Below are 72,089 nucleotides of genomic sequence, written 5' to 3' on the forward strand. Positions count from 1 at the left end.
CATTATAACTCATGGTCACCCCTAAGTAAATATAATCATCAACAATATCAAGAACTCTCTTTCCGAAAGTAAAAACAGGTTTATTTCTAATTTTCCCTCTAGAGAATACCATAGGCTTTGTGGCGTTAACGATAGCTAAGGCACAAACCCTTGTTGGTCGTAAAAGAGTCTGCGTGCACCAAGACTATTACACGCACCACTGCACTGCACTCCTCTCTTGGAGTAGTCTTGGCGCAGACTCCTCTACGACAAACAAGGGTTTGTGCCTGCAAACTATCAATATCACATACACACGTACATGATACACCGCATCCATCCAGTCAACACAGCACACGTACTCGTTCCCCAGGTGTACGGAAGTACGCATGACTAGCGACTTGAATACGATGCGAGTTCTGAGGAAGGCCGGTGTCACAGGCGATCCGTTCCGGCCAGTCGATAAGTTCCGCCGGAACTTATCGGCGGACTTTGGCCGGTATATCAGATCCCCCAGATCCAATCGGCGGGATTTTTGCCTCACCGCCGATACGATCCCCCGCCGCCGATTCGATCCGGGTCTCTTCCGTATACAATGTATACAAAGTGGTAATGGAAACACCCCTTCAGTAAAATGTACTCTTCCAGTCTCCCTCTACAGCCAATGAACTTCTCCAAATCTCTCTGACCAGCCAACCGAACAAAGTTGCCAATTTGAAACCCGGACTACAAAGCGATTCTTTTTTTTTTCCCCTCCCTTATCTCTATCGTCGTCATGGTGGCCATGGTAAAGTCACAGAACTCTGCTCTGTACAGTTCTGCACGATGTGACGTTGGTCATGCCAACCTCTCTCTGATTTGAATAATTTGAACAGAATAACCGAATGAGTTACTGTAATTGGGATGTTCGGCATGCTAGGAGCTTCATATAAAACATACTATGAGCTCAAATAGTCCACCTTCATTTTAATGTCTATGTTCAGGGCACAGAGTCTAATCATTAGATTTTTAGTGCGATATAACGACCAATATAATCGCCAACGTCATATATGCATGTTCGTTTGGTTCATTATTTTTTCAGTTGTAACAACTAAAGATGACGGGATGAATTTTGTTTTTGTGTGTTCAGTTGTCTTTATCATATCTTGTGTCCGTGTGCATGTGCATATGAATGTGTGTGTGTGTGTGTGTGTGTGTGTGTGTTTCTCTTTTGGGGAGGCGGTCTATCAATACACAGAGATTACTTCAAACAGGCAAGGTATTCTAAAGAGATACAGTATAGTTTTGGTTGAGATGGGCGATTGAAAATTTAACGCTTTGCAAGAATTAAGTAGAAAGCACATTTGAAATAGAGAGCATACGATTCTAAGAGAAATTGAAAGTACATTATACAAAATCGGTTTGGACTGAAAAAAGAAAATACATGTGTAGTGATGGGCAGATAAGGTGGGTCTATCCTTTAATTAGGGTCTCTTTGTTTATACAGTGCGTATAAAAAAAAAACACGCAACAAGATTTGATTTCAAATTTGTGAAGATTGTGTTAACTTTACACCAAAGTGAGTAGCAACATCTTAAAACCATATAATACTCCTCTTCAAAATGATATTTATGCATACACGGTCATGGATGGCTAAGTAATCAATCTTTTTAGACAATGGGTAAATTGGACTTGGGACCAAGTTTAGACACTGCAAGAATCAATGCACCTTATCAGAAATTAACTTAACAAATGGAATGATAAAATTAATAATCACAACTTACCATTGTTTTTTATTCTTCGGATATCTCTTTTTAACATTTTCATTATCTATAATAGGTTACAGCAAATAAAGATTCATCATCGGTAACACCCTAACGCAATGAAAAAAATCACATTATAAAGTAATGAAATTAGGCATTTCATTTCCATAATTTTTCCACAGCTGCAGGCAGTCACCAGCTGCTGTCCGAAATACATCCTCAATCATCAGGCAATAATTGACCAAACTGAGGCTGGATAGAACACTGATGGTTCTTTTCTACAATTCCTTTATCCAATCTATTGTCATGTATAACTTGATTTGTTTTTATGGCAATCTTACACAAAAGGACAAGGCTATAGAATCGATAGACCGCGAAAGTGGCAAAATATCATTGGGTTGGAATTGCCAGTGGTACAGGATTTACACGTGGAAAGAATGATGGTCAAGGTAAACAAGATAATGACCGATTTAACACACCGTCTGTACGGTTACTATTGCCTGAACAGATCAGGTACTAAGTATCAGACTCTGTCCTCCTCGCACAAAGCGTACCCGTTTTAGAAGTGCTTTTGTCCCAGATTCCATTCACACGTATAATGCCAGTGTAATTAGATAAGTTGTAATGATTAGTTTTTGGTGTATTTATTATTATCATTATTATTATGCTCCCGCATATCCAAAGAGTATAAGAAGGTATACAGGAATTGTGTGTGGTTGGTCGGGCGGTCGGGCGGTTCGTCGCAAAGTTTACGTCGCGAACTTTTCTACAGCTCTGAATTAATTCTGATGAAATCTGGGGTATATGGTGATATTGAGTGATTATCTTTATACTGTTGAAGTAATTGAGTTCAAATTTGGTGATGATGAAAGTGAGGTGTAGATTTGTAGGATATATGTTTCTCGTGTGTGTTTGATACACACACATTGATTTCGGGTTAATGTATTATGTTATTATGGTGCATACGTTACTGTATGTTAATGTGAGTGAGTTTCATTTTGTACTCTATGACATGTCTGATTGCGTTGTACCTGTAATGTATTGGATGTTAATTTTGTTCGATATCCAAAGTATATCCAGAGTGGACAATTTGAGTAATCAATCAATAAATCTCCTCTTCCGTTTATCCTGTTCAGCGTGTAGGCATTATCTCTCTCTCTTTCTCTCCTTCTTCCTTTAATTTTGTTTTTGCTCTAATCCTTTCATTCGTATATTCCCCTCAGTTTAGTCATGTCACGTTGTTGTGTCTCTGTTGTTTGTTTCATTTTGTCTTACATTTTTTGCATTATGCATAATTACGTACTTGTAATTATAATAATTATTTTCAAAGATATTTTTAGAGTGGTCTAAAATCTACAAGCAATGCTCCTGGTCAGAGAAGAAGAGAAGAAGAGACGACAAGTGTATGCAGGGTAGTTCTCATTTTTACCCTGCAAACATAACTTTGTAATTCCAGTATGTCTGCATATCTTTATTAGTTTGTTAATTACCATTGAATGTCATACTTTGTAATGTATGTTTGCTTATGATTGCATTTTTGATTTACTTTGTGTTATGTTTTGTTGAAAGAAAAATGAGAATAAAATAAATAAATGAAATGAAATCCACATGTATAGCTCCATTTTAGTCCCCTGAATACACATTAACAATTTGTTTGCAGACTACTAGACTAACATTCTTTTTTGTTTTGAAGTACAGCTGAACAATAATTTTCTTATCAGAACAAAGCTCACCGAAAAAAACAAACAACATGTTCATCCTTTTCAAATTCATGAAATTCTTCCGTCGAGATGTTTTCATTGCAACTGATTGACAAATTGCCCCACATCGACGTAAATAAGCACTGAATTGATCAGTGTTTTAGTAGTAGCCATGATAAAAAATCATGGGCGTACATACTCGAGCAGGATTCGAACCTACGACCTCCTGATCACCGGACAGGCGTCATCTCCACTAGACCACCGAGCTATCGCCCGTTTCATGAAATTCTTCCGTCACAAAGCAGTACCCGCTGCATGCTATAAGGATTAGAACCAACACTTGCTGTCGGGCGATAGCTCGGTGGTCTAGTGGAGATGACGCCTGTCCGGTGATCAGGAGGTCGTAGGTTCGAATCCTGCTCGAGTATGTACGCCCATGATTTTTTATCATGGCTACTACTAAAACACTGATCAATTCAGTGCTTATTTACGTCGATGTGGGGCAATTTGTCAATCAGTTGCAATGTTCATCCTTTTTTAGCATTTTAGCATTCCTCCCCATTTCCAACATTTTCCTATACCTACAAGTTTTCTGTAAATTTATCCTTTACTTTGTATGATGAAATTTATGCAATGTATTCAATTTTTGTAATATATTTATATGTTTTTGTTGGAAATGAAAAATAAATAAATGAATGAATGAATCCTTGCTGTACCCTACCAGCAAAACCTCCCTCTCTCCTCCTTCCCACTTCAAGCAGTCTCTTATAAATGTAGGACCTATAACTATAGTATTATCATGCTCTTTCGTTGAACTGTTCTTTGAAGTTTTGTCTATAAATAAAGGCTAATCGCACACTGTCTGTGCAACGACTCCAGATGATCGACTCGTACGTATTTGTGCATGCTGCTTAGCTACTATACATTGGAAGCCCGACAGTGATTTCATTTCTTCGCGCCACTTGTACGAGGCTATAATATGATTCATTTAAAGGGAAATTATCAGAATGTAAAAACAGGTTTGTCCTTGATATCATTTCAAAAATGAAAAAATAGCTTTCTTAGATTTTTGGCTTTGGTATAGGCATCCACAATAAACAGATATTATTTTGCTTTTTAATGAGGCCTACGCGCACAACCCGGATAGGATCGGCGGTTGCGGAACGTTTCTGCGTACTGCCTATTGTGCGGTATATTCGTTCCGCGGAACTAATCGACTGGATTCAGCCAGTATATCGGTTCCCCCGGAACCCGGAACGGATCGACTGTGACACCGGCCGGCCAGAAAGAGTGAAAGTTCTATTCTAACGCCACCAGTGCAGTGTGACATATCTGCCTTCCTGAGTACGACACTAACAAGTTAGAGTTTTAAAAGCTCAATAAATGCCCAACATGAATGTCATTACAGGATCGATATTTTTTATCGTGGTTCTGGTTATCCATGTAAACAGTGCTGAAATGGATAAATCGACAAGCCCGAGCTCAGGGGAAGGCCCTATCGACTCTTCAGCAACTGTATACGCCAGCGCTCCCGGCGAAAAAGCTGATGACACTACTGACGATGGCGAGGAAGGCTGCGGCTGCGGTTCGTCTGCGTTGAACAGGCAACACGATCACGACAACCAAGCAACTTTGCATCATGATTACGACCACGACGATGACGGTCACGCAGAAAAACCAGCTTTAAAGTATTCTCGAGAGGTAAACCAACCGATTGAGCCACTAGCTTCTGATTCTGTCCCACGGACTAACCAGATGATTTACATTGAAGGCGGGACTTTTCAAATGGGAACGGACGAGGTGAAGATCTATCTAGACGGGGAAGGTCCGGCCAGGCGAGTAACTCTTAGACCGTACTACTTCGATGTATTCGAAGTGAGCAACTCTGAATTCGCGAAATTTATCAATGCAACTGGCTACGCGACAGAGGTAAGTTTCTCACTGACCCTCAGCGCTGATTGCTTTTGTATATCTACTGACTGCTGTAGGTAGGCCCCTAACTTAGACAAACATTAAAAACTACCAGGTAGATACGGTATACAAGTGGACTATCTTACTGAGTTGGTATTACGCGACTAGGCGAGAACATATTACAAGAAATAGGACCTACTAGAATCATAGATCTTCATTGATTTGATTTGAGTGGGTTTACTATCCTACACTAGATGTCTGACCAGTGTTCTGTATGCTGTACTGTGGCTGTGAGTTTTGGTGACTTGAGCTACACAGTTTGTAGATTTTCTTCTCAGAAAGGGCAAGGTGTTGTTAGCCTTTCGGCAAACATTGTCAACATGCTTCTTCCAATTCCAGTTCAGATCAGATATTAATTGTGATGCCGAGGTTTTGTGGCTTCCACAAGGGCAGGATTCAGTTTTGAGTTGTTCTTTAGAAAGATCTTTGCCAGTAGTTGGGAAGCCACAGCTCTGACCAACATTACTGATTTAGATAAAATATTATGCTCACAGAGTGCCAAAAAAGTGATTCCTATTGTATGCTCCATTGTCAAGAGCTCAACCTGATCATGTATGTGTAGTCCAGCGTATTCATTTGGTCAGCTTGTCAACACATCATCGTCTCGATCGATGCTGGATGGCTCAGTTGGGCTGAGCGACTGTTCTTTGCCAGCCTGAATAGATCTGTGTTGCATCCCCAAAAGCACCCTTGTGATGAAATCGGCCACAAATCCCTCAATTCTCAGTCTCATGACGTGGCCAAAGTACTGCAGCTTCAGTATGTTGCAGAAGTTCATCGGTTTCCTGCTAGCTGCTGTGGCCAATCTGTTATATTTCATTCAGTCGTTGGTCCTCTTCTCTATCCAGCTGATTCCCAGCATTCTGTGGTACGACCAGTTTTCAAAATTCTGTCTTGTTTCTTCAATTCAGATATTTATTCTTAGTGCTCATGACTCTGCCCGGTAAGTGGCAGTTGGATATACCTGTGACCAGAGAAGATGTATCTTTGTTCGCTGGTGGATACTCCTATCCTTCCAAAGAAGAACCAGGCTGATAAATGCTGCCTTTGCAACTTTATAGCTCTCAATTATCACCCCTAAGTAATTGAAAGCACCCACCTCCTCAACAACATCACCATCAACCACCAGCTTCTCCGGCACATAGCTATCATCACCCTTGGGGCTTACAATGTATCTCTCTGGCACCATCTTCATTTTTGTCTTTTGTATGTTGAGAAACAAATTCTCACTTGGTCCTCACTTTGGCTACTTTCACACATCCCAGCAATTGTTCATGGTTCCCATCCCAGTGTCGTTCGGAAAGAACTGCTTCAGGGATTATCTCTTCAAGGTTGTTTCCTACATAGTTTGACTGATAATAATGAACCTATAGTGTGGTGCGGAGTGCAATTTTGTCATTACATTATGAATTTTGAGAAACCAGCAAAAGAAGCGGAAAGAGTTCCTTATCCCCCCTCACTAATTTCCCATACCACTCTACACCACCCTACCCATGTTAGTTTACACATGGATACATGCACGCATACACATTTGGTAAACGTTAGGGTATTGTATACATGTGTACACTAACAAATTTAGGGTAGTGTAGAGTGGTACATATCAACATTTTAGGAGGTGGGGAATATAGAGAATTGTTCCAAAGAATTTACCAGAAGACTTGATGGGTGCATTTTCTAAAGTGTTAAATGTTGGTCTACATAAAAACATTGTACATGCAGCCATTGGTGTCTTTCCAGGAGATAAATGACTCAATAATATTGTCTTGAATGACAACATTTTTCTTCCAGGCAGAGACATTTGGAGATTCTTTTGTATTGGAAGCAAGAATAAGTGAAGAAGTGAAAAAAGGAATCGAACAAGCAGTGAGTATTTTGAATCATGAAGGAATAGTTAACAGTATTCAGAAATTCATTCGATGCAGATGAGAGATGAAATTATGGGCATTGCTATGTATATACATGTACATGTTGTATGTTTGAGTGAGTTTTTTGTAAGTGTGCAATTGATATATAATTTCTCTGAGCAGTAATCATAAGAATGACAATAATGTTAATACTCCATCTGTACTTTAATACTCACTACTATTGATAATTCAATTCAATTCAATTTTTATTTTCTGCTCATGGGGTGGAACACCCTCGTCAGCCAAAGGCTGGTTTTCAGAGGGGTCCACACATTGATTAAAAATACAAACATTATACGTACAGTATGACAAGGATATACATCACATAATATGCAAAGAGCAAGAAACAAGGTATATTCACCATGATAGCTTGTTTCAGACACAAAAGTAGAAAAGGAAAGAAAAACATTATCTACAAGGCCTTAGATTACAACATAAAGAAAAAGAAGAAAAAAATAAGGGCATGTAACACTGAATTTCAAATACAGAAGAGAATCGGTATTGCTGAGATATTTTGACTGTGAATTGATGAGTAAAAAAGGGAATGGCTTAAACTCCATCCGGTTAAGCATCCTATATTTATACTTATTTTATATATTTATGTAATTGTTTTTTGAATGTATCAGAAGAAACATCAGAAGAAACATGTCGAACTAAATCATTCCATAAAGAAGCACCTTTATATACAAAACATCTTTTACCATAATCTGTTTTAGGGCGTGTAATATTCAATTGCATGTCGCCCGACCTTGTGGCATAATGTGATTGACGTACTCTGAAAAGTTGATTCAAATACGGTGGGGCAGTATGATGAACACATCGATACATAACTTGAGCTAAATGCTTTGATCTGCGAATGTGCAATCGATCTAATTTCAATGAAGAATACAATAATCTACTTGGGAATAACTGGTTCACCTTCAACACTGCCCTCAAGGATCGGTTTTGGAGAGATTGCAACTTATCTAAATTTGTTTTGTTGGTGTTTCCCCACACCACAGAACAATAATCAAAATGAGCTTGTATGACAGATTTGTAAAATAATTCAGCTGTTTTCTGAGTAATGAAATATCGTATTCTTTTTAATAGATACAGATTCTTCACTACTTTTGATCTCAGATATTCAATATGTCTATTCCATGATAAATTCTCATCAATATAAACTCCCAAATATTTACAAACATTCACTTTCATAATAGGTGTGTCATTTATATACACACAAAAATCACCACTTATATTGTTCCATTTCTTCAATCTTTGTTTACTACCAATTAACATATTTTCACACTTTGCAACATTTAAAACCAACTTATTAACGTTCAACCACTTTGAAATAATCTTCAAATCATAATTCATCATTTCATATATTACGTTTGGGTCCTTATTTGAATAAAACAAACAAATAATTTTGTAATTGAAAATGATATACCAAGCACTTGAAAACAGGGTAGGAAAGTAAAGAAAAAATAGGTTAAAAATCTGACCGTTAAGTCCAAGGGCATTTAATTTTGGCCACAACACATTCTCATATGTATCTTCTGTTACATATTGTACAGTGTACATGTGTCAATGGATAGGGTTCAGCTTTACAGAACTGGACATAACTAAACTATGAGAATAATGGTTATAGCAATGATGACGATCAAGGCTTGAATTGTTTCTTGATTTAAATGGTGTTCTGGCAGAGAGCTTAGAAAGGTAATTTGAAGGCTTCTTATGCATAATGTTCTGAGAAAACTGCTATTTTTTTTTTTCTTGCTGAACTGAAGCTCATGTGCGAACAATTCACAAGTGACTGATTTGTGGTCTCAGAAAGCTGACCCAAGAGGGTACTTTTCATTTGTAGTTGGGGCCAATGTCAGTGCACAGCACATTCCTGCACTGTACTTGATTGGATTGCCCTAAACAGAACATTTTTATCACAACAGGTTGCAGCAGCCCCATGGTGGCTTCCAGTCAAAGGTGCAGACTGGAGACATCCAGAGGGACCAGATTCTGACATTCTTTCCAGGTAGGGGAAAAACTGGAGAGATTTTCCCAAAGTCTCTCTCTCTCTTTTTTTTTCCAACAATTTTCCCCCTTATGGATCTTCAGAGTGTCCCCACAACTAGTGCCATTCAGGGGTGGATCCAGGAATTCTGTAATGGGGGTCACAAAGCAAGGGAGTGCTGCGACCAAAGACTGGTCAAGAAATGTTTTCCGAAAAAATGTGAAATTTCAAAATGTCATGTGTTCCTTATTTCTATCTGATTTCTGTCATTTTTTAATCATTCTGTAGGGAATATCTTTCTCTTTAGCACTATTGAAGTTTACTCCCCCCCCCCCCCCCCCCGGGGGGGGGGGGGGGGGGGAATTTCTTCTTGAAAAAGAAGTGTATGATTTCCCACCTTGTAGAAAATGAGCATCACATTCAATAAATTATAACACTCCAAAAATGCCACATTTGCAGAATTCATTACGAGTAAATGACACAGTGGCGCACTGCCAATCTTAGTGCTTCACAGGATGCATAGTGTAATGATACTGTAACTTGATGTATCTGAATAAAATGTGAATATAACGATATTTTTACTCATCTATATTTATCTATGATACATCATGCCTGAATATCTCATTAATCTATTTCTTCTTCTTCTTCTTTTTGTTGGGTGTGAGGGGTGAGGGGAGATGTGGACCTGTGTGGAGTGTATAATTCTGTTGTCGTTACAAGTTCAGCTGAAGTATCTAATCAATACCAAATATTGCTCATGTTCCCCAGAATGGATCATCCTGTTGTGCATGTGTCCTGGAATGATGCCACTGCTTATTGCCAGTGGGCTGGAAAGAGACTACCAACTGAAGCTGAGTGGGAGAATGCTGCCAGGGGTGGATTGAAAAACAGGTAATTATGAAGTATAACACCCTCTTGAAAGTTAAATGCAATGTGCTTGTGAAGCAGTAGGCTTAATTTTACATTCAGATTTACACTTTTACAGTTATGCAAATGAAAGCTGCAAATCTCTTTCGATCTTAGTTGAAAAAATTGTCACAACCAGTGGGGTATCGTTCGATCAGTCATTCCAATTGTACGCATCTACCAATGTGATCTTCATTTGTTGTGTTCAACGTTTTGGGAGTGCATTTGCAAGAATGAACTTTTAGAGAATAATCATCTTGACACTGTCAGCACTGGAATGCTTACACATGTATGCCATGTTAAATAGAAGTAGAAATCTCTATAGAATAAGATAAGAAATGCTAAACTAATGTAATGGAATTCAGGAGCAACAGGCAGATACATGTTTATCCGCATCATGGTATAACCTCTTTCCAGCTGTCTGTTTGTGTATTAGACAATTCACATTCTCTGTGTACATAGAATCAGAGACTCTTAATTCTTCACCTGTTGCTGAATAACTTTGCTGTTAACCCCCTCTGGACTAGAACTCTAAAGTGCAGTTGACTTTAAAATAAGTTTGTCGCCTGAGGGGCTCACAGAGTTAACTTCCATGTCCATCTCAGGCTCTTTCCCTGGGGCAACAAGCTGATGCCAAATGACAAGCACAGAGTCAACATCTGGCAAGGGGAATTCCCTACAATCAACACAGCAGAGGATGGCTTTGCAGGCACTGCTCCAGTTAGTCTGATTCACTTCATTTTGTCTTTTTTTTCTCATTACACTGATTTAATTTCAAAGTGGAATACACAAGTGAATATTCAAAGAAAGTCACATTCTGTGAAAGAAATCTATATATACCCCTAAGAAAAGTCATTCAATTCCAGCTTGATATATTGTATCTCTGACTTTTAGAACCACATCATTTCATTTAAATGTGACATCATAAGAAAGTCTGAATAATTTTCTTTACAATGACAACTCACTTGTTTACATAATGCATTCCTGGAATGCTGTACAACTGAGTGTGAGGAAAGATAAAATGTGAAATGTTGCAAAATGAAGCAAATCTGTTACTGTAGAAGCAGAAATTTTCGCGGTGTTGAAATCTTCGCGCAAAAATTATAATCCTCATTATTTTGTTTTGTCTTTTCAGGGAAGGTGTATGCTTGAAAAGAATGCATTGTGAGATTATCATTAGATTCCAGGCTTCATACCTGAAGTAAAATCTGCTGTAGTATCTATGGACTGAAATTGAACATAAAGGTTGAGCAAACAATTGTCTAATGTTTAGGAAATGGGAGTTTTTGCTCACATTTCAGCATTATTATTCCAGGGGCGTCTTTTCATGAAAACAGTCCACATTATCAAAAGCAGTATTGTAGCGACTCGGCTGTTTTGCACATTCCATGAACACCCAGTCATAGCACGTGGGGTGTCATTTTAAAGATAATCAGACTTTATATATGATGTCATATTTAATGAAGATTATGTGGGTATAAGAGAAATATGATAAATCAAACTTTTATTACAGAACTTATTTTGAGAGATATTTTTTTTCTTTCAGAATGAGCCAAAATCATATATAGTATGTACCAGATTGCATGATTTAGACCTTAAAGATGCTACAGATCCGTACTGTGGAGGGGTTACTCCTACTCCCCTGCTTGGTTGCTTTGTTTCCTCTGGCAGTGCACATGATTACATAATCTCACACCTAGCTGCTCTCTAAGTTGGGTATATTGTATCTGCCATTACCAGTCTACATTATTTTAACCTGTTGAGGATGGGCTGATTTTGCTACAACACACATTTCCCATACACACTTGCCCGAGTTTACTCGGGACTCGTACTCAAACGGGTTAAGCTCTGCATCTTAGTAGTCTAGAAGCTATTTTTCTAAACTTTGAACACATGACATACACTTCCACAAGAATACTCATGTGCGTATGAAATACACATTATGCATGCAATGCGACATCGATGAGCATTTCCACTTAACAGGACCTAAAAAGTGGATATTTTTTGCATGAGTAATTTTTCCAGCTCAACTGGGTTAGATGAATATAGCATGTTTTTAAATCAAGACATTAATTACTGAAACATATGGCAAGCAAAAATATTTGCATGCTTTTATTTTTGCACTAGTTTCCACACCTTTCTTACAGTATATTAATGTATATGACTGAATTTAATGAAGTACATGTGGTGAAAGCAACATATGGCATGTCTGATGCCCTCATAAAATGTGTACTCATTTCTGCAGAAGATATTTGCATCTCACGCAATTTGTCACTCGGTTCTGTGATGAAGTGGTTTGTAATTCATGGAATATCCCCTGGAAAAAGAAAAGAAAAATCTGTGAAAGGTGTAATTTATACGTTGTAAGTGAAACCAAGATCAATATGTACGTGTAGTTAACTTGTGCTGGTTGGTGTTAGTGGCAGACTGGTCTGATAGACAAACATCTTTGTAAGGATAGAGACAGAGAGACGAAAGAGGAGAGGGGAGGGGAGGAGAGAGAGAGAGATAGAGAGAGAAAGCAAGCAGAGAAGAAAGAATGTAATGGATATAAAGATAGAGGCAAGTAGCATTGCATGTGGTGATGACACAGACAAATGATGGTGTTAACCCATTGAGGACAAGTCCCGAGTATACTCGGCAAATGTCTATGGGAAATGTGCGTTGTAGCAAATTCAGGCAGTCCTCAACGGGTTAACCAGCTGGACAAAGGAAATCTTCATTCCATTTAAATAATAAAAGCAGAGTTGAGAGAGGGAAAGTATGGGGGCAGTAATGGGATGGGTTTATAGGAATTGCTGTTCTTATATTAAAATGTATTGAATCTTGAAGGAAACATAATGGATATTGTTATTTCAACGTTTTCATTAAAGCGAGGGGAAAGATAACGCTTCACAATGTGACAGATCAGATGACCTATAGGGCCCACTGAACATCCCCCCCCCCCCTTGTAAAACAGTGTGGTGTGTGTGTGTGTGTGTGTGTGTGTGTGTGTGTGCAGGGTCAAACAGGAAAAATCTCTGGGAGGGTTTAATTTTTTTTTTTGATTTTTTTTTTTCAGCAGAGGAAAACTTCCAGTTACTAGTAGTAGATTGAATAGCTAATTATGATGGTTTTGTGTATGACATTTTTTGAGTGTGTTTTATTGTTGTTGTTGTTGTTGTTAATGTCACCCAATTTCTGAACATTTGTTTGCTGGAAGCTCATATACGACGTGTACGTGTCTTTGGACAAACCTGCCAAGCTACCAGATTTTTATTTCCTTTTCATTCGATGTGTTTGAATGTGTGTTTATGGTTTTGTACACACAGGTTACTTCCTTTGAACCAAATGGCTTTGGTCTGTACAACACAGTAGGGAATGCCTGGGAGTGGGTTGCAGACTGGTGGAACACTGTGCACAGTCAGGAACCCTTGGATAATCCTGTAAGTCTAGTTACCTCCGCCAAGGGAGGAGGTTATGTTTTTGTTACTGTTGGTTTGTTAATTAGTTTGTCTGAGTGCAAAATAACTCAAAAAGTAGTTAACTGATTTGGATGAAACTTGTAGGAAAGATTTGGAATGACGAAAGTAATAGATGATTAAATTTTGGAAGTGATCCGAGAATTTTGGGGGAATTTATGAAGGATTTTTGATATTTTGGCAGGTAGGGTCAATGAACTTGGGAGTTCAAGCAGCACATTTTTGAGGTTTTAAACACGCACTAAAGTGCGTGCTCTAGTTTCTGCTAGCGTGAGGCGCAGCTGAGGGTTTATGACGTAACAAAGGCCTTTATATTGGGAAATCGGGCGATTTTTCAGCATGTATACCTATGGGTGGAAATCACTGATCTCTATGGAAGAGCCCAAAGAGCTTTTCCCAAGTGGTGGAGAGGAAAAAAATCTCTTTTGGAAGAGCAAGATCATCGGTGGAAAGTAGCTGCTGGGCGGAGGTCTGCGCTCTCAGAGTGCTTTTCTAGTGAATGTTATTTTATGAAGTTGAGGTTAACGGCAAATATAGTTCTCATCCACCTGCAGAAACTGTTGAATTTTTGTCTAGAAAGGAGACATAATCATAAGAAATGTGTGAAATGATGATATAATAATAGTATTTCAGTTGGGTAACGATGAAAATCTTAAATAAATGTATTACCCAAACAGGTACAATATATCCTGGATGTATTTCATTCTCAGAGAATGTCCGATCATAGTTGCTATGTACAACATGATGCTTTATATTTGATTGCAGTGTATCAGACCATCCCATGATGTACTGTGCACTCCAATCAAAATTATTTAACACTTCTGATCTGGAAACCCTCCAGAACATTAATATTACATTCATATTTTTGTATTTATGACATACATTATTAAATTGTTTTTACACTTAATTAGTATTGAGTTTGACATTTTATAAAAGTGCTATTCAAAAGTTGTAAATGAACAATTGACACATCCCCCCCTTTTTTTTATGCAGCATTTTAGCAGCATTTTTGCCCATTTTGATTGCTCCAGGTTGGTCCAGAGACTGGAAAGGATAAAGTGAAGAAAGGAGGCTCATACATGTGTCACAAGGTATGTTTCACTTATTCACAGATTAATTGTTCCAGTGCACCGAGCACAATGGAACCTTGTTATAACAAGCAGTGTGGACCATAACTATACACAGCCCAGTCGCTGTACGTAGGTATGTAGCGACACAGCGTACTTGAAGCGTCTGGTCGGGCTATGTGGACCACTGAAATTTCCTCGAGTAACTCTGTATGATATAAGGTGTAGAAGCAAAGGAATATGAAAGGAGGGGGACCTGCAAAATTACCTTGTTACAGGAATCTTACCATAATGACCTCACTGTAACAAGGCTCCCCTGTAAGAGGAAATAGAGTATGTAGCCTGCAGAAATATAACAGTACATGCTCAGCAGTCCTGTGTGCACAGAATAAACAGAGCTATTTGTCCATCTGAAATGTGCATAGCTTGGCAAATGTAATGTTATGCTTCATTTCTAGATCAGCATCATTGTAAGTAATTTTAATGTGATTCCATTTTTAACAATCTTGTATATGGCCTACCTGTGTAATGCATGCTGCAGTACACTTAGTCAAATTCACATTTAAATTTCATGGCTGTTGGGAAGTACATTGATACTTATACATGGAATGTCAAATGCAATTGTCTTTTTTTTTTTTCTTTTTTGAATGGGATGAAGGCATATGTGAATTCTGCAATTGCACAGCGCAAAATTTAAGAACCTGCAAATATGTTTTTGAGCCACTCGGCTTTATAGTACACTATACTTGATATCTGCACCTAGACATGCCGCTGTTCATATTGTGACAAGTAATTCCACTGTCTCTTCTGCCTTGACACATCTCCCGCCCCATCCCCACTCCTCCCCCACTCCACCCCCACCCCCACAGTCCTACTGCTACAGATATCGCTGTGAGGCGAGGAGTCAGAACAGCCCAGACAGCTCTGCCTGCAACCTGGGCTTTCGATGTGCTGCATCCTCCCTCCCTGAAGGCATTCTGTGTCTCAACTGCTGATTGGTGACCAGCTGATGATCAAGAAGACATCCACTACATCCACTACACCCACTGGCATCAACATCATGAAGTCATTCCCCCATCCTCCCCCAATAAGAAACTTTTAGAAGCAATGCAAAGTTCAGTCTCCCAGGAGGATTAAGATAAAAATAGAAATCCAGTGGGATAATCCTGACAGCACTGACTGATTTGATATCATATTACATTGTTTTAACTAGCAGTGATGTCATTGTTGCTGTTATAAATGCTACTTTTCCATCTATAGGCCTATGCTGTAATTCTTATTTTTATTTTCATTTTTTTAGTAACTGCTGTCCAGTTGTAAAGGGAAGGAGAATATGAGCACTTTGAAATGTAAATTTCTACACTCACTTTCTTATACTTTACTTTTGTTTTATGGATAACGTACAGCCCACCTATTGTACCTGGGTTAAAAAATTGTTAGTGGAGCTGGCTAACAAAATTGCAGCAAATAAAGTAGCTGTTTAGCTCTAGCAGTGTATACTATGTGAAGCAGTACTCTTCTCAATCATAGATATCTTGAGGCAATTAGCCACTAATGTCCACCAGACCAAAGTGGACTTGAATGTACACATATAGAAGAGGAAATGTAAAAACAGAAAGTGCTACGTATGTACTATCCAGGACACTGTTATCGCTTATTCAAATACCTGTCGACTAGTGGAACTTGAAGATGAAGATATAGTAACTGCTAGCATCGTATCGTCTTTTGTCAACTCAAGATAATAATGAAAGAGAAATTAGACAATAAGTAATGTGATTTTTTGACAATGCAATGAGTACAGTACACCTATGACCACATTAAAGGTGGACTGCATTTGCAAAAAAGAATTGACTGTGACTAATTTTGCTTATGCCATAAAATCAACTGTATTTTATGTGCAAAACAAAACCAAGCTTAAAGATTTGGATGTCGGTGACAGAGATGAATCCATTAATGTGATATTTTGTAGTCATATTTTTGTGGATGGTATATGCTCATTTTCTCATTTGGTAAGGTATTTGGTAAGGAATCCTGGAATGGTTTTGCATATGGGGAGAGCTATAGTAGAAATATTTGCTTCTGATAACTATAATAGATTCAATGTTTGCAGCACCTTGATTTTTGTATGTGGTGAAGGGTCTCATTGTTTGTTGATTTTTCTTCATTTTTGGAGAGTGTTCTTTCTTCATTTTTGGAGAGTAGAGGGTTTATTTGCATATGGGGCAATATATTTGAGCATTAACATACTTGTCTGAGTAACCAGGAATATTATGTTGTGCACTAAAATGAAAAATCAACTCTAATTCCAATTTGTGTTCTACAGTTTTGTTGTTAATGTTATGTATTTTGGTGGAAACAAACTTGTCCCAATTCTGATATCAATTCTGATACTGGTGTACCCAACAACTGCCTACTGATTACCTCTCAGCAAGTTATCTAATATGTAACTCCAAGTTGAAGATTGAGATATGTATGTATTGTTGCATGCAAGCTAAGCTGTTCTCCTTCACAGATTGAATACATACACATATCTCTTTATTTGGACATCAATATAAGATTTTTACATCTTTGTGGGAACCTTCTTAACCCGTTCCATACTGAATTCTTAATACGCTAAGACTAAATACGCTGCCAACCAGGTTCCCGTATGGAACGGGTTAATAATGAGGACCAGAAGCCATGCTAACTCCAGTTAGTGCCTTTCTATTTATATACGTGTATATGTATTTGTAAATGTTCATTTTTACAAAGTGTATGTTGAGTGCAATTAATGTCTTGTAAGTTGCTGAAGTCAATTGCTGTAGGTGAAACAGCTTCTTACTGTTCATTTAATTTTATATAAAATTTACTTCAAGATAAATTTTCTTAAAGTTTATTCTGAAATTTTATTTCATTTTATATTCTGGAAACTGTGAAACAGCCAAGATGAACAAATCTGCAAAAAAATCACTATGTATCATCAACAGAGAAATAGATGTGGAGTAGATGACTTTCATGCAACTGTTAACGAACCTTTTGCAACCCTTTACGAACCCTGGCGAAATCCCAAATTCACTACGTTTGCAAACGTTCGCCGCTCAGTGAGATACCCCCTTTAAGGATCACTGTCTGAACGTTACTTTAGATTTATCCAAAAGTGTTTGCAGAAAGGAATTTGATGATTACTGCTTAGTTATTCACAAACTTGTGCTCTGTTATTGCAAAAGCTATCGTTTCTAAAATCTACGCTTTGTACACATACTGTACCGTTATGCATTTAGAATCACAATACATCAGTATGTCACATTCTTCTACTGTGAAATATTAGATGTTAGAGGTTGTAGGAGGATAAAAACAACAAGATGACTGTACAATATAAAGAGAAGGTAAATTAAATTGGTCCAAGTAAGTGAACTTCACCTTTTTAAAAAAAATATTAAACAATCATGTTTTGTCCCTGTTCAGTTCTTGATGCCCTAGCCTTTTGCAAAGGCAGCTTGCAATGATTTGTGGATGTGCAGTCACAGCTAGTGTAGTGACCTGCGAGCAGAGCTGAGCGAGCTCCGATCGCTGTATGCAAGTCTACAGCTCACTGTGCGTATGCGAGTCCATTGCGAGCTGCCTTTGCAAGAGGCTATTAATCCTCAAGTATGTTACGTTGCAGTAGATTTGTGTATAATTTATCACATTCATTGTATTTCAAGCTTAAGTCATTCATGATGGTGCAAATGTACATCCAATCTTGGTAGTTTTGTCATGATTTTGACGTGTGTGTAACACTGCATTGCTAGTACAGTGCTCACCCGTTAATCAGGAACCGCTTTAGCGGGAACCCCGCTTATGTGCAACAAAACTTGATGCAACAAAATTTTCATGTGTTATTTCCACCGCTTAATCAGACCCATGAACCGCTTTATCGGGACAAATCTGGCTGAAACACTTCCATTGTCCGTGTATTAATGTCTAAAAATAATAAGTAAATCCGAAAAAAAACTTGGAGGGACTTAATTTCCTTACCAGAAGGATTATTTTCTAACTACAGTGTAGTTCCTGATAGATTATGCCGACTGCAGTCTACACATTTGCCATTAGACAATGAGACGTAGCGCAGTATTGGCGGTCTTATTGAGCATCATTTTATCGTGCGTCGTCAGTTTCTACTCTCACACTGTGATCGAGTCCACTGATCTCACCAGCCAGCCAGCTACACACGTAGCTGAGACTGAGCTCACATACCTGGCTTCATGTTGTGTGGTTTGCACAGGCCAACACCGGCCATCGCTTAAGCGGGAGCACTGCTTAAATGGGAGAAAAACTTGTCTCCCAACCCCTTGCGATTAAGTGGTGAGCACTGTTTTGACTTCCAGTGCTGTGTAATGTGGGAGATGATTGCAATTTCTAACTCAATTAATTTTTATTATGTACTATTCATTTGGGTGTATGGTAAAGTAATTATGCACATATGAAAAAGCGAAGTTCTGATACATGCACTTTTGAATGGAATGGAAACTAAAACTCATTGACATACATGTAATTGTGCTAAAACTGCAGTATTTTTGTGTCTTTCTTTTACTGTGTTCACAACATAATTGTGTCTTACGTTTAGTATGTCAACGTCATGATATGATCAGCTGCGAGTCAACCATGATGTTGCTCACAAATGTATTTGTGATGTTTCCAATGTTTTTATTCTGGACAGATTCTGCCTTTGGATGTCTGATCAGACATTAGGCAATATCAAGGAAGTACAAACACACTTTTCTCCTGTGAAACACCCATCCTGACTGAAAATAAGTCCAAATGCAGTACATGTTAATGAGAGCAACGTTTGTGCTTGATTTCACTACTCTCCTCTTTGTAAATACCCCTAATGATAATTACAATGTATATTCTGAATTAAAACACTCACATAAACACACAAAACCTTCAAGCAAGAATAGATAAGGACTGAAGAGAATATATTGTGGCAATTTAACAGCATTTTGGTGAATCTCTTGTTAACGTACAAAAAATGCAAAAAATTTGAAAGTGACCTTACTAGCATCTCTTTTTTTTAGAACTGCTTTTTTTTGTTGTTGTACATTTGAGATCATTCTCTACCAAACTCTATTTGAGTTATTAAATATGCAGTAAAATGTTAGTTTAATGTGAACCTTTGATCCTGTTGTCCTACTACAGATTGCGCTATAGTGCATTACATTGTAGGAAGCTTTCAATGCATTATTACACAACCTCATTATACATACACATTGTCTGGTAGTCATACCATTGAAGTACAATCACTGGCTTACCCACACTCTGCTCTAAAGCAAGCTTTAAGTGTATAGTCTTCTCTTCTCTTTAATATCCAGTGAGATGACTTTAATTGCATGAGATTTGTTTTGAGTCATCGTTGGTAGTGTATCTTGATAAATTGATTGTTTATATCTTTGGTAGGGCTATACTGAGCACTCTGTCATCTTTCAGCATTTTTGTACAAAAAAGTACACACACACACACACACACACAAACACATACACATGCACACAATATGCAAACAGATCATAGATCTGTCCACCAGACGTACTTGGAAGCAACACCAGTTTTGCATACTTACTCAATATCACGAGAGTGAAAATATATGTAGCTTTAAACTACAGTATTTACTTGAAGAAACAAAAGCAGATATCAATCTGAAATAAAAAAAAATCCTATCTAAAACCAATGAAAACTAGAAATAGCATTTCGTGAATATCTCATGGATGGGGTTTGCTGCCTTATCACTTGATCTTTTGCATTTTTTTTTTTCACTCAAGATTATGGACATGGTACTTCTATTGACAGTCAAGGGCATTACCTTGCTCATAGCTGATATATTCTGCAGATCAAAAAATGCACTGGTTCACAAACAAAAACAAAACAAAGAGAGTTACTCTGTAATACATGTATTCTAAAGAAAAAAAACAACAACACATGATTCAGCAGGGGGCAAATTGTAAGCTGCACATATCAAATAATCAAATTGAGACAAAAGGTAGTTTTTATTTCAAAATAATGCTTTCTCAAGGGGCAACAAAATTGAATACATGTACTGTATACTGAAAATATTTTGATTTGGCTGTTCTACTGTGTCAATCCCTACTTTTTCTCATTGGCTGAACTTGGGAATAAAATGCTTATTACACTGTACAGTGCACTCCCGTTATAACGAAATGCTCGGGACCAGCCGTTTTCTTTCGTTATAACCGAACAAATACAATATATAACAAAAACAAGGTAACCACCACGCATATATCATTAATGTCTGTTGAATACTCATCATACACTGGAAAGCTATGTGAAATGGGATGGTACCTTCTTAATTTCGTTTGGATATTACATTTAAAAGAGAGCATAAAGTTGTTTTTGTCACACAATAAGTCGTATAGAAAATAATAGTTTAGGATTCTGTTACAGTTCGCTAGTCCAAAGATTCGTTTCTTACTGAAGTTCGTTACTCCGAAAGACTCTTTGTTCCGAAGTTTCGCCATTCCCTGGAATCCAAAGGTTGTTTCATTATTTTGAAGCTTCGCTCTTCCGACGATTCGTTATTCCGAAAGTTCGTAATTTAGATATAAATATATTGTTCGTTTTCCGAAGGCTCGTTGATCGGAAAATGAAATGAGTTTCGTCATTCCGAAGGTTTGTAAATGAAAAAAATGAGAATGGTTCACTGTTCCGAAGGTTTGTTATTCCGAAGAAGGTTTGTAAACAATAAAAAAGAAAAGAAAAGAGAAAGGTTAGTTATTTCATAGGTTCGGTTAAGACGATTATGAAGTTTGCAATTCCAAAGTTTTGTTCGCCCATGCAGAGACGCTATAAATGCTTGTTCCGCTACCTATTTTCGGAAGCGATTCGCATTTCGTTATTATAACAGAGCACATTTCTTTTGTTTTTCTTTGTCAGTAGTGCTCAGAAAGATTTCGTTATGACGAAAATTTTGTTATAATCATGTTCGTTATAAGCGAATTTTGTACCATAGACTTCAATGGCGATAATTTTGGGACCAGAAGTTTTACTTTGTTATAACCAAATTTCGTTATAACCGTGTTTGTTATAACGGGAGTCCACTGTACGTAATGATATATTTTTAATGTTAGATATTGCACTCTCTTAACATCTCCACTGAAATTGTTTAGGTGGTGAGAAGGTGGCAAGCCTGGAAATAGACTATAACACTCAACCTTGAGACAGTAAATGCCCCATGCACAATGAATTGTGTAGTCAAAAGAAATGATTTCCATGACACGCTTCACAGCACTGATTTAGATGGACACATCACGTGGAAGAAATTTCTTGCAAGATGGGCTTTCACACATGCATGGCGTCCATGATAATCCTCCTTCATTTGCAGACATCTCCCGACTGCTCTGTGGATTCCCAGAGCGACCACAGTAATGGTAGGTCAGCTCCTGGCCTGGACTGATTTCCCTCAGGGCAAACATAGCCACGTGGGGTATCTCGTTGTGTATGCGAACAGCTACCAGATAGAGGTTTGGTTCACAGGAGTGGTTGATGAAGCGTGCTATGTTCCCCTTGTACCTTGCATCTATGCATGTCCTGCTGGCTTGACCACCTCCAAACGTCTCATTTAGCACAAAGACAAAGTTCATGTCACCAGCTTGCATGGCGCCCACTCGTTCTCTTGCCTCTTCAGTCGTCAACACCTCTCCTGCATACTCGCACACAAACGAGTCTTTTGGTATCGTTTCCAAGGTCCGCAGCCCCCAGCCCTTGCCCTTTGTCCGAAAAACCTCCATCTTGTGCCGGATCCCATTCTGCACCAGCCTATTCTCACATCGCTCCCCACACAAGCAAGAGGCGTTGCACTCAAAGATGGGCATTGAAACTCTGTACATCTCACTGTCCCCATTCTTTACATCCCATTTAATAGACCTCTCCTCTCCATCATTTCGCAAGAGCTGACCTGATGAGGTGTAGTTTGGACCAAATCTATTGATGCACTCACACGATGAATGCTCACAGGTTGGAAGACCACAGGAGCAGCCAGAATACTGTATTTCTCGAGGATCCATCCCACACGTACGAGAACCTGGTACATTGTCTGGGGTATACTATTGTGAGTGAGAGATAGGTAAAGAGAGAGATGTTGATCAGATTTATTTTTTTTTTTAATGCATATACAGAAGGAAAACAATGGAAGTTTTTGGTGTTTTGTGCTCATCATAGAATGAACTTATAATGCTATGTTCAACAAAATTTCTATAAATGAAGTTCAACTGGTCCCAATCCTACATTCTTTATACAAACATGGAGATGTGCATTGATCAGCAAAAGAGCTAGGTCCTATCTAAGTGCATTTAACTGAAGCTTAGTATTGCAGACAGCACACTATTTAAAATCAACAGTGCTCACAACATATTCCATGCAGGTTCTCAGTTACACAGATTTAAAGCTGTACTTGAGATAAAATTTTTTTCAATATTTTTTTAAAAAACAATATAGGCCTAACTATATTTATATATACATTTTCATTGCAATTCATTGTGGTCTGCAAAATTTCTGTTAGTTGGCAAAATCAATTCTTTCCAGTAGGACTGAAATGCATTTTTTCCCCTCTATCTCAAAGATTTAGACTTAGTTTATGTTTTTGTTTCCAGAGCACCTGTTACATGGGTGTGTAACACCATCACTTCAAGTTATCAGATATATATTGATTAATAGACTAATAGTCAGTGAATTAAAGGTAAATTTGAATTCAATTCAGTATCATAAGTGTCAATCCTGGGTGGTAGGGGGCTAAATTATTCTCGATTGTGCACTTTACCTCCCTGTACAGTGGACTCTTTGACCCCGTTTACAGTGCGGGGCCGGGCTCGGCCGTGGCCGAGCCGCGGCCGAGTCCGGCCTCAATTGCGCGGCCGAGCCTCGCAATTTTGTCCGTTTACACTGCTGGGCTCGGCCGCGCTTTTGATTCAAACCTTTCAATATTTTGTCGTAGTGGCGCTCTGCTTGCAAACAAACGCAATTTGGTATTGTCTAGTTTTCAGACCCTTTGCCAAATGAATTCCGTGGCGACGAAGTCGCTGTTCGGGCAAAGGCCTTTGCCGAAGGAAAAAATTCTTTGCAGGACAAAACCACCTTAAACTATACTAGTTTTCGATGTCGAGGGGGTTAATATCCTGAACAGATACAGGCAGAGGGTTTGGAAGCCAGACTAAAATTGGCCGCGCAATTGGCCGCGCATTTGGCCCAGTTTGCGTTTACACCAAGAAGAGGCAGGGCTCGGCCGCGGCTCGGCCACGGCCGAGACCACCTCCAGAGCGAGGCCAAATGCGAGGCCAATTTTGGCCTCGCATTTGGCCTTTTGCGCGTTTACACTGAAGCGGGGCTGGGCTCGGCCGCGGCTCGGCCGCGGCCGAGCCTCGCACTGTAAACGGGGTCCTGTTATAACGAAGTGCTCAGCCTCAGGACCGGCAGTTTATTTTCATTAACTTGTTATAACCGAACAAATAAACAATAAAAATACATAGACTGGATTATGTGCTGGCCCGGATTTTTACTTCATTGTAACTGGAATTTAATTATAAATTTAACAGTGTTCGTTTAAAAGTGCACTGTATTATCGGTACCTTATTCGCTGTATGCTTCTAACTTCAGCACAGCCATAATGTAATTTACCCCCATGAAAATGGGGGAAAAATAAGTAAATTTGTAAGCATCTATATGTTGAAGTTCGTACTACAAATGTAAGCCATTAAAGGACAAGTTCACCTTAATTAACATAAGGATTGAGAGAATGTAGCAATATTAGTAGAACACATCACTGGAAGATCGGACAATCCATTCAAAAGTTATGAATTTTTGAAGTTTTTGTGCAGTCACCGCTGGATGAGAAGACTACTGCAGTGTACGATGTCACATGCGTACAACAATATAAAGGAAAATATAAAAGAGAATTTCACAAAATTTCATCTTTTGAAAAAAGTACACATTCCCTTGACTCGTTTAACACTGACATATGTTATGGGTAATATTATTCCCATTGCCTTCAGAAAGAGGTACATGTAAGTCAAGTGCTTTTTTATTATGCGAAAAAAGTGAAAATATGTTGAATTTTCTTTTTTCTTTATACTGCTGTACTCATATGACATCACAAGCCTTAGTAGTCTCCTCATCCAGCGGTTCCAACACAAAAATTTTAAAAATTCGTAACTTTTTCATCGATTGTCCAATTTTCCTCAAACTTTCACTGATGCGTTCTAGTATTCTACTAATATTGCTGCATTTTCTCAATCCTTATGTTTATGAAGGCGAACTTTTCCTTTAAGGTGGCCTTAGCCTGGTTTAGGATTGGGGTAATAATAGATAAGGGGCTGTGATGAAGTTGGAAGCCTAATTTTACTTGTTACTTGTTGCAGTAATCCCATTCGCAGCTCCAAGGAAGCTATACCGGGATGCAAATCATGTCATGTGCCAATGGAGGTGCCAAAGTGACAAGGTTGTGCATGCACCTCTAATACTAAAATGCCCAACTAAAGTTAAATGATTCAAGCCTCCCCCCCCCCCCCCCCCCCCCGAGATCTCGGCCATAGGTGGTGCGATCGCGATGAAATTTTGCATGCGTGAGACCCGCGTCATAATATGATATTTTAGCCTAATTAAAAGCATTGAGAGTCTAATTTTTGATCTGTAAATCTGTTTTAGCATATTCAACAATCGTACATCACAAAAACTTCCAAAACTCATTTCAATTCTTATGTATTTTATTGTTTTCAGAATTTCTTATGTATTTCTTTGTTTTTCAACTTTTGTTTTTTCTGTTTTTTCATTGGAAATTGTCACTGACCACTTTTCTACCATAATTAGCACAAAATTAATCAATGAAAGTGACTGATTGTAAAAATAATCAGGTTTTTATGACTTTCATGACAGAGCACTGTTTTCCATAGGAAATGTACACAACATCACAAAATTGTGCCCGTTTTGGGGCGACATTCCGTTACAAAAATGGGCGTGGCTTCACAAAAGTATGCGCGGACGTTGCAAATTTGGTCTCAAAAGTTGCGCAAGACTTGAACGAAGAAAGTCATGAAGCCTCGCGATGAGGCCTTCTCGCGTTACAGAATTATAGCGCGAAACGTCGAGGGGGGGGGGGGGCGGATTCCGCCCCCCCCGGCCCTTTTATTAGGGTTAAATAAATTTACCATAGGTACCGGTGTAACAGTTGGTAAATTTACTTTGTTGAAAAGAAACAGGCATACAGCAGCCAGTGACAAGTGAAGACAAGTGAAAAACTGACCCAGCAAATGTCATTATAAATGAGAAGTTTTTCGCGGAATTAGACATAAAATTTTACTTGTCGGTCAAGTCAGTGCAGTGCAGTGCATGCATCGTGCATCATTCATGTATGATGGATGTGCCGCCTACCTGAAAATCCAAATGATCCACATCGGCCTCGGCTTGTTCCGAGTTGAGGGCAATTCCAACAACAACATTTTCTTTGCCACAGCAAATATCGCGTACCCCTCTTTGCATTTTTCTATCGTTCTCTTAGAATTTTGAACAAAAGTCGCCTCAGCTCCGGATCCGCTGGTGAGTAGAATTCATTTTTGTTATAGTTAGAGGTTTATTAAATGCCTACCCAAAGATCCTAGCTGTTGGAATAGCTAGATGGTAGGATCTTTGGCCTACCACAATATGCACAACACACACAAAATGCACGCGACATCATTTTGGATCAGTACACACGTCGTACTAGCAGACAGCGTTCTGCAAGCGGATGTTGTCATGTTGCAACTGCATTATGGGACGGTACTTCAGATTCCCATATTGGAGCGTCCGTTGCCAAGTTGTGATGACTTCACCGAAGAAAAATTTCACTCATGGTATGGCTTTATCTGAGAAGTTTTTGTTCAAATTTTATTGTTAAGAGAGTTTAAGAAGACTAGTTATAAAAATTAGCGTAGCACCAAATGAGAGGGCAAGAAGATAATGCGGAATAGCCGTCATTGCCCAATAGGTAAGGCTGGCATACTAAGTGTAGTCCCGTGTCTTAGTATTTACGTAGTGTTTGTGATGACTATCCGGTTATTGGCATTTCACACTAAATTTTAAATTTAGACTCTAAAGGAGAGTAAAGTTTTAATTTAGATCCCCTCTAGATCATTATCAACGGACGCTTTTTTTTTTCGTGGCTTTGAATTCCGTACTCAGAGGATGAAATTTCGGCTAAAAATAACACCACTTACATACAGTATTTACATTAGGCCTACTGAGTACTGTACATGAAATTACAGACTCCTGCCATGCCAGTCCTGGCTGGAAGAGGAAGTTAATACATTGATTGACATTGTACGTGTACGTCATTACGAATTCAGCCAACTTATGTCAATTCTAATTGTTCGCTCCAGTTTTTCGATAATAATAATAATAATGTTTCAAACATACCCCTCTACCATCTACAAAAAGTTGTCTTTTTGCGCAGTGCAAAATCGCATTGTATTACCGGACACGATTTTCGCAATGAAATAATCAATGTCTTTCGCACCTACCTACGAACTGTAGTTAGTCCTGACCTTGCACCAGCATGACCAGAATCACAATTCATCCCACAAATTACCGTACACATTCTCACCGCGCGGATGACAAAGAAAAAATCGGCACATGAGGCTCAAATTTCGTATTTTACGGTAAAAATCAAAATGAATGTAGCAGCGCTGTACTGCGTTACCATGGTGACCACAGTGTACTGCTCTGTCCTGAAAGTGAAAAATGTGCAAAACCTTCTTGCATCTTGTATTTACATTGATTTAGGAAAAGAGAAGGAAAGTCTGTTTAAAACTAGGACGGGTGCCTGATATTGTATTTGTACAGTTTCTTATTATGATATAGGCAGTAGAAGTGGGCACTGCAAAATGTCACACTGCAGCACAGCACCACAGCTGACAGTTGACCGCTCTGCCTGACCTTTTGATAAAGTACCCCTTGGCCCAAAGCCTCATTATCACTGACCATAACAAATCACCACCTCTTAGTGGAGAACACCGCCACTAACCCCTCACTCTTTAGTGTTTCCGGGGTCGTTTTTCTTCCAAGTTCAGGGCAAATAGATCTCATTGTGTGCATAAATAAGATGACAGGGAAATATACCAGTTGCTGTCTGATTGACGCGTCCTAATGCCAGGCAGCTAAAAACAAAATCTGACCTCAGACTGGACGGAGACTTCGTGTGCATCTTTGACCCCTGAAGAGGAAGTGAGTTTGACCACGACCTCCACTTCGCTGTCATGATCGAGCCATATAAAAACCCTGAAAACTCGGAATTAGCAGGGACTTTGAAATTGCCATTGACTGCTGATTATGCTGCCCGAGATCAGCTCGTCTAGCTGATTTTTCTCCTCAACTTCATGACTTTTGGCTGAAAACTGTGTGAGGACTTTGTTTCGTCAGGCAGTCCTTGTTTCTCCACAAATACTTGGCTGGAGATTTTTAGAGGACTTTGCTACGCCTGGCAGCCCTTGCTTTTCAGCCTATGCCTCGATCGACAGCCTGGAAATAAGCATCTTTCCCCGGGAGGAGAACAGCACCGCAGCCCACAGTCAGTCTATTACAACCGGTAATTAGAAACTGTTGACTCTGTATACACGTGTATAAGAGGATAATGTCCGCTCAATCTCTGCCGATGACTGTCACAATACGGCATCTACATCATTTCAGGCAAATCTGACTCCTTGCCCCTTGCCCCATTCATGCCGAGCATCCAGTCAACCGTCATCCCGTTCCCGTTTCATCTCGCTTTGGACCCGTCGTGTTCGAGTTTTTCGCCCCGATCTCGTCCGTCGCGCTCATCTTCGACGACGCCGTCCTCGCGAAGTGACGCACGCCATTCAATGGATTTTCGCGGAACATTCCGGACTTAACATAAACTGGAGATTTCGCGCCCTGATACACCGTGATAGAGTATTGGTGGTGAATGTTTATATCAATATTTGGAATTTCCTAATTCGGATAATATCTGTGGATCCACATTATTGAGCTTGATGTTGAACAAGTCAAGAGGGGTAATGTACATCTGTTCAATTCATACTTAGTTGTAGGCATTATTCTGAACGCCAGAATAATATAAAATTTTTGTCTGTCACTACAACGCTATATTAAAATGACAGCGCGTCGATACAGGTATGATCCTGATCGATTGTAAATAAAGTCCGTTCAATTGAGAAGGCCATTGCAAATGTAAATTGAACTGTCTCACATGTGTTTGCTTTAACCTCGTTGTCTCGTAAACAATAAAAAAAAATAGGGGAATTGGTTATTGACCCTTGCGCTTGCAATTTAAGCAAAACAATAACAAGCACTCACACAATTACAACAATACCAGTTCTTCCTAAAGTGGTGACCCCGACGTGATCACGAACCCGACGTGATCGAAATCGACATGATTTGAAGTGATCCGAGACAGCGATGTTCGAGTATACACATCTTGCTTAAGTTGATAACTGTTGACACCAAATTGTGGCAAATGTTGATGTGTTTCTCAAAGTATAATGTCTTCTGATGAGTTGTAAATCGATCAGTTTTTCAGTTATCTAATGGTTAACTTGTCGGATGAGTGGAGTGTATGCATAGACGCATTAATTAGACAACTGAGTCAAGGTTTTAGTGTTCAATTTTGTGAGTCTCATATCCTAGTTCTGTAACTTCTCAGATAATCATGGCCGAGCCTAACGTTGAGACTCAGTCTAACGTCGAGACTACTCGTGGTTCACCTAGTTCAGATTCAGGTGCTAGCTCTAGCCGGCAGTCAATGCCGCGGGAACCATCAAATTACCTCCATTTTGGAGGGCTGACCCACAGGTTTGGTTTGCGCAAGCGGAGGCACAGTTCACGACCAAGGGTATCACGAGGGAGGAAACCAAGTACTCCCACGTCATAGCCACACTAACGCCGGACGTTGCTATGGAGGTGCGCGATATTATCATTAACACTCCAAAAGACACCCCATATACCGTCTTAAAGCGGCAATTGACAGAGCGCATGTCAGAGTCTGAACAACGCAGAGTTCAGAAATTATTGACGGAGGAGGAGCTCGGCGACCGCAAGCCCTCCCAGCTGCTTCGTCGAATGAATCAGCTGGTCGGCGAGCAGCAGCTAGAGAAAGGCATAATGCGACAGTTGTTTTTACAACGATTGCCGAATAGCGTGCGTCTAATCTTGGCGTCCACTAAAGAAACCCTGCCACTGACCGAGCTCGCCGAACTCGCAGACAGAATCCTCGACGCACATATTCCGACCGTGAACATGGTAGACCCTCCCGTCGTCGCGAGCGCAGCGGTGGCACCCTCTACCGCACAGCTTGACGAGCTCGTAAGTCTGCTCCAAGGCATTGAAACCCGACTCAAGCGGCTAGAAATAGGCGCGAAGGCAGCCGAAAATCGAAGTCGTAGTCGCAGCCGTAGCCGTGGTCGCGCCCGAAAGAAAGAGGAGGCCAACGCAGGCAATGCACCAGCTGAAACGGAGCAACAGCCAGCCGATTTGTGTTGGTACCATCACAAATATGGTGACAAAGCAGAGCGATGCAAGGCGGGATGCAAGCATTTCCCAGCGGGAAACTAGCGAGCCGGAGGGTAGCCGCGACACACCACTCTGGCAGTCAAACCAACCCCAGTCGCTTATTTTACGTCACGGATCGAAACTCTAATAGACAGTTTCTCATCGACACTGGCGCCGCTGTGTCAGTTTTTCCTAGGACGAAACAAGATTGCTGTAAGCTAAGTGCAATGTTTCTGCGTGCAGCGAATGAAACTAGGATTAAAACATTTGGCCAGCGCTCGCTCACCCTTGATTTCGGTTTACGCCGTGTATGCCGTTGGGTCTTCGTCATTGCCGATGTGTCAATGCCTATTATAGGTGCCGATTTTCTGTATCATTTCAATTTCTTGGTTGACGTAAATAAGCACCGCCTCATCGACCCGCTAACCAGCATTACCATTACCGGCCAACCTGCTAGTTGTCAGGCTATCAGCCCAGTGATTGACAATATCGCAGCTGACAATCGGTATACTAGGATGCTTTGCGAAGAATTTGTCGAAATAACCAAACCGGTGTACCGGCCGCAAGATATCAAGCACGATGTTTTGCACCACATCGAGACCCGTGGTCAACCGGTGCATGCAAGACCACGTCGACTAGCTCCTGACCGGCTTAAGATCGCCCGCGCCGAATTTGAGCACATGATGGATCTCGGCATTATCCAGCCCTCCAACAGTCAATGGTCGTCACCATTACACATGGTGCCAAAGAAGACTGAGGGGGACTGGCGTCCGTGCGGAGACTATCGTGGGCTCAACAGATCCACCATACCAGATAGGTACCCAATACCTCACATTCAGGATTTTGCATTGAATTTGCATGGTAAGCAGGTCTTTTCTAAAATAGACCTAGTACGTGCTTACCATCAAATTCCGGTGGCACCTGAAGACGTGTGTAAGACGGCGATATGCACGCCCTTTGGTTTGTTTGAATTTTTGCGTATGCCCTTCGGCTTGCGTAACGCCGCGCAAACTTTTCAGCGTTTCATCGATCGCGTGCTTCGTGGGTTGCCATTTGTGTACGCTTACATTGACGACTTGCTTGTAGCCAGTGACAACGAAGAAGAGCACGAACACCATCTTCGTTTGTTGTTCACTAGGCTACAAGAATTCGGCGTTGTCGTCAATCTTAACAAGTGCGAATTTGGACGGGACATGATCGACTTCTTGGGTCATCGCATTAACTGCGAAGGCGTGTGCCCTTTGCCCGACAAAGTTGATGCGATACGCCGGTGCGCCACGCCCACCTCAGCCAAACAACTTCGCGCTTTCCTCGGCCTCGTGAACTTCTACCGTCGATTTCTGCCGAATTGTGCCGAGACTCTGCTACCTCTGACAGACCTACTCCGCAATCGTCCACCTCGCTCACGCAAACCACTGCCGTGGTCACCAGCGTGCGAAGCGGCATTCAGCGAGATTAAAGCGAAAATCTCCGAAGTCACGCTGCTGTCTTACCCTAATTCCCAGTTCCCTCTAAGCGTCGCCGTTGATGCATCCGACAGGGCGGTAGGAGGTGTAGTGCAGCAGCTTACTAACGGACAGTGGCAGCCGATCGCTTTCTTTTCGCGTAAGCTCAACCAAGCAGAGACACGCTATAGCACCTTTGGGCGGGAGCTCCTAGCTATATATCTCGCGATCAAACACTTCAGATACATGCTAGATGGTCGAGACTTCTGCGTTTTCACCGATCACAAGCCCATCATCCATGCTTTCAATGCAAAGCCAGATCGCCACAGCCCGCGCGAGATTAGACATTTGGATTACATCTCCCAATTCACAACAGACATACGACACATTCGAGGGACGGACAACGTCGTGGCCGACCTACTTTCGCGTCCCCAGGTCAGCCTGATTCAGGCAGGCGAGACTGTCAATTATGAGGTCATGGCGCAAGCCCAGGCACTAGATGCCGAGCTACAAGCAGAATTGCGTAACCCCCAAACTAGCTTGCGGTTAGAGCGCGTGCCCCTTATCGACACCAACAGTGCTCTAGTCTGTGACATGTCCACCGGCAAACCACGCCCATTTGTCCCCCAGTCGCACAGAAAAGCGATATTTGATGCTATACATGGCCTATCACATCCAGGCATTAAAGCCAGTCAGATAGCTGTATCATCTCGATTTGTGTGGCCCTCTGTAAATAAAGATGTTCGAACATGGGCTCGCCAATGCATTGCATGTCAGAAAGCCAAAGTGCATCGGCATGTCAAATCACCCCTTGGGACATTCGCAATCCCTGATGCGCGATTCGCACATGTTCACATAGATATAGTAGGTCCTCTCCCTCCATCCCGAGGATATACATATTTGTTGACATGCATTGATCGTTACTCTCGCTGGCCAGAGGCTATTCCTCTGCCTGATATAACAGCGGAGACGGTTGCTAGAGCATTCATTGAACGTTGGGTTGCTGTTTACGGAGCGCCCGAAACAGTAACTACTGACCGAGGAACTCAGTTCGAGTCCAAGCTGTTTACCAACTTAACACGCATGCTCGGCACTTCGCGAATTCGCACTACAGCCTACCATCCGGCGGCAAATGGCATGATAGAGCGTTTTCATCGCCAGATGAAAGCGGCGATGAAAACTAAACCAGACCCTACACGCTGGTGTGAACACCTCCCCGTCATCTTGTTGGGCATTCGCTCAACTGTTAAAGATGACCTTTCATGTTCCCCAGCGGAGTTAGTCTTCGGGACTACGCTGCGATTACCGGCACAGTTCGTTGACCCCAAGCGTGCGGATGTTGACCCTAGCGACTATGTCTCCCGATTGCGCGACCACATGAGTCAAATCCATCCCACATCTCCCCGTGCTCAGAGCACAACGACCCACCTGCCGAAGGATTTATGTACATGTTCACATGTGTTCGTGCGCGTAGATAGGGTACGTAAACCGCTAGAACAGCCTTACTCCGGCCCTTACAAAGTGCTAAAACGCACTGACAAATATTACACCCTCGACATCAACGGCAAACGAGAACAAGTTAGTATCGATCGACTTAAAGTTGCTTATATCGAACCGAGCAGTGTGCAGGACGACCTGCAGCACGGTCATGACGACGAATCACAACTTTCCCCACCTAATGCAAAAAAGGCGAATGAAGTTAACTCTCCCGCCACTCCGACGCAACCCGCAACTAGGCAAACCAAATCTGGGCGTCACGTCAAATGGCCAAAACATTTGTTGGATTATGAAGTTTAAGCTCTTCTTCAAAGATTCCAATACCCTTTACCATTTATCATATACTGTGAAGATATTGTAATTATGTTTCAAAATGATTTTTCTGACAGGAGAAATCCGGTCGTTTGAATTTGTGCTATCCGAGCGTGCGTTTACACGTTGCTTCACTATAAGGATAAAGATGAACCACGAAAGTCGAGGTTATGTAAGAGTGAATGCTCCCCCATGAGAGCCTTTTCATACATTGTAAATAATGTTGTGTACAGTTTACGTTTAAGATTCCGACTGTTGAGCATTTGTGCATGCTTTTATGTTATGTATCTCTCTCTTTCTCTCTCTTCTCTGTATCTTTCTATATTTTTCTTGGCAAGGTTTATTCCTTGAACTGGATTTAGTGTCGATAGTGGAGTGAATGCTCTGTCGAACACGTTGATAAAGTTTGCAGTGGCTTTACTATTATTGGTAGAATCAAAAGTCAATTGACTCATGGTTGTTGTAATTCACTTCTAATCCTATACAGTAAATAGAGTTTTTTGAGGATTTTTACCACACGTCTCAGTAGAGCGTATTGTTGTGTCTGCTCCACCCATTCGACTATAGTACTTACTATAGGATAGGACAAAATGTCTGTTGGCCGAATCAAATTTTGTTAGAATAAGACAAGGTTTTCCGGGACGTCTAACTAATAATATGAACATTGTATTTTTTTGTTCAATTATGGAAATTTGCCACATTCCATACAGCTCTCCTGATTGGAATACATGCTCCATTGTCTTGAACGTATTGTTGAGGCTGAAAATATGTAAATATAATATTTTACACTGCCAGTGTTGTGGTCTTAGTCCTGGGAAGCTTAGTTTTGTTCCAGTCGCTCTGATAGAGCATTTCATGTAAATAGTGCATGTATTCAACTTTATATTGGCAAACCATCTATGTTTAACCTACATTTCTGTACTTGCATTGTTTGCTAGAGATCTGTACATAGTATATAGTGCTTTTCTTGTTTGTCGTAAGCAAGTGCTTTGGCAAGGACTTCCTTACTAGGGGGGGATTGAATGTAGCAGCGCTGTACTGCGTTACCATGGTGACCACAGTGTACTGCTCTGTCCTGAAAGTGAAAAATGTGCAAAACCTTCTTGCATCTTGTATTTAGTACATTGATTTAGGAAAAGAGAAGGAAAGTCTGTTTAAAACTAGGACGGGTGCCTGATATTGTATTTGTACAGTTTCTTATTATGATATAGGCAGTAGAAGTGGGCACTGCAAAATGTCACACTGCAGCACAGCACCACAGCTGACAGTTGACCGCTCTGCCTGACCTTTTGATAAAGTACCCCTTGGCCCAAAGCCTCATTATCACTGACCATAACAAATCACCACCTCTTAGTGGAGAACACCGCCACTAACCCCTCACTCTTTAGTGTTTCCGGGGTCGTTTTTCTTCCAAGTTCAGGGCAAATAAATCTCATTGTGTGCATAAATAAGATGACAGGGAAATATACCAGTTGCTGTCTGATTGACGCGTCCTAATGCCAGGCAGCTAAAAACAAAATCTGACCTCAGACTGGACGGAGACTTCGTGTGCATCTTTGACCCCTGAAGAGGAAGTGAGTTTGACCACGACCTCCACTTCGCTGTCATGATCGAGCCATATAAAAACCCTGAAAACTCGGAATTAGCAGGGACTTTGAAATTGCCATTGACTGCTGATTATGCTGCCCGAGATCAGCTCGTCTAGCTGATTTTTCTCCTCAACTTCATGACTTTTGGCTGAAAACTGTGTGAGGACTTTGTTTCGTCAGGCAGTCCTTGTTTCTCCACAAATACTTGGCTGGAGATTTTTAGAGGACTTTGCTACGCCTGGCAGCCCTTGCTTTTCAGCCTATGCCTCGATCGACAGCCTGGAAATAAGCATCTTTCCCCGGGAGGAGAACAGCACCGCAGCCCACAGTCAGTCTATTACAACCGGTAATTAGAAACTGTTGACTCTGTATACACGTGTATAAGAGGATAATGTCCGCTCAATCTCTGCCGATGACTGTCACAATACGGCATCTACATCATTTCAGGCAAATCTGACTCCTTGCCCCTTGCCCCATTCATGCCGAGCATCCAGTCAACCGTCATCCCGTTCCCGTTTCATCTCGCTTTGGACCCGTCGTGTTCGAGTTTTTCGCCCCGATCTCGTCCGTCGCGCTCATCTTCGACGACGCCGTCCTCGCGAAGTGACGCACGCCATTCAATGGATTTTCGCGGAACATTCCGGACTTAACATAAACTGGAGATTTCGCGCCCTGATACACCGTGATAGAGTATTGGTGGTGAATGTTTATATCAATATTTGGAATTTCCTAATTCGGATAATATCTGTGGATCCACATTATTGAGCTTGATGTTGAACAAGTCAAGAGGGGTAATGTACATCTGTTCAATTCATACTTAGTTGTAGGCATTATTCTGAACGCCAGAATAATATAAAATTTTTGTCTGTCACTACAACGCTATATTAAAATGACAGCGCGTCGATACAGGTATGATCCTGATCGATTGTAAATAAAGTCCGTTCAATTGAGAAGGCCATTGCAAATGTAAATTGAACTGTCTCACATGTGTTTGCTTTAACCTCGTTGTCTCGTAAACAATAAAAAAAAATAGGGGAATTGGTTATTGACCCTTGCGCTTGCAATTTAAGCAAAACAATAACAAGCACTCACACAATTACAACAATACCAGTTCTTCCTAAATGTCTGTCTTGAACATTTCGAACAATTCACGCAATAAAACCTTGTGAGAAATCAACAACTTCTATTTTACGTGCTTTGTCTATGGGAGCTGCATGCGTGGGTGACGAGTTGCGGGCCCCTCCCTTTGGCGCACAACTATTCTGCATCGTTCACGTTTGAGGACGATAGCTACAAATTTTCCGATATCGATCAGTGAACTTTTGGTTCTGTTGGAATCTTCAGCACTTTTCCTGTATGTGAGTGGGATTTCATAGAACTTCAGTCACGAAATGTGATTCAAACATAATATTAAATATGACAAGGTTCGGGCACGCAACTATAAATTTGAGGTAAAATGTGAATGTCTTTTTGTTTTTACATTTTTATGTGGCGTTTTTTTATGCGATTTCTGTCCACACAAAGTTCTGTGAGGCTAATCTACTATTCCATGAAGTCTTGCGCGTACGGAATGTCATATAATGCAAAAATGTGTCCGGTTATACCATGCCTGTACATATTGTATATATACATGTACAATGTAATGTGATCCTGCATCATAAAACCAACAAAAAGTCGCCTGGAATGTTTTTTTTTTTTTTTTTTTTATAGTTAAAAGCAGATTTTGAAAGAGTAGACTTTCAGCTTTAAAATGATGTAGGCCTACAATGTATTAACTCAATTCAAATGGACTTTGCTAACCTAGATCTACCCCTAAACTAAGCTAAAGACCAAGTACAATGTAAATTAAATTAAAATGTGAATTTATTGTCTACTAGATCTAGATGTAGATGGCTATGCACGAGAATGTCGAGTACGTAAATTATAATAGATCTGCAGTTTTGAATCCCATGGCTGCCCTGTTGATTCTGATTCTCCGTTGGCATCGACTATTTAGTGCGTGCGATGTTTGTGGCATGGCTTACAAAGGTGACAACCTTAGATCTGTACCTTGCCCTCATACACGTGAATTGCAAAGTCATGCAGCGTGTTTGTTATTTACTAAAATACAGATCTAGAATCTACAGATTGTAGGCCCAGCCCCAAAGCGGATTTAGAATTAATGATGATTGAATACAGTTTCTTAACTGTTTTTGCCTCATTTCTAATCGATTGGTCCGGCCAGTACATTTTCATAGCGTTTGGATGGTACTTAGTCCCACACGTACCTTTTTGTTTTTGTGCCCTGCCAACACATGGTACCCTTACTGAGAAAATAGTCTGAAGTATAGGGTCTATTCAAGAGATTAATCTGACTGTGAGCTGTACTTTGTGCATGTCAGGGACAAAAAATGGGATGTAAAAACTTCATAGCAACAATAATGAAGGAATAATCAAATTAGCTGAAATTGATACCGTAATGCTCTAGTCTGTTCACTCATTCTCTTCATGACTAATACCAACTTTCAAAGCTGTAAAATCAGCCTTGTGAAAGTTATTAGAGTTAAGAATGAAGTGTGTGGATTCTAAAGGATTTTTAAGAAATGAAAAGGGGATTTATTCTAAAAAGAAAATGTTCTAGAAAAAACAGCTAAAAACACAATTTCCCATTGGTTTATGATCTCAAACTTAAACATAATGTAGAAAAACAAAATTTGAAAAATTCAAGATTGCCTCAACGTCGTTGACCCATTTCACCTGTTTTGAGTCCTTACACATAATCAGTATGTCTGGCTTTCTGTTGATTATGTGATGCATGGTCACATGAATTGCCTAGTTAACCAGCCACATAATCATCATCCTCCATCTTCTTCTCCTCCTCCTTCGTTTCCTTTGTCTTCTTCATCAATATACAGTGTAGATGTAGACTAAGATAAGTCGACACGGTGTTGTATCATCCGTGATTCAACGGAGCTCGGAGCTTGATTTTGAGTCAAATTTATCCGAGTACCTTTCTCTTGAACTTCCAAGCTTGACAGAGAGGCATAGTACTAAATTGTAGTTGTTGGTGCCACTACTTTATATGATTTAGGCTCTTGCAGTAGTTTATGGGAAGCAATTAAATCTGATACGTATTTAATTCAAAGTATAGAGGGGAAAAATCATGTCTGGAGAGATGCATGAATTGCAACCATAACACATCTGTAACATCTCTCTCTCTCTCTCTCTTTCTCCTTCTCTTTTAGATTATGAGGGAAAAGCTAGACTTTCTCCCCCCTCCAAAAAAAAAACAAAAACAAAAAACAAAACAAAAAACAAACTCACCTCACAAAAGAGACTATTAAATGGGTGAAGATAAATTTTATGCAGGCAAATTAATGTGACCATTGTGATTGATATTTACATGTAGTTTCCCACTTATAATATTACCTTTTTTTATCAAATAACATTGCTAAACGTATTGGACAATTATTTTTTCTCGTGTTATTATTTTTTTTTCTCATTTAAGAGAGGAAACTGCATTAGTTGTATGCTGTTTTGTTTTATAAATGACAAGTACATAAATTGTATACTCTACTGTGCTTAACTGAAGGTATTGCCGTACTAAAAGCATCTTAACATTTCAGAAGCCTTTCAATCTCACGTCTACTCTTGTCTTTGATAGAGAACACAGAGAACAGGGCATGATGGATGACAATCAAGAGATTCAGAGGTGGTGATACACATGATCCATGTCTCACTGTCAGTGTGCTTTCAAGTACCATGTGGATATGCCTTGTTGCCAGGACCGCAAGACTTAGTGGTGTGTGCCGCAGCAATAGAGCGATGAAAGTCTGTGCGTACCAGGAACATCATTTTCTCCGTCTGTTTCTGTTTGCTGTCATCTTGATACGATGTCCTGCCCATGTTAGAGTTGTGGAAGGAGCTGAGCAACCACTCCCAGGGAGGCTGCAACTTCATGACACTCAAGCAGTTATTGGGAAGTACTTCAGCTTCCCTATTAACCTGCTGGAACCGGCTCCAGAAGAATATGGAAGTATACAGCATCAGGTACGTTGCCACTTTACATAACTTGTAGTTTCTTGAAGACTCACTTTGCTTTTCATCTCTCTCTCTCTCTCTCTCTCTCTCTCTATCTCTTTACTGCTGCTGTGCAATTCTGTACAACATCAACAAAGGAAGAAAAGAACTTAAAATATTGCATCAATCTAGCTTGCGATGTATATTCACAGGTGACCAGTGAATAAATTGATGTTCTTATATGCTATGCTGACAAAGATATTTAGTTGACTACAGCTGTATGTCTACTTTATGATTGCTCAAATGATAGTGGATGCAACAAGTATACAATTATCCTGTATTCCACATGTACAATGGATGATAAAACATGAAACTTGAAATTTGCCATAAAAATCATACCATTCAAATTTTTAAAAATCTAATCTTCAAGAACCTATTCGTTTATATAGAGACTTTTTTGTTTGTTTTTGTTTAGGATGGAATAGATCAGTAACAGTCTGATGGAGGGTTTGACAGGTTTTGTGCAGAAGCAGGATTATGCATGCCTTGTGATTGTTTTATTTGTTTTAGTAATTATTTCCCAAATGATTTCAGGTATCGGAGGTCGGGGCTGGCAGTATTCCAAGCTGGCTTGTGCTTGATCAATCCACAAGCACATTGCAAGGAGTACCTCTCATCAGTGATGAGGGGTTTTATCTGATCAAGGTAGCAGCAGTCAACAGGACATCAGAGTCTTCAGTAGTTCTTGCTGAGGATGTGTTTGCCATAGATGTGCTATTGGAATCACAGGCACGTGTTAGTCAGGATGTACTTTATGGATGGGAATCCAGGCCACAGCAAGCGCACAAGGTGGCCCATTCATCCAGAAGCAGCAACTGGTGTAAGACAGATGAAGTCAGTGCACAGGTTTCAGTAATATTTGAGGCCAGAATCGACAGTCTGGATGCATGTGGAAGGATCAATTTGCTCTCCAACCTATCATCTTTTATAGCCCTGCCTGTTCATGTGCTAGGTATGAGTGCAAGGCACAGCAGAACAATCAATAGACTTCAAGGGAATGATGTGATTGCAGCTGGTCCCGGAAATGTGGAACACACTGATATGACTGAAGAAGGTCTTACTGTGTCATGGCCATTACCGTGTGCCACACAAGCACTTCTCAATCAGTTCTCAAAAGTACTAACCAGGAATGTGGCTTCCGGCCATTTTGTTTCTGCGACAAGCTACAACGTCCTTGGTTGGTATGTTGTGAGGCTGGCCAAAAGTGGTAGGGAATCCCGAGGACGCCAGAAACGAGATGCTGGTGGGACTGTTGTACCAACTCCACATCCTTCCCGTACTGCAACAGTAGTAACTGCAACATCAATCATTACTGCCACTGACTCTTTGCCCAGCATTTCCTTCCCGACTCAGCTCATGTCCATGTCCTCAGCAGTGCTCCCAGCATCCTCAAGTTTAGAACTGAGTCGAACAATTGCTTCTCAAACCTTTACGCCATCATTTAGTTTCCCCATGTCCTCATTGTCAGCTTTTTCGGTGTTAGAGACTGTCTCCTCTTCAATATCGAGCTTGATGGTGATGTCATTGTCCAGCCAGACAATTTCTTCATTGAGTATGACCAGCACATCCTCAAGAAACACATACTCCCCTATGATGCAGACAGAACCAGTGACAACTGTCACATCAGGGTATACAGTAGGGTCGCTGCTGGTGACATCGTCTGAGTCAGCATATGTTGACATATCAGGAAGCTCCCAACTTGAACCGTCAACACCACTGGTGCAAACATCTGGAGATGGTATGTCATTGATGTCATTCACAAGTGTCATCTCAACATTTCAGACAGCATTTACCTCTGATGCATCCGAGGACATAGTCGTGTCATCTTCAGATTTTACAGATCTCTCTATTGGATCTTCCCAAAGCGTAGAGACCCAAAGCAGGATTTTTTCCACCAACAGTGTCAGCTTTCCCATTTTCACCACTGTGGAGAGATCAACACCAAACACTTTCCTTGTAAATTCATCACCTGTGATCACCTCAGTGATGCCATCTCGTCTAATGACCGAAACATTTCACAGGTCGTCTGAGGTTATATCACAATCCGAAAGCATTTCAGCTTCAAAGCCAACCAGTATACAAAGTTCTCAATTTAGTGCATTCACAGAGATGAGTTCAGTGCTACTAAGGCAGTCATCTTCTATTGTGCTTTCCACAGAAAAAACTGTTAGCCTTCAAACTACCAGATCTTTTACTGCCATCACGACACCAATGACGGACTTCTTGACATCGCTCACTGCAGTGAAATCAAGCTCCTCTCTATTCATGGCTTCATCAGGAATAACACAGATATCTGACATTAGCATGATGGCCAGTGCATCTCTTACCAGTAGTCATAGTTTTGCAAGTTTGGGATCATCATCACTTTCAGCATACCCAACAGCAGTGCCAACTGTACTCACAGAACATCTTTCCAGCCTTACTACCTACATCCCTTCATCCTTTCCAACTCAAAGCTCCTTGTTGATGTCACCTACTGTGCTGCCCACTTCTTATCGTATGGATACATCGCATGCAAGTGTCCCAAGTCTGGCTAGCTCTCCTAGGTCTTTCTCTAAAGAACTTACAGCAAATGTGCCATCAACATTAAGTGCCGTTGTGTCCTCGATGGAAGTCACTAGTCGGATGCAATCATTTGATGTGCAAAGCAGTCCTCTTGCTTCAAGGAGTTTCATGATTTCTCCTTCAGCCCCTGCTTCTGACACGTTGAGTGCCTTTTCTTATTCCATTAGTGAAACTTTCCAGACCCACAGTGGATTGGTGTCAACAAGGGATTTTATGTCGTCATTCTCCGTGATCACTGAGCCTACATCAGGTATGCCCTCTTCACATACTTTTGAACCCAGCAGCATGATAACTTCTGACATTGCTGTGTCCTCGTTTGCCACTTCTCCTCAAGTTTTCTCAGCTTTTAGTTCAACTTCTGGTGTCTTAAGTGCCTTTTCCTCTGACATAAGTGGATTTTTCCATACCAACAGTGGATTGTTCTCAACGAGTGATTTTATGTTGTCATCTTCCATGCTCACAGAGCCTACATCAGGTTTGCCCTCTTCAACTTCTTTTGCACCCAGCAGCATGGTAACTTCTGACAATGCTGTGTCCTCGTTTACCACTTCACCTCACGTTTCCTCAGTTTTTACTTATATGTTCTCAAGTTTTCCGGTGTCTGTGGGGACTACTTCTGAAAGGAGCACTGCTGACCTATCTGCCCATTCAATGTTTTTTACAACAGCAAGTTCACTCTTCAGCAGGGCATCTGTTTTGACACCTCACACTTCATCTGTGGTAATGACCAGACCTTTTACTTTGACAGGGGTGCACACACAGTCTATGTCTTTCTTGGAAGCTTTCTCAACTCACAGTGCTGTCACCACTCTTCAGTCTGACTTGACATCATCTTTAATGCCGTCAATCATCTCAACCAGCCTCCCTGGTTCTGTGTCACATTTCTCTCCTGCTTCATCACGGTACACATCGGTTGGGACTGTAGGTCTTACAACAAGCTTAAATGAAACCTTGAGTGGACATATCACCACAGTGGATGGCACTGCTTACATGCCTTACATTTCGTCTGAGACTGACACACTGCCTCTGTCTTCATTGCTTTCATATTTGCAATCAACATCAGATGTAGTTCAGCCTTCGTCCACCATTACTCCAACTTCCCCAGGTGAGTATACTTTATTAACCTCTTTACTGCACTTTCGGAAAGTGTTGAAGTGACCTTTAATACAATGTACATCACTGCTGCATGTATTGGATGCTTCAGCACTTATACAACATAAAAATACTGTATGCAAATCTACAGCCATAGGTCTACATAAGGTTGAAAAACAGAGAAACTGTCTGGATAAAACAACTACTGAGGAACTTGTGCAAGGGTCTATTTTCAGTCATTTGGAAAGCAATAATGGCCTGCCTCACTGGAGTTCCGGAATGTCAGCTGAAAAGGACTCCCAATGTATACAAAATTCAGCAGCAAGGCTTGTAACTCACAAAAGGAAATTTGATCATATAACTCCTATCAGTAATAGTCTTCATTGGTTGCCGATAGGTCTCGTATCAAGTGTAAGGTTCTGAGACTTGTATTCAAAATGTTTTCATGAAAATGTCCCTGCATACCGCAGTGAACCTATCCAGCCAGATATCATCCCAGTAGTAATCTACATTCAAAGTCAAAGAATCTCCTCTCAGAAATAAGTGCTAAATCGTAAGACATTTGGTGATAGGGCTGGTATAGAAAATTGGCACAGTCATTATGGAACAATCTCCCCGTAAGCATTATATGTATTTTAGAACAGATTTCAGTGAAGTCAGTTCTGTATTAAAAACCCATCTTTTTGATAATTGTTAGTTATGATATCTGTGAACATAGAAATGTTTGGATGATTTTTGTTTTCATGTTTACAATAATACATGCATAGAAACTATCCTATGGTATTATGCCTTCTAAGAACTTGATTATTGTAATAGTTATTATTATCATTATTTAAGAGGTAATGACTGAACTGTTTACAGAAGTACGGGGCAAATCATCCAAAAGGAATATTTGTGAAAGCTCATTGAGAATCTGTTTTGTAGTGCAGAGAGCAAACTTCTTCATATTGAGTGACAAGAACCACATATCTGTCTTCAGAATCCATGCTTGATTCACTCTTTTTATCTCTGCAGGTTCATCAGTCACAGTTCTCCCCAGTTCTCCGCTCAGCCTGGCACCAGAGATGACATCTTCCCTGTCAATAGCATCAGCAACAATAGCAATGTCTGCAACAACCATCTCGGCACTTGTTGGTAGTAGCAGTAGTGTTAGGACAGTATCAGAACTGCAGACAGCTACATCACCAATGCAGCCAGAGCCAACATCCTCATTGTTCAGCATGTCTTTGTCGTCTGTTACCCGCACTCCAAGTTTGAGTGCAATACAGAGTCTGCAGTCGCTATCTTCTGATATCACAAGTTCCTCAGACCAAATGAAGTCAACAGGAGATGTAGCAACTTCCTCCCCTGGGCCTCCCTCTTCAGGGCTCTCATCACTTCCCAAGTTGTCATCTTCACTTCCCATGTCGTCCAGTTTTGTTGAAACACTTTTTACGTTAGATGCAACAGCGACATTGAGTTCTGTGCCAATGCTTAGCTCAAGGATGCCTACCTCTGCAATGGCTAGCAAGACAATGCCTGATTTGTCACCAGTTATGTCATCAACACCATCTTTGCCATCTCTGCCAACCAGTGTTTTGCCCATGGTCTCTTCTACTGAGATGATTTCATCCCAAATTTTGCTGTCTCCCTCATCCAGCGATAATGACATGACATCCACACTATCAGTGACATCGGCACTGCCTACTACACCTCCTTCAGATATCACAACAGGTGTGTTTGACTTCTCAAAGGTTTGCAAGAAAGCATTTGAAAATGCGTGATTATTTTGTAATCATAAAATTTTTGCATGGTCTTCATTATAAAATACAGTGTATTCAGTTGATGTTGTAATTGAGAATGAACAATCCTGTTTACCGCTTCAAAATTCTGTTTTTTCTTTATATGCACAGATTTTTTACTAAGGGTAATACTACATATGCATATAATCAGTTCAAGGTTGTTTGAGATGCTAAGAATAATCCTGTTTGTCACTTTATGTGGTTTGTATTGAGCTCACAGCAGGATACTTCAAATTTGTTATGGAAATGTGAGGCCAGACATTCACATTTGAAATAAAAAAAAAAGGAATCTTGAGTTAAAATCCTAAAAAATGGAATGTAAAAAATATTTGAGCTTTAACTCTTCTGTCAAAATTTGTCTTTGCATCTCAAGTCTGATCCTTTCCTAGCATCATGTTTCCTTGTATTTACAGCAAGAGTAGACTTTGCTGTTCATCACCATTCCTTGAATCTGGGTTGATGGCAAAGCACGCTGATCATGTATCTTCTTCTTTTGTTTGAGACTAATGTATGGTTTCTTTCCACTACACAGAGCCCCAGAATCAACCACCTTACCTTCAGTATCCTGTAGATGAGATAGTCAGAATATCAGGAGATGTTCTTCTGTTCTCAATCCCTGAGAACACGTTTATGGACATCGAGGATGGTTCCACAAGAAACCTTCATCTAAATTTGCTGGATGCTGAGGGCAATCCTGTCAGTCAGTCCAACTGGCTGCAGCTGGATGAAGATCAGCAAATTCTGTCGGGAGTTCCTCTGGATAACAATGTAACGAGGATGAGCAACAGCTATTTTCTGTCTGCTACAGACACTGGTGGTTTAGTTGGGTATGATGCCTTTGTTGTTGATGTCCTGGAACGACCAACAGATTTCACCCATGAGTACATTGTCACCCTCGCTAATGACTTCAATGATTTTATTGATGATGGTTTAAACATAGTTAGTCTCTGTCAGAGGATTGCAAGCTTTCTTGGTGACTCTGGTGCAGATGCTATCAGTGTGGAATCTGTGAGAGGTGGTTCAGTTGTCATCACCTATTCCAACAAGACCATTTCCAGGAGCGGATGCGACTCTGAGGCCATCAATGCAGTGTTCTACCAGCTGGTTGATGGCAATGGGTCTCTCAGTGAGGACTTCCGGGAGAGTCTCAAACCCGCATTCTCTCTGACTAGTGTGGAGAGGATATTCCTGGGTCCATGCTTGGTAAGTACGACACCAATGACTAGCAATGTCACGCTCCTACCTGTAGGGCCATCAAAGCATCTACTAATGACTGTTGTGCCAGCTGTCGTCATTGCTCTCTCTTTCCTGCTGTTCTGCATCATCATCCTCTTCTGTCTGTATAAACGCAAGCGTGGTGGTGAGGAGTTCCTTTTGCGAGATGAGAAGAAGATCTATGCCAAAAACCGCAAGCCCATCTACCTGGATGGAGAGCTGGAGGACACAGAGCCAACCGGCATCGCCAATCCTGTAGTGTTGCCCGAGGACTTTGAACCAGTGAAAAGCTTTAGACCTCCGAAAAAGGCCACTAGCACTCATCTACCAGAGCCGCAGTACCGCCACCCTCCACCCAAGTACAGACTTCCAGACTTTGCCAAAGTGAATCTTGAGATGGACAAGCCAGACCTGCTAGCCGCTGCTTCTGAACCTCCCAAGTACTCATCATGGCCTGCTCATAATGATATGCCCCTCAGTGAATTTCATGATACAAAGCCCCCTCCTCTGTACAGACTCCCTCCTCCATACCAGTCACGGGATTCTGGGTTATTCAATGAGTCTGATATATGAGAACAATTCAACATTTATATTTACTGTATTAATAATTGTGTCAGCTCTCTTTTATTCAGGAGTATACTCCCGTGTGTAATGGCTTGATAGCACTTCTGTAACCCTCCTACATGTGACCTTGCACCAAAAAACAAACAAAAAGTCGCCAGACATGAATTTTGTAGTTAAGACCATATGGATTCTGAAAGAGCAGACTTTAAGCTTCAAAATGATGTATAACTCAAATGAAATGGACTCTTTTAACCTATCTAAATATTGGAAAGAAAGCACAAACTCAGGAAAAGTGTTAACTGAGAAAAGAGGCTCTGAAGTACAGTGTCTATTCAAGCGCTTAATTTTTACTAAACCGTATTGGCTGTGCGATGAATGGGACAAAAAAACAGGAAGTAAACCACTAGAGTAACAACAATGAAGGGATTATCAGATTAAGCAGAAATTAAGCATGTCACATTAACACATTCTGTCCATGATTAATGCCAACTTTCAAAGCAGTAGCAGTATCTTTTCAAATGTTATTAGAGTTGAAAGTGAAGAGTGTGTACAAGGTTTTTTTCAGAAATGAAAAAGGGATTCTAAAGACACACCTAATCACACTATTCTACCAAAAATGTTCGAGATAAACTGCTAAAAAACACACTTTCCCGCCTGTTTTATGATCCCAAATTTTCGCATAATGTAAAGAAGACTTGCTCTTTCAGAAAATATGAACAAGTCAAGATCGGCTAGGTTGACCCATTTCACTTATTTCCAGTCCTCACGCAAAATCAGTGTGAGCGACTTTTTGTTCGTTTTGTAATGCATGGTCACATACATATACTGTAGTGTTATGAATCCACACGAATGCATTGATAAAATTGTAAAAGATTCAGAGTCTTTCAAGTGTTTTATGTCTTCTGCTCAAAATAAAAAAAGATTCAGAGTTTTGTTTGTTTGTTTGTTTTTTCAAATGTAGGATGTAAGTTGACAGGTGGAAGGTTGCCCCAACAAATATTGGATGTATGTAGCATTGCTGGTATGACACTCTGTCATACTAGTGTGTAAGGACAGGACACCTTCAACATCCAGGCTAGGATATGCAAGAAGTACAAGTACATGTATTTATAATTGACAGAATAATCTTGACAAATGTATAGACCACGTACAACTTGTAGGAATACAGGTAGATGCATATGTTTATTCCAATGTGTGGTGCCGGTCAGAAAGGCTATTGAACATTTTATGCAATTGTATCGATAAGGATCAAATGCAAAATACACTGTCATTGGTATCAATCATAATAATTTCAGAAGTATAGAATGACAAATAATGCATAAATCACTCTAGCATTAAACTTTTCATGCGTACTAATTAGGTAGTGAATACTTGTAACTGTGTATCACTTATTGCCATATTCTATGAAAATGTACAGTACATGTATATATTGTCAAAACAGTACTACTTTTTCTTGTAAATTACAAGCTATAACATTAAACATGTAATGTAGACCTCGTATTTGCAACTTATTTTTTACAATGTAGGATCATTTTTCTGGAACAAAAACAAAAACAAATGAAACAAAACACAATTGATATGGCAGGTCCATTCATTGACTGAATTGCTAGATATACATCGTATACTCCATTTTGCTATCACTCAATGATCTCTATGTTAAAGTTTTACAAAATCTAAGGTTGTAACGTGTGTCATATAGTTGTACTGTGCGTATATTGTATACACTCTGTCATAGTACATGTATTCGTTTATGAGTTCCATGAATTGCAAATTGAAAAACACTTCTCTTGCCAATATCAAATTTTTTTTCTCTCTCGAATAGCCTATACATTGTACATGTTTTAATGGTACCCATTTGACATGAGTGAGGAATGTCAACGGGCACATTTTGTGTATACATCTTACAAATTTACTGAATATTTTTTTTTTTCTAATGCAAGGTTTACATCATGATTGAATATGAAATGTTATGTACTTGAGTTGTCTTTCATCACTAAATTACATTAACAGGTCATTACAGACACGTGAACCATTTCTAGTACATGTATCATGATTTATTTGAACAATCATTTTTGTGTGACACAACTTCACACGTGGTAATGTTGAATCTTCTGTTTATTTTGAAGCTTCACGAACAGTCCGTCCTTCTGTACATCACTCTGAGCCAATAGAAAAAGAACGTAACAGTCTGATATCCCGTATAAATCCCCTCCCCTTCCCAAGTAAATGTAGTACCGGTAGTATTTGCTTGAAGCATTCAGTTTAGTGTGCATCGAAGATAGTTTTGGTTTTTGTATGTGTTTTTTGCTTGTTTATGTATTCCTTGCTGTCACACCACTGCAATTTCACAAACTCTTTTATATGTGTGTACATGTGCATTCTACACCATTGAAAATATTGTTTTGTTGTTGTTGTTTTTTTAAAGAAATGTGTACACTTGTATTGTTTATGTTTTATCGAGGAGTTTCTTTCCCTCTCTCTACACTTACATGTATCTCAATTTATGCTCCAACTACCATGTCGCAATCGGCACGCTTGTGTATGTAATGTACGCATGTGTATGGGCAAGTGTGAATTGTGTCTGCGCTTGTACATGTGCAGACGTAGGCAGAAGTTACGTAACATCCTATGCTGAAATACCTTTTATACCACTTGTTTGTTGCTCAAGTTCATGGATTTCAGGGTCTGTTTTATTTCATGACTGTGCTGCGCTACATAACCATACAACCACTGACCAAATACATGCATTTTTCAGAAACTGTCGTTTATGTTTGCAGCTCTCATGGCATGTGTGAAAATGAAACACAAGCAGAATATTGTCCACAGGAGTACTGTATGATGTTCTCATTTACTGATGTTGACAGTGTCAATGTGTATAGCACTTTGAGCCATATAGCAATTTCGGTGATTAGGAAGACTGAAATGTGCATATAAGCTGTGTATAACTTCAGGAAAAGATAATGAATAGAATAAAAAAGAGCACTTTTCTCTTTGATATGAACTCTATTGACCTGTGTGTGTACCATTTGGTTATTTCAGGTGTTTTAGTGCTCATTGCGTGTTGTTGGGGTTCATCTCCACTACATAGACAATGAGATAAAACTAGAGATTTTGCACTCGTTGTCAGCAAGGAACACAACTGTCTGGATTTTGTTATTTGAGCTCCAGAGATTTAAAGGGATGGTACAAGGTATATGTTCGGTTGAGATGGGGCGTCAGGTTTCCATCCCTTTTTGTGAGATAATGAGAAACCTCTACTGAAATATGAAAGAACATGTAATTCTTAGAGGGATCCAACGTTTATTTGATGAAAATTGGTTTTGAAATGGTCGAGATATCCAAAATAAAGGGATCCTAATAAGAAATGGAAAACCACCCTTTGTTAGGATTGCTTGTTTTACTTTGCTTTTGGATATCTCAGCCATTTCAAAACCGATTTTCCTCAAATGTACATATATTTTGAATTTGAATTGTGTGCCTTGTAACATTTCGTAAGTGGTTTCATAGTAACTCGCTAAAAATTAAAAGCTCAATCCTCATTTCAACCAATACTATACCATCCCTTTAACCCTATCTTTTGGAGGGGTCGAATTGACCCCACCCCCCCCCCCCGACATTTCATGTGATAATTCCGCAACGCGCAAAGATTTTACCGCGCCGTGTCATGATTTTTTTGTTTGTTAAAGTCTACCGCATATTGTGAGACCAAATTGTGACGTTCGGGTAAACCTACACTGTTCTGAAGTTACGTAATGTTTTTTTTTTTCATGCAGGTCAGCCCGAAAACAGCTCAAATTTGTGATATTGTGTGCAAATCGATTGCAAATTATGTTTGTGTTTTTTTCCGTTAAGTTGCTAGAAATCAAATTATTTCAACCTCAAAAGCTTTGGAATTAATAATTGTGATGTAGATACAACCTTGAAAAGTTTCTGCGACAAATTTTGGCCAAAAAAAAAGAAAAGAAAAAGAAAGCCAATGTAGAGCACAAAAGGTCGCCAAAATATTAAAATACATAAAAAAATGAACAATTAAAAAACCCCGAAAGAAGTTACGTAGCTTTCATTGTGCTATTTTTTTTTTTTTTTTTTGCAAGAAAAGTTAACTGGTCTTGAGAAGTTCTGATGCTATTAGTCTTTTTAATGGAGTTAAATTCTCAATATTATTCAAAAGCTTTGTTATTATATTAATGTATTTAATATTCTTGTTCATATCTCTCTAAGATTTATAATGTCTGTTTTATGTTAAGTGCTGTCTGGGGCAAGTCATTTGTATAGGGCAACATTTTTCTCTCTCTTTCTTAAAACAACAGAACTTTGTTAATCCAAAGATTATAAAGATTCGTTATTCTTAAGGTTTGTTAATCCAAAAATTATAAAAAAATCGTTATTCTAAAGGTTTGTTAATCCAAAAATTATATAAAAAAGTCTTTTTTCTGAAGGGTTGTTAAAGGTAGGGAATCCCATTTGCATGCCTTAAATGAAGAGTTGTATAAATACAAAGGTATGTTGAAGAGAGTATCATTTTAGAAACTCCCATAAAGTATTGAAAGTGGAAGGTAACATTTAGTACATTTTTATTGACCGTTAGATTTTGAATTGAATTTTTTCGGGGCTCACCGTAAATTCCAGTACATTACTAGGCTACCTTTGCAGACCCATGCACTGCATGTGTGTCCATCATGTATATTTTGTGAAGAAAGTTCGTCAAAACTTGCAAACATTTCTATATACATTCTTGCCACACACTCTATATGTTATTACATCAGCTCTTATACTTTTAGATTTGTGTTTATAGATAAAAAAATACAGAAGACTGCAACAAAAAGGCTTAAGTGTGGCTGACACAGAACTACTGAGTAGTTGAGTTTTGTGCATTATTCAAATTGTAGATAACTGTTGACTTCCAAATTTCTCAGCAGTGGACTAAACAAGTCCCCTGAGGTTCATATTTAATGTTTTGCTGCATTTTGGGAGGTCTGTAAAAGGTATCCCCTACCTTTAAATCGAAAATGAAAGGTTTGTAATTCTGAAGGTTTGTTACTAAACCCGTTTTTCCCCCACTTTTGAAATAAGGTTCGTTATTAGGACGGTTCGTTCATCCAATTGGATGAACGAACCGTCCTAATAACGAACCTTATTTCATTTCAGATGTACATAACATACATGTAATACAATTGTAACACAACATCTTGGAAACGGTTAGTCACATAGGGAGCGAATGCAGAGCGAAATGTGAAGTGACGATATAAAATATGATGTAAACTGTAAATATTTGTTCAGCAATGTAATGTTCAAAACGATCTACATTCCTTTATGTATAATAGCGCACATTTCTTTTGTTTTTCTCTATCAATGAAAATATAAATTGAAATGACTTCGGAATAACGAACATTTCGTCGTAACCATGTTTGTTGTCAGCAAATGTTGCCCCATAGACTTCGATATTTTTTGGATCTGAATTTTTACTTCGTCGTAACGAAATACCGTTCTAACGGTGTTTATTCTAACGGGAGTGCACTTGTTCAAAATAAATCCCTATAGTAATGTTAACAGATTAACAATTCTATTAGAATGGTTTAGTTGGTTCGATGGTTACGATGGTCATTGGCATTTAGCTTTATTTAGCCCATTTCTTTTCCACCGAGAAAGAAGTATGCAATATAAGGCAGAATCAAGAGCAAAATAAAGTCGAAAGTAGGAGCTTCCCGGAGCACATGACGGTAAAGAAAACGTGAACCAAAAACGATTAATCTGGGTGCCAAAGTTAGATTTTGGGCCTGACCTTTTGTTTGATTGTCTGATGTTTTGGGAGTTCCATGACATTTGCTCCTGCGACAATTGCTCCTGTACATTTTCTGCATGCTAAGCCGAACATAAATTCTATTCTTAAACATAACCCTGTCGCTAATCCCAATCATTACATTAAACCAGACCTAAAACCGTATCACAACACCTAACCCTAACGCAAGTCGGAGAAAAATAAGACCGGAGCAAGTACGTCGAGGAGTAAATGTCGTGACACCGGTTTTTGATGGTTCCACCCTATTTCGAGGGTGCTGAATCTGGATGATGCAATTCTTGCATCCTTGAGGGTTCTGAGATGTTCAAAATGGCCGCCAAAATGACCACCAAATTCTGAAATTCCTGTACTTCTTGATAAATGGTGAAAAATTGAGCAAAAAAAAAAAAAAAAAAAAAAAAAAAAGGGGGGGGGGGGGGGGTTACCGTATGTAGAGGGTGCTGAATCCGAATCTGATGGATGATGAAACTTCCGCATTCTGGATTCTGAGATATTCAAGGAGGTCGCTGAAATAAAAAAAAAAAAAAAAAATACCTGTACAGTTCTTTTCAGATGATGAAAAGTTTAAAAGATTTGATAATGCTACCCTTTTTCGAGGGTGCTGAATCCTAAATTGGATATGAAACTTTTGTGTCCCTGAGGGTTTTGATATTTCCAAAATGGCCGTCATAAATTGAAATCGTAATACTAAGTACATGTATTTTGGTATAGATTGTACAAAAATTGAGAAAAATTGATGGGTTTACCCTATTTCGAAAGTGCTGCTAAATCTGGTTAATGCAACTCTTGTATTCTTTTTTTTTTTCATATCCAAATGGCCGTAAAAAAAAGAAATTTCAATTTAAGTATATATCCTTGTAGATGGTGGTTTTACCCTATTTTGAGGATGCTGAATGGAATCTGGTTAATGCGACTCTTGAATCCTTGAGATTTTTCAGATATTCAAGATTTTTGATATTCACGTAGCCGCCATCTTGAATATCTCAAAAAACTTCAATGATGTAAGACTTGCATCAACCAGATTCGGATTCAGTACCATCGAAATAGGCAAAGACCATATTTTTTTTTTCTTCAAATTTTTCACCCTTATATACATGTAATATGGGAATTTCAATTGTTGTGGTGCCCATGTTGAATATCTCAAAAACCTAAAGAATGCAAAAGTTGCACCATCCAGATTCGGAAATGCCTTCATTCTAATTAAAGTAAAACTTTTTTTTTTCTGTTTCCATTTTTCACTATTAATAAGAAAATATAAAAGAACTTTGAAGGCGATTTTACTGATAATTTTGAATATCTCACACCCTTCAAGGATGCAGAGTTGCATCATCTAGATTCGGATTCAGCACCCTCGAAATAGTGTACAGTATATACAACCATCAAGAAATATCGGGCAGACGGTAAAATAAGGTTCAGCCTCTGGCACCCAGACTAGATGGCTCTTTTGAGGATATGACTTGAGATAACGTCATTCTTATTTGCCATTGCTGTAATGTTTCCTCAGGTTTGTCAATTCAAGTATCGCTTATATTCTGTTATGTAGTGTGTGACCTTCTCTATGAGATGTTTCATTGATTTTGCTTTTAATATGTTTAAACATTTTGTTATATATGTAATTTATGCCCTTGAGAAGACTGGATCGCTACACGCACGCTGAAATGAACAAGCAATACGAAAACACAACATTGAGATTCAAAATTCCAGTTACAAATGTACAGATTTTATTTTAAAACTATTGTTTAAAGCGCTCTTACAATTACTCTGGAAGAACGAGCCTATTCTATAATCTACCAGTAATAATTTCGAGAAACATATTCAAACATAATTACGAATGACTCGAATGCAACTCCTGTGTAAACTTTGAAAGGAGTCATCAGCGGTTGGTAAGAAGTCCCAAAGTACATTTTTTAAACTCGGTCGTGAAACTTATAAGCCTACATAAACCATTAAAAAGCTTTCATGTTGATAATTTCCTGAGTATGCATATACGACGGTGTAAGAAGCGGAAAAGACTAGTTTGTAAATTATCTACATATAAAAATGAGGAGAGCTTGGTTAAGTAACAAAGTATACCTGACAGAATCCAAACATGCGAAATACAGCTGTAATCACGGTACATGATTGTAATAGCATCACACCGTCCCTTCTTTACGCATTTCCACCAACCATAACGGTTTCCTGTACAAATTTACACACGCATACACCCGCAACCCCCTCACATCGTCATATATAATGTATTTCAAACAATAATAAGGCACAAAAATGAGATGAATGTATGAACACTGCTGCAAGAAAGACTGTTATAGGGCAAGGAGGTTCAAGAGATGGAGTTGCCCACGTTTGCCGCCACACAAAAATATATATTGTTAGTATGTGCCTAGTTGGATCTGCCTCACAAAGGAAGGGAGACAATTGCTTTATGTCTCATTACATAATGACCGTTAACTCTGCAGGAAAATATTTATCTATGATGGTAATTAGGGCCTACTTTTCCATCAACACTCTTCCAGGAGATCACAGTTTCAAAAACGTTCACAACAAACAGCTTTGATATATTATTTTGCACATGGTTATGAGCGGGACTGGCTGTTGTATTGTACTTTTTACAATTATAAGATGGCAGCTTAATATATATAAATGAGTAGACAAGCAAAAATGATAATCCCGACATTTAAACAAAAATTTAAACAAACAAACAAACCGTTTAAACAAAAATTAATCAGCAAATAGCTTGGGAAGATGGCGGGATCATTGCTTTCAATCGTATATACCCCTCAGTCTGTTAGCAAAGTCATGTCATGTTGTGTTACTGCTTTTTTGCAGTTTTTTGTTTTTTGTGTTTTGTTCTGTTTTAAGCTATTTTTGTGTTGAGTATTTGTGGTTACAGTAAGCACTTTCAAATATTTTTGAGTGGTTCACAATATACAAGCACGCTTCAGTTCTTTTTTTTTTCTCTCTAAACATAACTTGGTATTTAGCCGGAATGGATGTATATCTCTATTTTGTTAACTATCATTAACTTTTGCTCAGTTTAATATATAATGTGTTAATGATATAATATTCCAGATTACCTCTGTGTTATGTTTTGTTGAAAAAAGAAAAGTAAATGAAAATAAATGAATTGAATAAAAGTGAATTGGATCAAACCTTCACTATCAAAGTCATGAGTGAACCTTGACTATCAAAGTCACGAGTGAACCTGTGGAATTTTCGTTTGTGCATCCTCAGAAAACCGACAGCTGTTCGAATGACTATAGCCAGTCGGAACTCCAGCTCTTAAACCTCAGTTTCAATTTTAGTTTAGTTTATGTCAAATATACAAATATTACTCCGATTAAAATAACTCATCGATACATAAAAAATATGCAGTGTTAATTACATAATTATGAATGACTTTACAGAGCCCCTTATAATTAACTGAGAACAATAGTTTCTTGTCGGGCACTATTTTTTGTACTGACTGTTTTAAATAAACAGAGTCTTGTTTTGGGAGGTCATCCCACGAGGCTGACATTCACGATTCTATACAGCCCTCGAGTTCGACTTTGAAAACAGGTACATGAGTCATTCTGCTCACGAGTCATACAGCCATGAATTCCACACTAGGCAAATAAAGCCCATGAGTTCGACACTTCGACTTGGTAAAAACAGCCCACGAGTTCGACAGATACAATACGGGTCTTAATGTGTCGGTCTCGTGGGCCTTGTTTGCTTAGTGTCGAACTCATGGGCTGTATGACTCATGAGTTGTATAACTCTTGGGCTGTATGACTCCTGGGCTGTATGACTTGTGGGCTGTATGACTCGTGGGTGTCGGTCTCGATCGTGATGTGCACCCAGTTTTTGCACCCAAATGAACCAGTGTCGAATTCTTAAAAACGTATAAAGGCACCCCCGCCAAAGTCCGGGTCTTGCGGGACCTAAAATGTAGATATCCTTACATTTGACTTGTCATCATCAGTTACCACCCCATGCCTCTTATTTTGAAATGATTTACTTGAAGTGGAAATAATTAAGGGGGATATCGGCAGTCGGAGTGACTGCTACAAACAATATTAACTGACCTATATTGATGCCCTTTTGTCCGTTCATAACCAACCACATCACTTGTTCGTACTTCGAGGAAATATACATCACAATTTTCAAGATTTTTTTCTTCACTTTTGCTGCAGTCTGTTCAGGTCCACCGGTGAAAAAAAATCCTCCAGATAATATTTATCAATATTCCAGTTGTGACATCATCCTGTAACATTTGAGCTGAACAACAAACAATTACAGTGTATATGCTCTTCCATTCATTGCTATTTATACCTGTACATTGCAATAGCATCACATGTTCTTTCATGCTGTAATGTTTCGCACAGTTTTTGACGTAGCAATGAGTGGTAAGTCACACAACTGTGTCTATTGTTCAGCTCAAATGTTGTGTTACAGGAGGATAATGTCGCAATTGGAATATGAATAATATGGAGGATTTTCTTGTTAGAAAAGGGGATTAAGAGAATGCAGCAAAATCTACGGAAAATGTCTAATACAGTACATAAATGATGCATATTTTCATAAGATATTTAGTGATTTGGTTAAACTCTACGGACAAAAAGGGAACAATAAAGGTCAACGTACATTTGGATCTCTCTTAGCTGCTGAGAGAATAGCTCAAAAATCTTCTGAGCGTTAGAACAAAAAGAATGATAGTGTCACGCCTTGAAAACATCTCCCTGTGATAAGCTGGGGATCACGCGCACGCCATCCTCTGAGACAGCATAAAAGAGACCAATCACGCGCTGGCACTTGGCGCGTTGGTACTGAGGGTCCCGCCACTCGACAGTTGGATACTCTCTGGATCCAAAGAACTGCTGTTGGCTGACCTCTCCGAAGTCTTGGCCGTGCCGAAAGCCTCACCGGATCCCGATTCAGACGTCGGCCTGGTCTTGGCTTTCTCTTCGCGGACTTGCCCGGGCCTCTCCTCGTCGAACTGGCAGCGGAGCCAGCGCCACCACTGGTCACGGACCTCCTTCTGCCGAAGGCAGAACATGACGAAAACGAAGAAGCCCTGTAGCGAGTTAAAGAGGAGGAAGAGGATGTTGAGGATGAAGCGAGCGCCCCCTATAGCCAGGAAGCCGAAGATCCAGGTCAGACCCAGCAGCACCGTTATGGCCACGGCGTTTTGAACTCGTCGCCACGTCGCCCCCTGGTCGGCCTTGTGTGCTGCAACGGTCTTGCGACAAGTCAACCGCTTTAGCACCAACGCGAAGATAACGAAATTTACGAGGAGGAGTACGGCCACTAAGAGAAGGACACCGAAATACAGCGCCGGGCCAGGACTGACAAAGCAACTGAAAAAGTAAACGAACGAAAACATCCATATCAAAACAATATAACTACAGGAGATAGCTCCCCCTGAATAATATTTCGCACAAGCACAGATCCCCCCCCCCCAAAAAAAAGACATAATATCTTTACATATAATGAGCATGGTCGGCTTTCATAGCAAGAGTAATTGCTTATTGAAAGTCATTATAAAGTCTGTCATGGTATCACACGGACACTCACAAATCCCTCACTGTTAAAGCGAGATTGCGATAGTGCATGCTGACTCCTCAAGATTTTGTTTTATACATGAAATGTAATTTTCACAATATCTCAACTGATTATTAGCATCAACAGGGCATCTCTGACGAGATGCATTTATACATTCTCCAGAACAATTTGTAAAAGCAGTCGCATTATTCCTCTATATCCACTCCAGAATTACCAAGTTTTTCTTTGCACCTCCTATGTCCAGAACAAATGAATTTTGTCCAACACTTATCACAGCAAGAGATCAAGACGGCCCAGTATAGCATTTTGCCATACACAAGTTGTGTATGGCAAAATGCTATACTGTGCATGCCATTGCCGTATACGAGATTATTACCCGTATCAGGCATCTGAGCTGTGGTTCGATCCCTCGTCTTACGGGCGGAATTGCGCGCCAGCAGGTAGAAGAGGGATGAATCTATCATATTCCTCTCTTTGGCAAACGCCTATGGGATTTGCGTGTCAAAAACGAGGGGAATATAGCATCCGGGCACTTGAGCTCCCAGTGAGGAAAATTTGCTGTTGATGACTTGAGTTTCTCGCGGAGTAGTTTCGCGACGAAGGGCAAATTCCCATAGGTAAACATGTAAAACTAAAGGACGATCGCTGTTACTGTGTGAGCCTTGCTGTGACGTTTTTACGCGCGCCGCATACTCGAGTTTCGCGACAGAGGGCAAACAGGCGCGGTGGAGCACCCCAATTATCTCGCAGAAATCCATCGGCAGCCGAGCCTCATTTGCATAAAGTAAACAACATGTACTCGTGTAGTTGAGAAAAAGTAAACAACTTCTCAAGCTAATAACAATTTAAGGAAACCTATTTTCGGATTAAAATTGAGTTAGTTTGAATTTGAAAACATGTCCGAATATGCACATATAACATATTAAAGGATTTGACAATGATAAAATGTGAAATTTTAGCGAAAACCTGGCGAGCAAAATTACCAAAAATATGCCTCGAAAATCATCCTAAAATTCACGAAGTGTGATTGCGGAACCAAAGCGCCATTCGAACAAAGTACACCGAAATTTATTTATCTGCTTGTATTTTAAATTTCATACCGTAATATTCCCGGCCATGGTTATGTCGGAAAAAAAACAGAAGGTGATGTCAAAAATGACACGGACGCAAAGCGTACAGGTCGGTCCCATGTATAATCGCGTCACTGTAGCGTTGCATGTCACAGCACACACAACGCATTGCTGCATGCAGCGTGCGCGGCAGCAGCTCAGCAGTCACCGCCGTGCGACACTCGGCAAAATTGACTGCGTCACATGCAAACCAACAATGAGCACGAAATCCTGAATCTCACGTACCACGCATGCCCAATATTACGGGAAAAGAAATGACGTCATTTTCAATTGTTTCGCTGACTACAATTTTCTATTCCAAACCCTGTAGAAACAAATTGATTTCTCAAAAAGTACAGGTGGAACCGAGCGAAAACTTTCACCATATGGATTGAGGCCTGATGAACTTATGTTGCCAATTTCGGACACATTGGAGCCCGGCCATAGTCCAGTCGGAAAAAAAACAAAACAGAGAGCATGTTTTGCGAGAGGTGATTTTCAAAACGCTTTAATATCTCAAGTTCTAGTGCAGCAAATTTCATAATTCTTTCATCAAAAGGAAGGTTTTTAAAAACTTAGATAGTGTGGGAAGTTTGAGTTTACTAGCGGCACGCATAGCGGCACAAGGAGAAGGTAAAGATTTGACTTTTTCATGCACACAGTTTCGGGCAGCCGTGGATGCCCGTTGGAAATTCAAATAGAACGGGGCGATAATGAGATGAAATTGGGGTGCTCCACCGCACCTGGCAAATTCCCTAACTTAACACGTACATAGGGGACCATCCCTGCGCCTGTGTGAGTTGGCTGTTAACCCTAAAAGGGCCGGGGGGGGGGGGGGGCGGAATCCGCCCCCCCCCCCTCGACGTTTCGCGCTATAATTCTGTAACGCGAGAAGGCCTCGTCACGAGGCTTCTTGACTTTCTTCGTTCAAGTCTCGCGCAACTTTTGAGACCAAATTTGCAACGTCCGCGCATACTTTTGCGAAGCCACGCCCATTTTTGTAACGGAATGTCGCCCCAAAACGGGCACAATTTTGTGATTTTGTGTACATTTCCTATGGAAAACAGTGCTCTGTCATGAAAGTCATAAAAACCTGATTATTTTTACAATTAATCACTTTCATTGATTAATTTTGTGCTAATTATGGTAGAAAAGTGGTCAGTGACAATTTCCAATGAAAAAACACAGAAAAAACAAAAGTTGAAAAACATAGAAATACATAAGAAATTCTGAAAACAATAAAATACATAAGAATTGAAATGAGTTTTGGAAGTTTTTGTGATGTACAATTGTTAAATATGCTAAAACAGATTTACAGATCAAAAATTAGACTCTCAATGCTTTTAATTAGGCTAAAATATCATCTTGAGCTTAATTTGCATAATTAATTAATTAAAATTAGAAATTGATTGTTTCAAAAAATCTTATGACACAATCTTGTAGATTATGACGCGGGTCTCACGCATGCAAAATTTCATCGCGATCGCACCACCGATGGCTGAGATCTGGGGGGGGGGGGCAGAATCCATCCCCCCCCCCCCCGGTCTGAGCATAGCCAAAAAAGCCCGGCCCCTTTACGGTTAAACGCGCGCCACATACCTGAGCTGGGAATAAGGACGTAGTGCGCAGTGTGGTGTAAACTCGAGCTGGTGTGGAAAATTGTCACGGTAAAATAGGAAGTTGTAAAAAGACAACAACTTTGTAATGATTTATTTTGCTGCTCAAGATGCCTGAAATGGGTAATAATAATGGTATGGACTGTCTACTTTCGAGGGATACGACCCTTAATTGCCCTCAGTAGAATTGTATTGCCCTCGTCTCCGACTCGGGCTATACAATTCTAGTTCAGGCAATAAATGTCGTATCCCCCTCAAGGCCAGTCCATATTACATTAATATTGACTGGTCATGCAATATCGCTGAAAAGCCTTCAGTGCCGGATGGAATCACAAACTTACTAAGTTTTGTCACCCAAGTACACGGAATGGTCCAACGCTGCTATGATGATGCACACGAGAAGGGGTAAACCTGGTAAAATCAAGAACACATACGACATAGCACAGTGGATAAGGCGATGGCAACTGAAACAGGCAATCTCGACTTTTTTTTTTTTTTTTTAATAATACTACTGCGGCGACGATTTCATGCAACGAGTAGGTAGGGGGTAAGGCAAAATAACGATACTCTACAGAAGGACAATAAGACAATAAGAATGCTCAAAGATACATACATTCATGACCGTGAGCATCAGGTTTTCAAGTCTTTTTTCAGGGGGTGGGGAATATAAACAACAATGGGGTACGGGGTCTCATGCGAGGGAGCTCAGCGACAGAGCGAGGGGAAGGTATTGGAAAGTTATCCTCTGACAACCCAGGGTTTTTGCATATAGAATTACAAATCAACTGTCTGGTGCACACTTTTGGTTGAATACTTGCAAAGTTTCAACAACAACAAAAAAATAAGAAAGATTCTTATTCTGGGACAATGTGATTGGTTGAATCGTAGTCTCTGTCCTTGCTTGATCCGCGTGTGCGCTTCACTGTGTAGCTATACTATAGGTTTATGGATGGACAAACTTTACGCCTTTAGAATTAAAATTCTACGATCTGGAGCACATATGAAATATCTCCAATATTTTTAGTCCGTGACTTGTACGAGTTCTAGATTAAGAGACAGACTACTTTTCTTACCCCACGCACAGAGACAGGCCTTCTGCATAAACTTCGATACGTGGGCGTCGAAAACCTTAACGAAGCAGAGATACATGTTGACAGCCTCGACCGCCATCCAGCTCATGGAAGCTAGGAGGAAGTAGTGGATGAGCAGGCCAACGATCAAGCAACCCACCGTAGGGTATCGTCGGTCGATTCCGATGACAAAGACCAGATAGAGGCCGAGAAGAGCGAGGCAGAGGTTAACAAGAATCTGCAGAGGTTGTTTGGAGCGGAGTTTCCTGGCAGGTAAAGATATGAGATTAGAGTGCAAGATGCCGTTGGGATCAATATCGCCAACCTGAGACTGATACACATCTGATAACAGCCTGAATAACAACCCAGTAGGCTTTAGAAAGGTCGATTAATTACATAGTATCTCGGTAGACAGAGCTGAAAGAAACGTATATTTCTCTCTGTATTCGTGAAACAGTATGCCTATAGTTATCAGACTGTATCTTCAAGCCAACAACACTAAGAACAATAGCTTCTGACCATTCGAGCATTTCTGGGACGAAGACTGAACTATAATAGGGCTTTTATAGCTGATCAGTCGGTACAGCTCCGGTCTAGCAATCCGGAGGTTTCGTTTGTTGTTGTTGTTGTTGTTGTTGTTGTTGTTTTTTGTTTTTTTTTACTAATAAATCATGTCAGTACTTGTTACATTTTGTTCCCGTATTACCGATGCCTTATACACCACCCAGAGGTAAACGCTATTGTAGTCGAGTTGAGCACGTCGAGTAAGCAGGTTATGGTTTTCTTCAGTTTTATGATTTTTTTTTTCTTTTATTCGTCTACCACAACAAAACCTTAACAGACAGCAAACAAACGAGTGAAATTTACCGAGTATCTAAGACCATAAAGGTCCATTAGGTCGCTGGATACCTACTTCATGCTCAGATATGTGACGATTGTGATGATGAGACATACGATAGAGATAACGCAACCGATGATGCCGAGTAAGTCGAGAGCATGGTGCCCGATATCCCCGGATAAGTCCTAAAAACACAAAATTGGGGCGAAAGCAAGCAGAAGATGATCACATCGGTAGCAATTACTGTCAGTCTCCATGGACACTTTCACACCAATGCACCAACTTACAGTATATGGATGGTCACAGGAAGAAGAAAGATGTGTCAATCTGAACAATTTTCCGCTAAACTCACCAATAAAAAATGATGATTGATAACAAAATTGATGATAGTGATGATACTGGCGATGATGATATTAACTATGATTCTGAACAGTCCTTAATGCTTGACAAGTCTACAATCACTGAGGGAAAAGTAGAATGGAGTAAATGGGGGTCATGATGTACAGGACGATTTGTTTAGTAAATCGTGTTGTCTACAAAGGAAGTTTTTTTTTTTTTTTTCGCTGCCTGTATATAGATCTAGAGTATTACATGTACATGTACTTTCATTTTTTATAAACGAAATAAAAATACAAAATCTAATCCTGATAGTTCACCTAAAATATCTCTGTTAAGGATGCTACAGACAAGCACTCATAGATTCTACAGCACTGCATACTCCGAAGCACAGGTCATTTTGATATTTTGTTAAGGGAAGCGCCAAAGAAAACTTGAATATCTTTCCCTCGTTCTCTTCTAATCTCTCTCGTCTCTCTCTCTCTCTCCCATTCTCCCTCTGTAATTATTTGTACACATATATCAAAGTTTGGTGATAGAATCAGTGATGTTGTTATCAGCGCTATTATTAGAAAACAAGTTATTGAAATGACATGGTACCAGTCCAGTGGAGGATCCAACGTGAGGCACAACGGGAATCCCCTCCCTTTATTTTTTGGTAAAACAAAAGAAATAAAACGAAAAAATGAAATGAAACCCGGAAATAGCACCAGAAATATTTTATGTCCCCCCCCCCCCTTTACGGAATTCCTGGATGTGCCCCTGCACTCAGACCATGACGAGGATATAATTATCTAGCAAACGTCATCATATTATTATCAGACATGTGATGCGTCATTATACATATAGGTCCTACACACACACACACACACACATGTATATATATATATATATATATATATATATATATATATATATATATATAAACAAGAATCCACCGACTAGTACATTCACTTTAAGGCATCAGACGTCGGACTCTTTAGGTTGATTTGATTCACTTCAGTGGCATATATTGACGAAAACAACATTTTATCTTGATTGCAATTTGGACTTCTGTTGATACAGCGCCACATTATAATGATTCAAGATTCGAAAAGAGAAGAAGAGTCGTTCTCACCAGAAGCACAGCGAAACTGGTGAGATGATCACAGAGACAACGAATGCGGTTGACGTCGGGTAGATCCTCTCTTCGACACCCTTCGGATGACCATCGTCCTCCCAAACTCGTCTCTTCCCAAAAAACACATGTCCGATTATCCACCTGTTCGTCTTGCCTTGTGACCTGCATTGTATTTTCAAATAAGAAAGAGTAGTGCCTACATACATGCTATCAACTGTGGGTGCTCTGCTGACCACTACTTCAAGATTGTATTTGACGGTGGGAATGAAAAAAAAAATCAGTTTGTTTTTCTCCATCTAGTTATCTTATTCTTTTTTGCATAACTTGTCACCATGTCGTTGCCTCTCAAGAGTAGAAATTTCGTTAAGAAAAAGAGGTGAAATGATGACACAAAACATGAAATTAACAGTAGATGATCATGGAAAAACCCTCGCATACACATTGGCAACACTTCTTGGTTAAAAATGAAGACTCCAGAGGCGTAATTTGACTTTGATAAGCGATAGAAACAGCAACAGAAACAACAATCGTCTGTAAACTTTCATTTTATCGCACTGTTTGTTTGTTGTTGTGGTTTTTTTTGCATCATTTAAAAAACAGCATTGAAACGGCTTGGCATTCAGACAAGGAGTGATTTCTTCACCTGTTTCGTAGAAACTGTTTTAATTTAAATTGAGACACATGCTATTCGATGGACTGCGTGTGGAGCCGGGAAATGTGCAAACGCCGGGAAATGTGCAAACGCCGGGAATTGTGCAAACGTCTCGCCGGGAAATGTGCAAACGCCGGGAAATGTCCAAACGTCTTGCCAGGAAATGTGCAAACGCCGGGAAATGTGCAAACGTGTCGCCGGGAAATGTGCAAATTTCATCAACGGGAAATGTGCAAATGTGACGCCGGGAAAAGTGCAAATCATTTACTTTAGCGATATTGTGTATAAAGATAGTAGATAAACTCCATATCAGAACTGCCCATGAACTTCCGCCATTTAGATTTTCTTAATGAAATCCTTGACAGATTTTAAACAAAATTGGCAGGTAGCACGATTATGGCAATGGGATCTCAATTTGTTCATATAGTAGCCACCCCCCCCCCCCGAAAAAGGGGAGGGGGCCTCAAAGTCCCAGAACTAGGGTATTATCAAAATACTTCTTGTATTATATAACCAAATAAGAATGAGCTAGGTTGGTTCTTTAAAGATATTGATGACAAGAGTTCACGTTTAATTGCAGATCCAGGGATGCAGGGCACGGGGCCATAAGTGGGGAGGAGTCTTCAATTTGAAGCATCAGAGTCCCTAAACTAGTGCTATGAAGACATTAATGACTGAAATTGCATGTTTGATTATGACGGATCCAGGGGCGTCCGGATCGCGGGGGGGGGGGGATGAGGGGAGGAGAGGGATGTTCTACATTGTCAGTATCTTCTTGAAAAGTCTAGGACAGATTTTCACTAAACTTTTCAGATAGCCTCATTACGGTGATATGATCTTTATGAATTGAAATTAGCCCCCAATCCTCCCCCCACCCCCGGCCGAAAGGGGGGGGGGGGGAGAGTTGAAGCCTCAGAGTCCCTAAACTCTGGATTTTTTAAAAATCTTTTTCTGTCGAACAAAAAAAAAAAAAGAAGATAGAGCTAAGTTAGTGCCTTGAGGACGTTTATGACTGAAATTTCATGTTTGATTATGGCGGATCCAGGGGTGTCCTGATTGGGGGTGGGGAAGGGGAAGTGATGGACAGGAGGGGGATTGTCCACATTTACTGCATCTTCTTGATAAATCTCAAGAAGGATTTTCACCAAACTTGGCAGATACCATCTTTACGGTGATATGATCTTATATGGTAAAATGAGCCCCACCCCCTCCCACCGCCAAAGGGGGGGGGGGGAGGAGGAGTTGAAGTTTCAGGTCCCTAAACTCTGGAATTTGTAATCTTCTTCTGTTGAACCGAAGAATATGGAACTATGTACGTTATATGAAGACAATATAGTTACTAAAATTTCACGTTTGATTATGACGGTTCCAGGAGTGCCCTGATAAGGGGTGTTAGGGGGAGGAAGGGGATTTTCCACATTTTCTGCATAGTCTTGTAAAATCTATGACGGATTTTCACCAAACTTAGCAATTGGCAGATAGTATATTTATGGTGATTCGATCTTAATTTGTTAAATTGAGTCCCCCCCCCCCCCTCCTCCGCCGACGAGGAGGGGGGGGGGGGGTTGAACCCTCAGAGTCTCTATTCTCTTGATTTTTTTTTTTTTTTTTTTTTTACTTCTGTCGAACCGTAAAAGTTAGTGCTGTAAAGACATTAATGACCGAAATCTCATGTTTGATTATGGCGGGTCTCGGGGTGCTCTGATCGGGGGTAGGTGAGGGTGAGGGGGAGGGGGTGCTGTTCGTTATTCCGAAGGTTCGTTATTCCGAAGGGTCGTTAATCCGAAACACTCAAAGTCCCTATACCTAGAGGTTCGTTAACCCTAACTTACCTGGAGGGGGGGGGGGGGGGCATAATTCCCCCCCCCCCCGACGAATTCCGCGACCATTCCGGTGCGCAAATTTTTTTGACCGCGCCGCTAGCTGACTTTTAATTTCAAGTCTCGCACAACTTTTGAGATCAAATTTGTCGCGCCCGGGCATACCGTTCCGAAGCCACGCCCCTTCAAAAAATTTTAATGGCTGAAATCAATTTATTTTAATATAGCTATGCTTCAAAAAATTTGTATGACAAATTCTGCTGAAAAAAACTACCAAAACAAAAGTTCGAGAAAACAAGGAAAGATATAAAAAATTGATAAAACAATAAAAAACATAAGAAATTAATTTCGATACTGATTTTTTTTAACGCACTTAATGTTTAGAATGTCACAGGAATATTTGCACCAAAAAATCAGCATTCCATAAGCTTTTATAAGCCAATTACCGACGAAAATATTGTTTTTTGTATATAATAGTTTGCATAATTAATTTAGCTAAAATAGAAAATGCATTTTTTTTTTTGAAAATTTAACTAAGCAATCTTGTAGATTCCATCCGGCTTTATGTTCATGCAAAATTTTGCGGCGATCGCGCGATCAACGGCCGAGATCTGAAGGGGGGGGGGGCATAATGCCCCCTCCCCCCCCCCCAGGAATTCAAGCTCTCTAAATAGCCCAGGTAAGTTAGGGTTAATCCGAAAATGAAAAAGGGTTCGTTAATCTGAAAATTTGTGGCGTTATTCCGAAGGTTCGTTATTCCGAAGACTGGTTAATCCGTAAATGAAATTCGGAACAATGAACCTTCGGAATAACGAATCTTAGGAATAAAGAGCATTCGGAACAGCGAACCTTCGGAATAACGAGCTGTAACCAGGGGGAGGAGGGGGATTTTCAAAATTTTCTCCATCTTCTTGAAAAATCTATGACGAATTTTCACCAAACCAAACTAATAAAATCATATATCAGCTTTTAAAAAAAAAAAAAAAAAAAACCTATACAAAAATGATGGAGCTAATAGAGTGCTGGTGCCTGTTATGGTGAGTTAATTCATGAATAAGTGCGGATTAAGGCGGATTTGTCACATATTCAGTTTCTTCTTGAAACCCTTATAGATATTTGCCAAGCTTGAAACGTAGCGTAGCGTATTTATGTGGTAAAATGACCTCAATTTGTCTAGATGAGCACTGCCCCAACCCCTAAGGTGGGAGGAGATGGACCCCCCCCCCCACCCGCCATCTCCGCCCCTTGAACTTGAAAGGGACCAAGACGAGGGGATAGGGTCGTTCGGGTGGAATACAGAATTTTATTGAAAACCCTATACATATGGACAAAAAAACCCGGAATACATACTTTTTAAAGACATTTTCTATACAACCAAGAGTAATAGAACACATTCTTATCACATTTTTAGAAGGTAGATCTATACTTTGATGAAATTTCACGTCTGCTTACTAAATGACGTGGGGGCTACCCTGGTCTTATCCCTAGCTTTGGGGAAGGGGAACAATTTGGACTTGTTGCCCCTTCGCACAAAGTGGGATTCTATCACACTAGAGATGCTACCTCCCACGTTCGGTGAAAATCCGTCAAAGATTTCTCAAGAGGATGCAGAATATGTGAAAATCCCCCCTCCTCCCCCTCACCCTCCCCCCCCCCCCCATAAGGACACCCCTCGATCCGCCACAATCAAACGTGAAATAACATTTCAGGCATTTTTTAATGTCTTCATAGCACTAACTAAGGTCTCTTTTCCGGTTTGACAGAAGAAGATAAAAATTGAGTTTAGGGACTCCGAGGCTTCAACCCCCCCCCCTTAAGCGGTGTGTGTGTGTGTGGGAGGGAGGCTCATTTTAAGAAATTAAGTGCATATCACCGTAAAGAGGCGATCTGCCAATTTTGGTGAAATTCCGTCGTAGATTTTTCAAGAAGATGCTGAAAATGTGGAAAATTCCTCTCCTTGCCCTCACCCCCGCGATCTGGAGACCCCTTGATCCGCGTCATAACCAAACATGAAATTTCATTCATTAACGCTGTATCTTCATAGCACTAACTAAACTCTATCTTTATCGGTTTGACAGAAGAAGATTAAAAAAATTCCAGAGTTTTGGGGACGCTGAAACTTCAACCCTGGTCCCGCAGCCCCACCCCCCCCCCCCCTTCAGCGGTAGGGGAAGGGGGGGGGGGGCTCATTTGAACAAATCAAGATCATAACTATTACCATAATCTTGCTATCTTTCAAGTTTGGTGAAAATCCCTCATAGATATTTCAAGAAGATGCTAAAAATGTGGAATATCCCCCTCCACCCATCACCCCCCCCCCTCCCGATCTGGGCACCCCTTGATCGGCCATACCCGGCCTCAATTGCGCGGCCGAGCCTCGCAATTTTGTCCGTATAGACCCCGTTTACAGTGCGAGGCTCGGCCGCGGCTCGGCCGCGGCCGAGCCCAGCCCCGCTTCAGTGTAAACGCGCAAAAGGCCAAATGCGAGGCCAAAATTGGCCTCGCATTTGGCCTCGCTCTGGAGGTGGTCTCGGCCGCGGCCGAGCCGCGGCCGAGCCCGGCCTCTTCTTGGTGTAAACGCAAACTGGGCCAAATGCGCGGCCAATTTTAGTCTGGCTTCCAGACCCTCTGCCCGTAACATTTCGCTATTCACGATATTAACCCCCTCAACGTGGAAGACTAGTATAGTCAAGGGCGCCGGAAGCGGGGGGGCAGGGGTGGCACTTGCCCCCCCCCCCCCCCAAACAAAATGTTGGGGGGGCAAAACGAGTTTTTGCCCCCCCCCCAAAGTGCCCCCTGTAACAAATAATTAATCACTGATTTAAAGACCAAAATGAACAATAAAGGCATATTTCTTGTGTAAATGTTGTAATTTCATAACTGAAAATGCAAAATTTTTCGCCCCTAACGGGGCGAAAATTATAATACACTAACAACGTACATTATTGTATCTACATACACTAATAATAACTCATGAGTAAATCTAGTATATAGATGGTAGCCTCGTGTCCTCGAGTGTGCCCGCTGAACATACCTTTAGTAAACCTTACATTTTTCATTTTCTTCTTTGCTTTCTAGCAGTATAAGAATATTTTTTTACTGTTCGAACGATGCGATCATGTTTAAGCTTTTAATGAGTACATTTCAGATAAATTGCAAAGTGAAAGTGGCTCGCTCGTTCTGCCCGTACTTATAGTAAGATGAAAAGTCTTCATAAGTTATTATCACAGTCCTTCGCCGTGATTTCTTTTACTGTGTTTATTTCCTCAGAAATCTAATCTAAAATGCTCTATAAAAGCGACTTTTATACTCTGTTTTTACAAAAAGTCCCTACCGTGGGAGGGGGTATCCCCCTCCCACACCCTCCCCCGCTCGGTCGCGTCGCTCCCTCGACGAGGATCTCACACCATCACATGATATACCCCCGTATGTTAAGATCATAATAGTCCTTCCAACTGATTTTTTTTTCCAATATGTTAATTACCTAGAAATTTGCTTTTAAATGTTCTATAAACGCTACTTTTATACTGTTTTTACAAAAAGTCCCTACCGTGGGAGGGGGTGTCCCCCCTCCCACACCCTCCCCCAGCTCGGTCGCTTCACTCCCTCGCCGAGGATCTCGCACCATCACATTATTAATGTACTCCCGTATGTTATGATCATAGTCCTTCCAACTGATTTTTTCAATATGATAATTCCCTAGAAATTTGCTTTAAATTCTCTATAAACGCGACTTTCATACTCTGTTTTTACAAAAAAAGTCCTTACCGTGGGAGGGGATATCCCCCCTCCCACACCCTCCCCCCGCTCGGTCGCTTCGCTCCCTCGCCGAGGATCTCACACCATCACATTATTATGTATACTCCCGTATATGTAATAATCATAGCCCTTTGCACTGATTATTTTTCACTATGTTTAATTCCTTAGAAATTTGCTTTTAAATGGTCTATAAACGCGACTACTTTTGTACCCTGTTGTACAAAAGCTCCCTACAGTGGGGGGGGGGGGGGGGGAATCCCCCTTTTTACCCCCCCCCCCCCCCGCTCGCTTCGCTCCCGCGACGAGGATCTCACATCGTCACATAAAATGTGCCCCCGTTGAGATTTTGCCCCCCCAAAACCAGAAGTGTTCCGGCGCGCTTGAGTATAGTTTAAGGTGGTTTGGACCTGCAAAGGATTTTTCCTTCGGCAAAGACTTTTGCCCGAACGACGACTTCGTCGCCACGGAATCCAGTTGGCAAAGGGTCTGAAAACCAGGCTATACCAAATTGCGTTTGTTTACAAGCAGAGCGCCACTACGACAAAATATTGAAAGGTTTGAATTAAAAGCGCGGCCGAGCCCAGCAGTGTAAACGGACAAAATTGCGAGGCTCGGCCGCGCAATTGAGGCCGGGCTCGGCCGCGGCCGAGCCGCGGCCGAGCCCGGCCCCGCACTGTAAACGGGGTCTAATTACACTGCTGGGCTCGGCCGCGCTTTCGATTCAAACCTTTCATTATTTGGTCGTAGTGGCGCTCTGCTTGTAAACTAACGCAATTTGGTATTGTCTGGTTTTCAGACCCTTTGCCAACTGAATTCCGTGGCGACGAAGTCGCCGTTCGGGCAAAGGCCTTTGCCGAAGGAAAAAATCCTCTGCAGGACAAAACCACCTTAAACTATACTAGTTTTCGACGTTGAGGGGGTTAATATCCTGAACAGCGAAAGATACAGGCAGAGGGTTTGGAAGCCAGACTAAAACTGGCCGCGCAATTGGCCGCGCATTTGGCCCAGTTTGAGTTTACACCAAGAAAAGGCCGGGCTCGGCCGCGGCCGAGACCACCTCCAGAGCGAGGCCAAATGCGAGGCCAATTTTGGCCTCGCATTTGGCCTTTTGCGCGTTTACACTGAAGCGGGGCTGGACTCGGCCGCGGCCGAGCCGCGGCCGAGCCTCGCACTGTAAACGGGGTCTTCTACGACCCCGTTTACAGTGCGGGGCCTCAATTGCGCGGCCGAGCCTCGCAATTTTGTCCGTTTACACTGCCGGGCTCGGCCGCGCTTTTGATTCAAACCTTTCAATATTTTGTCGTAGTGGCGCTCTGCTTGTAAACAAATGCAATTTGGTATTGTCTGGTTTTCAGACCCTTTGCCAAATGAATTCCGTGGCGACGAAGTCGCCGTTCGGGCAAAGGCCTTTGCCGAAGGAAAGAATCATTTGCAGGACAAAACCGCCTTAAATTATACTAGTTTTCGACGTTGAGGGGGTTAATATCATGAATAGCGAAAGATACAGGCAGAGGGTTTGGAAGCCAGACTAAAATTGGCCGCGCAATTGGCCGCGCATTTGGCCCAGTTTGCGTTTACACCAAGATAAGGCCGGGCTCGGCCGCGGCTCGGCCGGCGTCACGTTTGCACATTTCCCGTTGATGAAATTTAGAGATTTGCACATTTCCCGGCACGACGTTTGCACATTTCCCGGCGTTTGCACATTTCCCGGCGAAACGTTTGCACATTTCCAGGCGTTTGCACATTTCCCGGCGTTTGCACATTTCCCGGCTCCACACTGCGTCATTTTTTTTTTTTTTTTACACTCGCTAGAGGTCTGACGAATGACAAACAATTGGCTATGGACACTTACGAGATGAAAGATAGATAGCAAAAATTGCATTATATCCATGTACAAATGTCTGATCTTTCATGGAAAGTGTTATTGGGTGTCTTTTATATAGCACAATTCTTACTCATAGTGAAGTGATTTGTTGTAATCGACTTAAATTACAATAAAACGATTATTATACACAGAATGCGATGGGGAGAATGATCATTGTGAATTTTTTTTTTTATTTATTTGTTTGTTTGTTTGCG

At 40.5% G+C, this 72,089-nt stretch overlaps 4 protein-coding genes across 5 annotated transcripts in view; 2 read left to right on the plus strand and 2 right to left on the minus strand.

Annotated features, from left to right (window-relative positions):
• The first annotated feature begins 4,688 nt into the window (after nucleotides 1-4,688).
• On the plus strand, nucleotides 4,689-19,742 carry LOC140241495 (formylglycine-generating enzyme-like). The gene is made up of 8 exons (XM_072321227.1): nucleotides 4,689-5,347; nucleotides 7,178-7,252; nucleotides 9,222-9,304; nucleotides 10,052-10,174; nucleotides 10,795-10,909; nucleotides 13,501-13,614; nucleotides 14,682-14,741; nucleotides 15,587-19,742. The coding sequence occupies exons 1-8, from the start codon at nucleotides 4,802-4,804 to the stop codon at nucleotides 15,710-15,712; spliced, it is 1,242 nt and encodes a 413-aa protein (XP_072177328.1). The 5' UTR covers nucleotides 4,689-4,801; the 3' UTR covers nucleotides 15,713-19,742.
• A 2,012-nt stretch (nucleotides 19,743-21,754) lies between these two features.
• On the minus strand, nucleotides 21,755-26,357 carry LOC140241506 (histone-lysine N-methyltransferase SETMAR-like). Of its 2 annotated transcripts, none has more exons than XM_072321237.1 (2): nucleotides 26,106-26,357; nucleotides 21,755-22,789 (listed from the first exon to the last, which is right to left on the minus strand). In XM_072321237.1, exons 1-2 carry the CDS (start codon nucleotides 26,211-26,213, stop codon nucleotides 21,980-21,982), a joined length of 918 nt encoding a protein of 305 aa, XP_072177338.1. In that variant the 5' UTR covers nucleotides 26,214-26,357; the 3' UTR covers nucleotides 21,755-21,979. The 2 variants fall into 2 exon arrangements, with proteins under 2 accessions (XP_072177338.1, XP_072177347.1); XM_072321246.1 differs by lacking the exon at nucleotides 26,106-26,357 and adding an exon at nucleotides 23,091-23,101.
• An 18,723-nt stretch (nucleotides 26,358-45,080) lies between these two features.
• LOC140243913 (dystroglycan 1-like) lies at nucleotides 45,081-46,473 on the plus strand. Its single transcript, XM_072323587.1, has one exon. It carries the CDS (start codon nucleotides 45,081-45,083, stop codon nucleotides 46,356-46,358), a length of 1,278 nt encoding a protein of 425 aa, XP_072179688.1. The 3' UTR covers nucleotides 46,359-46,473.
• A 10,268-nt stretch (nucleotides 46,474-56,741) lies between these two features.
• The window catches only part of LOC140241517 (adhesion G-protein coupled receptor G2-like), a 24,355-nt gene continuing 9,007 nt past the window's right edge, over nucleotides 56,742-72,089 (minus strand). Inside the window, exons 6-10 of the mRNA XM_072321258.1 lie at nucleotides 63,777-63,941; nucleotides 62,399-62,508; nucleotides 61,489-61,751; nucleotides 60,757-60,826; nucleotides 56,742-57,485 (exon numbers count right to left, since the gene is read on the minus strand). Of these exons, the coding sequence (XP_072177359.1) occupies nucleotides 56,927-57,485; nucleotides 60,757-60,826; nucleotides 61,489-61,751; nucleotides 62,399-62,508; nucleotides 63,777-63,941 (1,167 nt within the window). The 3' untranslated portion in view covers nucleotides 56,742-56,926. The remainder of the gene's footprint in view (nucleotides 57,486-60,756; nucleotides 60,827-61,488; nucleotides 61,752-62,398; nucleotides 62,509-63,776; nucleotides 63,942-72,089) is intronic.

The sequence above is a fragment of the Diadema setosum genome, chromosome 2 (assembly GCF_964275005.1).
Source record: "Diadema setosum chromosome 2, eeDiaSeto1, whole genome shotgun sequence".
NCBI classification, from domain to species: Eukaryota; Metazoa; Echinodermata; class Echinoidea; order Diadematoida; family Diadematidae; genus Diadema; species Diadema setosum.

Coding starts and splice junctions, on each gene's coding strand:
- LOC140241495 (XM_072321227.1), top strand. CDS start 4,802: ATGCCCAACATGAATGTCATTACAGGATCGATATTTTTTATCGTGGTT. Junction 10,175..10,794: donor AGGGGTGGATTGAAAAACAG/GTAATTATGAAG, acceptor TGTCCATCTCAG/GCTCTTTCCCTGGGGCAACA. Junction 10,910..13,500: donor GCTTTGCAGGCACTGCTCCA/GTTAGTCTGATT, acceptor TTGTACACACAG/GTTACTTCCTTTGAACCAAA.
- LOC140241506 (XM_072321237.1), bottom strand. CDS start 26,213: ATGCAAAGAGGGGTACGCGATATTTGCTGTGGCAAAGAAAATGTTGTT. Junction 22,790..26,105: donor TGGATCATTTGGATTTTCAG/GTAGGCGGCACA, acceptor CACTCACAATAG/TATACCCCAGACAATGTACC.
- LOC140243913 (XM_072323587.1), top strand. CDS start 45,081: ATGGTTTCTTTCCACTACACAGAGCCCCAGAATCAACCACCTTACCTT.